This window comes from Astatotilapia calliptera, chromosome 15 (assembly GCF_900246225.1).
Source record: "Astatotilapia calliptera chromosome 15, fAstCal1.2, whole genome shotgun sequence".
NCBI lineage: Eukaryota > Metazoa > Chordata > Actinopteri > Cichliformes > Cichlidae > Astatotilapia > Astatotilapia calliptera.
Genome location: NC_039316.1, coordinates 31,719,219 through 31,791,307, shown reverse-complemented (window position 1 = coordinate 31,791,307; position 72,089 = coordinate 31,719,219). Strand labels below are relative to the sequence as shown.

Genomic DNA, 72,089 nt, shown 5'->3' with positions numbered 1-72,089 from the left:
TTTGCGTTTACGTGTGGACGAGGAATACAGAGTTCGTCACGCAACGTCAAAGGTATGGGCCTTTTTCACGTCACGCTGTGCGCCACGTTGTTTACATGAGATGAATTGCAGAATGGCAGATAGTCAGATTAACAGTATTTTGTCTCTATCTTCAGGTTTTACAGGCTTACGTATACACACCCAGTTACTGTCCCTCTATTTAGAAAGGCTGAGGCGTCACGATGTGATTATTTTACGTGTAGTTATTTTTTTCCTGTGTAATAATATTCAACATTGCTATCAATACATTTGTCAAAAAATGCCTCTCTGTTCAAAATGGGTTTAAAAACATAAACAACCGTGGGATACTGTTTGTCCGTGATTTAAACAGCCCAGCGCTGCTCCCAACGAAGGGAAAACAAATTATGCAGGGGAGACTTACCTTGGCACTTCTGCAGAAGACATGCTTCATCATATTTTCTAGTCTTTGGCTTAGAATGAAGTTGGTTTGGAAACATATTCAGCGATGCTTCATCTCCTGGTTTGCATTTGTGTAGGCGCCTGTGCTAGCTGTGTCCAAGCCTTGTTTTGTTTTTTTTCCCCTTTTCACACCGCGCCCTCCCGCCCCCCCTGCAATGGCTCTGTGCCCCCCCAGGGGGCGGGCCCCACACTTTGGGAAGGTCTGTATTAGCAAGTACTTTTGTTGAAATACATGGTGAGAGAAATTTATCAGATGAGGATAAATGACGAAGGGAGAGAACTAAAAGAAGAAATCTTGAAGCTTTAAGAAGGAAAGAGAATACTGAAGATACAATGAATTGTTCCTTTTCCATTGGAGAAATGAAAAGAGCTCTGGGTAGAACCAGGAATAGTGCTCCAAAGACGAAGACGAAGTATGTTATATTATGCTGAAACATTTAAGTGATGTAGCGTGGAATAAATTGTTCGTGTTATTTAAGAAGATATTGAAAGTAGCAATAATTATCCCAATTAAGAAACCTGGAAAAGACCATAGTAATCCTGGGAATTATAGACCCATTACTTTGACTTCCAATATGAGTAAATTGATGGAAAGTGTGGTGAATTAGTGGTTGGTATCATTTTCAGAGTCAAGAAATATAATGGCAGCAGGACAGTAGCTCTCGAGGACTGGAGTTGGAGACCGCTGATTTAAAGTATATGGCAAAGAATTTAGTCAGACAGTGTTGTGGCCTTTAAGGCCTACATGGACATGGAAATACATTAATGTAGACACATCACTATCAGATATTAAGAAGAGGAAATTTACAACAGATATTTATGAAGAATTTTATAATAGAGTGGAGAACAAGTACAGTGACTAGATATTTGGGGTAATGAAAAAGCAGATAGGTTGGTTAAAGAAGCTATTAAAAAGAGTAGATATTCTTTAAATCCAAAGGCAAAAATTATGGTTGGAAAAGAAAGTAAACTTTTATGGAAAATGGCATAAAATAATGAAGTAAAAGGGAGACATTTATATAAAGTTCAAAATACAGTTGAAGTTATAAGAAATAGAGGAATAAGCAGGTGGGAGGAGATAATTATAAATAGAATAAGAGCACGTCATTGTTTTCTGAATCACGTTTTTTTTAGGTTGGGAAAACATCGAACTGGTTTCTGTAATTGGTGTAATGCTATAGAAACGATAGAACATATGCTACAACATACAATCATGGGTCAGACTATTGAGGTTTGTGATGAATCTCAAGGCTCCATGATAGACTGTCACAAGAGAATTTCAGCACTTTGACAAAGCATAAATATAAATTACATCTCCATAGTCCAGCAATCCAATCAAACTTTATTTATAAAGCACTTTAAAACAGCCAGCACAGGACCAAAGTACGAAAACAACAACAAATAAAAAATAAATAAAACACGTAATAGATAAATATTAAAACAGCCCCATATTAAAACCAATATAAAACCACATCCAATCAACTTAATAACAACTAAAATAAAAATAAACTAAAAAACAACATCTCACCAGGGTGATGAGTTGGGTTTTCAGAAGTGATTTAAAAACCATGTGAGAAGAGGCCTGTCTAAACTCTAAAGGCAGACCGTTTCACACATTGGGAGCTGCTACAGTGAAAGCACAATCTCCTCTAAGTTTATACTCAGCCCTGGGTACATTCAGGAACAGCTGATCAGCTGACCTGAGAGAGCGGGTCGGTGTAGCAGCTCAGAGCTATAAGATGGGGTTAGGCCATGGAGGGCATTAAAGTGCATTCCAGTAATCCAGCCAAGTGGTAACAAAGGCATGGATAACTGTCTTAAAGTGCTGCCATGAAAGAATTGCTTGATTTGGCTTTATTTTAGCCAGCTGAGAAGCTTGACTTTACCACTGCCTTAATGTGACTGTCAAGCTTCAGTTCAGAGTCCACTTTGACCCCCAGGTTTGTGACAGGAGAAAGGAAGAGCTGCGGTAAGATCTCAGTTTGGTTCGGGCCTTGTCCCAGTATGCACACTTATTGCCGGCTTGGTTAAAAGACTTTCTCCAAATCCTTGGACCTCCATCTTCGCATAGGGAGCACCGCGGGGACCACTCTCCAGCCTGGATGCCTCCGCTATGCACGTTGGAGGCTTCACTGCCCAGTCCGCTGGAGATTTCGCAGCCCGGCCCACCACTTCCCTCCTCCCAGTGGAAGCAGCACGCCAGTGTTCATGCCACAGTCTGATTACGGTGGTCTCACTGCAGGACAATTCTTTTGTCAATTCCTCGGGTACCAAGTTCCACCTGCTACTTCATCATCCAAGACAGCCACCACAGTGAGTACAATGGAATCTGTTTCAAACACCCCACTTTCTGTTGAGTCAGTTCTTTGTGCCAGCTGGGGGTTCAGGAAAACCCATTCAGCTGCCACCTGACTTGCCTGGAGACTCAGGAGAACTCGTCCAGCTATCTTCCTCGTCACCTGGAGGCTCTGGAAAGTCTGTCCAGCCTTTGCCTGTTCCTGCTGGGGGCTTAGGAAAGTCTGCCTAGCCACCGTCATCCTTCCCGGCGGATTGAGCGGAATCTATGCAGACCCCACCTGTCTCCACTGGGGGCTCTGGTGACTTCACCCACGGCTCCCATACCACCACAAATCTCCACTAGGGGCTCGGGAAAGTCTGTCCAGCCACGCACAGCTCCCATGCCACCGCCTGAAGCTCAACCCCTTACTCACCCGTCTGCGGCGTCGATCCCACCGTCTGGCCTAGCCACATCTCCACCAGAGGTCAGCAGGCCCTCTGTTCCAGCTCCATCTCTGCCAAACGCACATCATCTGGTCCTGCTCTGCCTCCACCAGAGGTCAGCATGCCGGCACATCCTGCTTAGCCTCCGGACAGCTTAACCGCCGCCCCTTCCCATGCGGTCAGCCTCCGTAGTGATTCACCTGCATCGCTGCCGCTTCCCACACGGTTGGCCCCCTGAACTGCTCTGTCGCTGCCATTCCACAATATCTTATTCAGCAATATAAACTCCAGGTGGCAAATGCAAATACAGTGAAAATTAGTTTACAATTAATATATTAACAGGTTTATACATAGTTATATAGAGATCTTAGGATGTGACGAAATGATCTGGAGATTACTTTTTAAAAAGCCAGTGTTTAGTAAGAAAACATTGCCTGTTGTGTGTATTTATACCTTATTAGGATTCATATCTGTTATGATCACTATGTACCTTTATGTTAAAAAGAAAAGAAAAAAAAAGACTTTGCAGTTGAGAGCCTGTAGTTGCTCTATTATTGTTTTTATATACTTTGTGTCATGACAGGCGTGACAGACTCAAGCGCAGACTGGAAACAGCAGTTAAACAGTTCTTTATTTAAACACCAAGTGCTCTATATACAAGTTGGGGGAAATGCCAGGATTCCAGGGATCCATGGGGGGTTCGGAAAAGCGGGATCTTTACACTTGCACTCATCTCCACACGTTCCACTGCCAGCTCGCTTGCTCCTCACAGAGAATCCCTCCTCACACACACAACACGCCAAACTGCCAGCACTCAGGGTTCCGGGGTTCAGGGTTCAAGATGAAATCTATGTACGGAAACAAACAGTTGCAACCAAATAAAATATGAAGCTACACAGAAGTTTTACAGAGCCGGGATTAACCTAACATGGGTTACTCAATAGTCCAGCGACGAGTAGATCAGAGCCACTGCCTTATGAAGTGGCCAGCCAACAGAGTGATGAACCACAGGTGAGTTAATTAGCTGCAGGTGTGTGGGCCGTAAGGCAGGAGCCGGTGATGAGCTCTGCACAGGCAGAGTGATGCAAGCGAGAGAGAGAAAGGCAAAATCAAAACAATAACATTTATGGCCGCGCTGAGCCAACCAGGGAGGTACAGCAACCATGACGCTTTGATGAGTTTGGCCCATTTGTTCTCTTAGAAAGAAGAGGAGCAAGCAATTAAGAGCAAGTTGTTCTTTATCTCTTTCATAATGCATAAGGGGTCACTGAATGGAAATCAAACTGAGGCCTTCTTCAGTTTCTGTAAGAAGTACAGTTAAGAGGTTATTTTTAGCTTTCTTTACTCGGTTGGAAACATGTGACAGGTTATTTATTCCATTACTGTTCTTCTACATCTTTATCTTCAAGTCATGAAGTCCAGTATCCAAAAAAGAAAAAGAAACAAATAAAATTGGATTTCTTATTGCTGTGGCTTGGCCATATTAATTTTCTAATAGCAAAAACAACAGTGCCATCATGAGGTCAGAGAAAAAGCAGCCTTTCAACACTTAAAGGTTGCTAGCAGCATGTTTCCTTTTTGCCTAATTACCATTGTATATCTATAGTGCTGTCTTCCTCTCAATCTTTATTCAGTGTCTTTAACACTTTTGACCATGGCATTTTATGTCAGAGGCTATTGGAAATAGGCCTGTCAAATCAATCAGCTGGCTGGTTTTCTAATGACCTTTCAGACCGCAAACAGTTCATAACATTGGAAAAAAAAAAAACTGGAAGAGAGACCAATGGTTCCTCTTCCAAAACAGATTGTGTATTTTCTTTCACTGCAAGGGTTGCTGCTTTCACCTTCTTACCTCTCCTGGATTACGGTGATATAATTTACATGAATGCCTCTGCCCATCTCGCTCTCTGTTAGAATCTGTTTATTACAAGGTATTAAGAGTTATAACCGGCTTTAAACCATTAACACACCATTGTACTTTATATTCTCTGGTTGACTGGTCCTCACTGGCCTTATGTAGACAGTTCATTGGTATCATTTTTATCTTCAATCGCTTTCTGGTTTACTCCCCTCTTATTTATCAGAATACATGTTAAGCAAACAATTTAGTCATAGTCTGTGGTCTTAGGACAGCCTTACATTTACTATTTCATTATTCATACAGAGCTCGCAAAGAAGGCGTTCTTATCTGCCCCGTCTTCATGAAATGCATTACAGAAGGGCTTGTGGATGTTGATCCTGCTGCCTCTGGAGGCATGCCTGCCAATATGGCTCTTTGGTCAAGCCAGGGGTGCCCAATCCCAGTCCTCGAGAGCTACCGTCCTGCAGCTTTTAGACGCATCCTTCTTCTGACACACCTGAATCAACTGAATGGCTTGTTATCAGGCCTTTGCCAAACTTGATGGCATGCTGAAGAGGTAATCACACCATTTGATTCAGCTGTGTTGGAGTAGGGATGCATCTAAAAGCTGCAGGATAGTAGATCTCGAGGACTGGGATTGGGCACCCCTGGGTCAAGCCCTCCCCTCAGTCACATCCATTATCAGCAGCTAATCTTCAAAGAAGAGAGGTTGAGGAGAGAATGGGCACATCCAGGCCTGAAGGTGCACTTATCTCTGTTCTGTGTAGATATAGTCAAACAGGAAAGCGGCATCCCTTGGATATTCAGTTCTCCAGGAATACAGTGGCAATCCCAATCCTCTCAAAGTTATAATCCACAGGATAACAATGGAAATCCTTGAAAGTTGTAATCCAGCAGGAACACATGTTTGTATTTTGTATTTTATTTAATTGTAAGTCCACAATTCGGCAGCACTTGGTCCCTCTGACATTTGTGCTGAACGGTGAACTCTTTGATCCAATCTTCTGTTCTGGAAAACCTCACAGGAGAGGAAGGGAAGAACACTGAATGCTGCTAGGATCCCTCTTTTATAGTCATATATGCTCTGTTTCTCCTTTTTATGTATATTTCTTTTTTATGTTGTACTTTAACATGAGCTGTCATTACATATGAACATTCAGTCACATGTGAATATACTTTTCTTCATGTCTCATTCATCTTATGCTATTTTACTTCAATAGGATTTATCATTGGCTCAATTTTTATATGAGTATCATGACTGTGTATGATTCCAACATGTTTTTAACTCAATTACACAGAAATACTTTTTCTCACTTTTTCTCTTCATAACTCTGTGTTTGTCAGTCACAGTATACTTATTCATGTTAAAGTCAGAAATTCTTTTGAGATTAATGTCTCCTCAATGTCTCAGACACCCTCCCATCCTTTTCACACACAGCCTCCGAGGTCATATTTAGCACAAACAAGCCACTCCATACAGAATCTCAGTGAGAAGCCTTTTGAATCATCAAAAAAAATCCAGACATTGACATTATTTCATTATTTTCATTACTCAAAACTGCATTTCTCATTCATCATATTAAGTAGACTTGTAATTTGATTACAATTAAAGATAAGTTAGGAAACGCCTATAGGGATGAACTGCTTAATATAATGAGAGGTAAGCTAGAAGGTAAGCTGGGAGAACTTGTCAGTGATCATGGGTAAAATAACGCCTGAGCAATGCATCTCACTGGTTTCTCTATACATGAGAAGTCTTGAAGCTGTCATCACTAAAAATATGTTTCAATAAGCATGTTCAATACTTGTTTACCTGTTTCATTTCTCATTATTACACATAATGTATGGACATCTATGGTTTGATTTCTTTGCAAGTGTGGATTGGATGGTCTGTTACAAATATATGGTGAGAACTTCATGTCAATAGCATCTCAGAAAGCTGTTAAAAAAAACTAACCGTAGAAATACTAAGTAAAAGATAAAGGGAAAAAGGAAAAAAGGTTAGTATGTTGGTTGATGCATGCACACTTAAGTATTTATATTGATTTGGTGGCATGTTCAATATTTATTTTACCCACTCTATCTGTATATATAGATGTAGACAGAGAGAGATGTAGCATTAGGAATAACTGCAATGTGAAGTGAAACTCCCTTCTATGGATCACCTGGGTGGTTCTAATACATTCTGATTCCTGCCCTGCCATAATCTCCCCTGTGTCTGAGTTAAAGAATGTACTAATTACTGCCATTTTACAGGAGCGGGTGACATCTTTTGATGTAACATTACCCTCCAATCCAATTAGCCCAACACTTGTCAACTTTACTCAACACTGATGAGCAGTTTATGCTAACCTGGAAGTTAGTTCCAGGCAGCAACTGGTTCTTTCAAATTCACATTGGACTACCTCTACTGATTAACTGCACCAATCAAACCCTACCTAGTTTTGTATTTATATTGAGTGTGTGTTACTCTGTATGGTTTATCAGACACTAGGGATTACATGTCATACAGATTAAATAACGCAATAAATGCTCTATATTTATATTTAGTTCTATAGTTAGCATGTTGCTATTTCTCTGAAAGTCTAATAAAGATCAGAGGAATGGAACATATATAAATTCAAATTTAAAAATATAATATATACAGAGCCTCTGACCAACTCAAGTTCACAAAGGCAGATTGTAAGCACAAAAATGAAGGCAAGGAATTGCATATTTACTTATAGCAGAGGGACTCTAAAACACTAAAAAAAAAAAATCTGTACATTAAATACAACAATTGTGGCTGTTGTGTTCAGTCTTGTTTTTAAATGAACAAATTATTCCATCTAGTGGCCAAGTGATCGCATACATTTTTTAAATGTTTTGATATCAGTAAAAATCCTTCCTGCCTCCACAGTACATTACTTTATTTGTTAGATTTCACTTGTAACGTTCCCATTCAGGGTGGCTGTAGCTCAGGTGGTAAAGCAGGCCTACTGATCGTAAGGTTGGTAGTTCAATCCTCGTCTGCCACGGAGAGTATCCGTGGGCAAGATATTAACCCCAAGTATGAATGTGTGCTTAGACAGAAAGCACTTAAAAGCGTAGAAGAAAGTACTTGTGGCAACATGTGGCATGTTGTATTAAGTGCTTTGAGTGAGGGAGAGTAGAAGCGCTCTATGTAACAATCAGCCCATAAGATGTTGGGAGTTTTTTTGGTTCTTTTTTACTTTCTTCATTTGTATAATTTTCTGAACTGTTTTGTTCTTTGATATTATATGCATTTTACTGAACTAGGTCATTTTGTGTTTTCCCTGTTGTAACAGTGGGGATGGAAAGCTCGAAAGAAACACCGTGTCAAGCTGTTGAAGGTTTTCGAAAAACTGCTCCAAAGCATTGTTCAAAACACCCAGATCAAGTGGCCACGACTAAAGGAGGTTTTAGTGCGCTTCATACCAGTTTCAACAGATGGCGCACCTGCTGTTTCTACGCAGTGCCAGGTGCAAGGATTACATTTTTTTTTATGAGCCAGAGTCATTTGTAATTACTGAATTAATGTTTGTTGGCACTTACGTTTGGATTTCTCACATGCACATGTGTAAAATAAAACAATACCCCATCTTTCATTATCTGACCACTACTGGCCATCCACTGGAATGAAGAGTGTAATTAAATAAATATGACATAGGTATATAAATAATATAAGAAATTGAGAAAAAAGGAGACTGGTGGGTGAGCTGCATTAACTCACATCAGCAGAGAGAGACTGGCACGCTGTGGTGTAAACTCATTAAAATATCTTAATAAAAATGCCCCTGTGTTCAAGGGGAAATAAAACAGGAGGAGTTTCCAGCTCTGACTCCGTCTCTTTTCTGCTTTCAACAGAAAATGTTATTTGCAGCATTAAGTGACCTCATCCTCACTATAGTCTGTTGCTTAGTTTTTCTTTTCCCTTTTTTTATTCCCACTGACGCTTCTGGTGCAAATATCTCATAAACAACAAGAGGCTGCAGGTTCACTATAACCAAAACTGCAGATTCAAACAACATGCCAGTGTTACAAGAAAGTAACAGTAGTTTCCGAGCTTTGGAAATAATTAAAAGTATTGTCTTATCTTGTCTTTCTATTCAGTTATTTTTTAGAAATGCAAACCAAAAGTTATCTCATTTGTTCTCCACACATACTGTTTCCCTCCTGTCATAATCACAAGGAGAACTGACAGTAAATACACAGACAGGTGAAATATGTGACAGTGAATTAAGCATCCTGAAGTAACTGGCTCTATATGAAACCAAGCAATGATGGATTACTAGGGGAATTTCACAAAACATTCATCACAGAGTTGGCTTCTTTTCTGCTTGCTGTATTCCAAGAACTAATTGGTGAAAGTTAACTTCCAGTATAAACAAGGAGTGATAACACTTACTCCATATATACTAAAGAAATATACCATACCTGGATAACTGAAGGCCAGTAATTTTACAAAATAAATGATGGAAAAAAAAATATTACATCAGAGACTTTTTCAATTGCTGCTGTATCCACAGTGTTCGTTCTACACCCATCATTTTACACTCAAAACGTAGCCATTGTTGCTCTCTTTCCAACGATGCATCTCTTAAAGTTAAGAGATGTAAACTTTTTGAACTGTGTGGATCCAAGTGTAGGGAGTACCTTCTAACCTATCTATCTAAATGTATAGAAATACATTGGATTTTCAGTCAGGAGTTTGGCTCAACAGCATGAAAGACCCCACTTTTTGACACCAGGAATATTAAAAAAAAAAAAAAAAAAAACACTGTTGTTTAAAACAAGTCCTCTGGATCCTGATGGTTCAAAGGTCATCTTGATAGGAGTTAAAGGAGCTTGCAAAGAAAAGCGTCTGGACTTCTTTAAGTTGCTTGAAGACGTTTCACCTCTCATCCATGAAGCTTCTTCAGTTCTAAGGTCAAATGGTGGAGAGTCCCAGATATAAACCTAGTGGGAGTAACCCCCCACAGAGGGACAAAAGGACCCCCTGATGATCCTCTAATCGCCTGAGCCAAGGTGTGAAACTGGGCGTGGGTCCCAATCAGCCTGTGGGGCTCTGTGGGGGGTTACTTTTCTTTGCAAGCTCCTTTGACTACAATGACCTGGATGACTGAGAACCTTCACAGACTTGATAGGAGTTACCATCTCGGATTTAGAAGCAGTTTTTCAACAGGTGTACCGAGGAAGATTTGACAGGCATTTGCCACAGAGTAGGCCACAACTAGACAGAGCATTCTGATTGGCCAGTTACAGTGGCTTGCAAAAGTATTCGGCCCCCTTGAACTTTTCCACATTTTGTCACATTACAGCCACAAACATGAATCAATTTTATTGGAATTCCACTTGAAAGACCAACACAAAGTGGTATACACGTAACGAAAATCATACATGATTCCAAACATTTATTTATTTTTTTTTACAAATAACTGAGAAGTGGGGTGTGCGTAATTATTCAGCCCCATGAGTCAATACTTTGTAGAACCACCTTTTGCTGCTTTGCACATCTAGAGACTGAAATCCTTGCCCATTCTTCTGTACAAAACAGCTCCAGCTCAGTCAGACTAGATGGACAGCATTTGCAAACAGCAGTTTTCAGATCTTGCCACAGATTCTCGATTGGATTTAGATCTAGACTTTGACTGGGCCATTCTAACACATGGATATGTTTTGTTTTAAACCATTCCATTGTTGCCCTGGCTTTATGTTTAGGGTCGTTGTCCTGCTGGAAGGTGAACCTCCACCCCAGTCTCAAGTCTTTTGCAGACTCCAAGATGTTTTCTTCCAAGATTGCCCTGTATTTGGCTCCATCCATCTTCCCATCAACTCTGACCAGCTTCCCTGTCCCTGCTGAAGAGAAGCACCCCCAAAGCATGATGCTGCCACCACCATATTTGACAGTGGGGATGGTGTGTTCAGAGTGATGTGCAGTGTTAGTTTTCCACCACACATACCGTTTTGTATTTTGGCCAAAAAGTTCCATTTTGGTCTCATCTGACCAGAGCACCTTCTTCCACATGTTTGCTGTGTCCCCCACATGGCTTGTAGCAAACTGCAAACTGGACTTCTTATGGTGTTCTGTTAACAATGGCTTTCTTCTTGCCACTCTTCCATAAAGGCCAACTTTGTGCAGTGCACGACTAATAGTTGTCCTATGGACAGATTCCCCCACCTGAGCTGTAGATCTCTGCAGCTCGTCCAGAGTCGCCATGGGTCTCTTGGCTGCATTTCTGATCAGCGCTCTCCTTGTTCAGCCTGTGAATTTAGGTGGACTGCCTTGTCTTGGTAGGTTTACAGTTGTGCCATACTCCTTCCATTTCTGAATGATGGCTTGAACAGTGCTCCGTGGGATATTCGAGGCTTGGGAAATCTTTTTGTAGCCTAAGCCTGCTTTAAATTTCTCAATAACTTTATCCCTGACCTGTCTGGTGTGTTCTTTGGACTTCATGGTGTTGTTGCTCCCAATATTCTCCTAGACAACCTCTGAGGCTGTCACAGAGCAGCTGTATTTGTACTGACATTAGATTACACACAGGTGCACTCTATTTAGTCATTAGCACTCATCAGGCAATGTCTATGGGCAACTGACTGCACTCAGACCAAAGGGGGCTGAATAATTACGCACACCCCACTTTGCAGTTATTTATTTGTAAAAAATGTTTGGGATCATGTAGGATTTTCATTCCACTTCTCACGTGTACACCACTTTGTGTTGGTCTTTCACGTGGAATTCTAATAAAATTGATTCATGTTTGTGGCTGTAAGGTGACAAAATGTGGAAAAGTTCAAGGGGGCCGAATACTTTTGCAAGCCACTGTAAATTCATGCTAATTTTTTATTGTGGATTTGTCTTCAGCAGATAATTAGTTCAAATCTGGGCAGTTTGAGTCAGTTGATGACTTTTAGAATAATCTTTTCTGACTGGATGATCAGAAATGAAACCATTTACCTTTCTATAGTGGATTCTCCCACATTTCAACTCATCCAATTGAATTTAATGTCTCTGTTATTAATCTGTATAGTTTATCCCCCCACTAACACTCAGAGTGAAAATAAAACCCACAAAAACTGTTAAAATCAAAAAATTATTTTACCTGCAAAAACACGCAGATGCACACGCACAAACACAAACGCATACGCACACAGACATAAACTCAGCAGGTTAGTCAGTGTCAGTTGATGTCTTTCCAAAGATTTGGTTGAGTTCTTTTCTGACAGAGAATCTGGACTCTGAAGGAACTTATGTCAGGCTACTGTTTGTGGACTTCCACTTTCAGGTGAATCACTCACTTCCTGTTTGAAAGGAAGCAACAAAAGCTGATGACGCCTCACATGAACTGTTTGTCACACTGTCCTCTGGCAAGAGGCTGCTGTCCACCGCTTCAGCCTTATTTTACTGACTTCCTGTTTGAGAGGAAGTCACTGATCTAAACATAGCGGATTATAGTAGACAAGCAAATAGTCTGGTTTTACTTTTGTAACTTTAAGATTCCTTAGTTTAGACATTTAAAATCCCACTCTTCTAGTAATTAAAAGACTATTCATTCAGATGTTTTCCGACTAATTATTCTTTTGTCATTAGTTAGCTTTTTCTACTGTACATTTTAAAGATGTTCAGCTACTTTCCACTTCTATGTGAACTTCAGCTTTCTACAGTTCTGCACTTTGGCTTTGAGATGAATGATTCAGTGTGTTTCAGCTCATTCAACATTTTTGTCATGTGTAGCTGTGTAGCAGCCAGGATGAGGACCCAAACGCAGGACTCAAACAAAAGGTTGAACTCAACACAGAAGCATTATTTGCTGGAAAAAAAAACTCAGATATTGAATACAAAACCTAACTGGGAACTAGAAATGCAAAACTCAAAATTAGGAAACAAACCAGGAGCACAAAGGAGACACACAGCAATGAAGGTGTACGACACAACAAAGTGCAGAGGAAAACACAGGGCTTAAATACACAAGAGAGTAATGAGGAAATGGGAAACAGGAGGGAAACACAGCTGGGACTAATCTGACATAATGAGACAAGGTGGAGGCAAAATCTGAAAACACTGAATACAAGACTATCAAAGTAGAGCAGGAAACACAAGACAGGCACGGAGACGCAGAATTGACAAGGAAACCACGTCTGGGGATGGGCGTCCGGGTACACACCGGCTCACTCCTTGGCGGCCGCTTATCGGGGCCTGGAGCCTGGGGCTCGCTCGGGCCACTTCGGAGGTGGGGTGCCCCCGGCCTCTCGGCCTGGGGCTCGGTCACTCAGGCGCAGCTGGCTGCCGGCGGAGCTCACGGGTGCGTCACTGCGACTCCCCCTGGCTTCTGCTCCGCGGCTGCTGAGTGAGCCCTCATCTGGGACTCTCCTCAGCTCTTTCTGGAACAGTGGCACGGCTGCCCCTCTGTCGGTCTTCCTTGGTCTCTTGTGTTCTGGGGGCCTCTGGATGTCTGGAGTCTTGATCTCCTCCATACCTGCTTCATGCCCTGGAGGACGGGGCTGTGGCCCCCCCACACCCTCTAGCAGATCATTACATGAAGGAACCTTTTGAAAAAAAAAAGCGCGTCCATGCTCACAGGTGTACACACGGGTGATCACACCCACAAACTACACCCTTTTTGGCTCCTACCTCAAAGCACACTGTGTTCTGTTGATCTTATGTGCTGCACAATAATGTTTAATATTTAGTATTTACTGTCATATTCCCATATATCATTGTGATGTTGTTTATTCTATTACTCTTGTTCTCTTCTGTTTGTTTTCTTTTTTCTTTCTCAACAGGTGATCCAGGTGATCGATATATGCATTTTTTTTTCTGCCCATTCTGTTGGTTTTTGTTTTTTGCCCTTCTCCCCCGTCCCTCTTCTCAGCTGTTTCTCTTTCCCTCTTTCTTTCTCCCCTTCTTTCCCCCAGTCAAATCTGTCCCGTATTCAGCAAGTGAAAATAAAATAAACAATAAAAGGTGAATCAAATGGACCATCACGGCAAGGCTGGGATGGTCAATTTGGTAAAGTAAATCCGTTGGGCATCTTTCTTTGCCTTTAGACAATAATTCTGATGGCAAAAGAGCCAAACGGGACAGGCGGGAAAAAAAAAAAAAAAGACAAGGAAACCACGAGAAGCACAGACATGAAAACATAACTTGATTAAGATGTGACACATGGAGCACAAGGGAGGCACAATGACACAACCTAAGATCTAAAAATCATTAAAGAAAACCAGAAACTAACTAAACTGAAGAATATTAATAATCAAAAACACAAACATTTGACATGTTTTTTCACCACAGATTCAGCAGTCATTAGATTTCAGTGAAAATTCAAGGTGCATTTATTTCTATTTCATATCACTTTATATCTTCATCTCAAAGATAAATGCATCCATACACAATATGTTTGGATGTATTGCATGTAAAAGAGACAAATGTTGTTATTTTAATATATTGGCTCCACTACATTTGTCTGAACGTAAGAAGACAAGGTGTGCTCAGTTGCATGTTTCTGATAAATGAAGACTAGGCAGAGCAGAATTTATTTTTAACTTACTTCATTCATCCACATACATGACCAAACATAAAGAAAGTGCAAAACATGAAAATAAACATATACAACCCTTAAAACACTTCTCAATTTAATTTCTTGGTTAGAAAACCAAGCCTTCTATATTATATCAATTTATTTATAAATTATTGATTCCCATTTGTATAGATAATGTTTTTTTCATGAGTACCATCACCAGTGGAGGACAGGAAAGGAAAAAAATACAAACAAACAAGAAAGTACAAACAAAGAACTATAAGAGGCATCTACTATTCTTATATAGTTTTATCACTGGTGACCATTCATCTGTAAATCTGTGTTTTTAACTGTAGTCTTGCAGTAATTATGTTCCAACAAAGACAGCCTTGAGCCAGTTTTTACACTCCTTTACACTGGGAGAGAAAAAAAAGCAGGAACCAACCTGGCAAAGATGAGACAGGCACATAACGTCCTTATAAAATATGATGTAATGCTGTAGATTAATCAAGTACATAACTTCCATCCATCCATTCTCTTCCACTTATCCATTTCATGGTCACAACTGGAGCCTATCCCAGCTGCCATAAGGTCAGAGGTGGGGTGCACCCTGGACAGCTCGCCGTATAAACATCTACTCCAATAATATGCAACAACCACAGTAGTACTATTAATCAAAATACACCATGTTTCATGACACTTATTCATTTATTCTCAGGTACATTCTGGTACTGATACCAGAATGTACTTTGATTTTCTTTTTTGTTTGTGAATGAATGAATAACTTTTCATTGCTCTTTAAGGAAATCTCCTCTCAGAACAGTAGTGACACACACACACTACAACTGTCTGTAAATTGTGCTACATTTGTATAGTGCATGGTTCTTTGTTATTTTATCTGCACGATATAAGTACAACAGTTATTTGATCTTTTTCACCACTACCTGCATTCCAAATATTGCAGGTGTGTGGTGGTTGTGAAACATGTATGCCAGCGATCCATCCTGACCACCCCACTGAGAATTTCCTGGCTCCGCCGCTGGATTGCACGTGAGCACGGGCTGGGTGATCCCCGCACCCTCCCCGTCCTATCGGAAACGTGTACATGGACGGACACGTTTGCGGGACCAATCGAGATTTCCGAGTAGAGTCTGGAACCCCCCCTTAAAAAAGTAAACGATGGACTTGACGGAGACCGATGTGCAAAGCCTCTCTTTTGTTTGCATGAAACTCCACGTGAGAAGGCTTACGTAAAATCGTTTTTGACCAATCAGCTCCTGCTTACTAGAACCGGAAGTTGTACGCCATTGGCGTTTTCCTTAAAGCAAGACTTGACCAGCGTTTTTATAGGCTACAAAACAAACCTTATATTACGGTTTTTAAATTTCGAAGTGTACCTGTCGTTAAATTGGCAATATGAAACACAACTCGAATGTCCCAGCTTTCCTCACTAAATTGTGGACGTTGGTCGAGGACACAGACACCAATGAATTTATTTGCTGGAGTCAGGTAAAGTTAAAGCTGCATACAGCTAGCATGCTAGTTTTAAATGCCAAAGCAAACAAAACATTTAGCTAGCGAGAATAACCTTAATTTAAAAAACGGTAATCAAAATTAACAACAGGATGTGATCATCCTTGATTTTCATAACATGTATTCGACAAATTGCATTGTGCAAAGCTAAAAACAAACTATTAGCTAGCCAGTAATTTTTCTTTGCTGCGTGTCTGCTGCTTAGCTAGCCTACGCATACAGAACCAGTCCCTGCATGCGAGGATCAGTTTCAAATTTTGGCCTCTACAGGTTGATAATTGTGTTTGTGTGTAATTACGTACACGCTAAAATAGTTCCAGTTGTCCTTGAAGGTGCGTTCTCACTGTCGTAGTGTTGATTTTTTTTTTCCAGGAGGGCAACAGCTTTCTAGTTTTGGATGAGCAGCGCTTCGCCAAAGAGATCCTCCCCAAGTTTTTCAAGCACAATAACATGGCCAGTTTCATCAGGCAGCTCAACATGTGTAAGAATGCTTTCGTTACCTCATCTTGGTCTGTAGCTGTCAAAGCAAACGCATTCTGCTTCTGAAAGGTGTCCTTTTTTCTGCTGAAGAAGTTTGTTTGAATTTGGCTTTTTGTGTATTAGACAGCTACGCAGGTGCTTTGTAAGTAGTAACACACATGTCAGTTCACTTCATTCATTTCTGTGCAAAGATCACAATCAGGTTATTGTTTAAACACCCATCCACTAGACCACCTAGCAAAAATGCATGGACAATATCAAGACCGCCATTGATTACAACTAATTTGCAGATTACTTTCACAGTTGTTTGTTATATGCCTTTGTTTTTTCACATTTTAAGTTATTATAGTCAGATTTAGGGTGGGAACCATGGAGTAGGCTGCGATACATCAACTTATGTCCTGTGGCATTTATCAGAGTCACATGCCATGGTCGTAATAAAGCTGTTGGCTTCACTACAAGTGTAGCATGAGCTTCAGTCTTTCAGATACTCCATGCACCTTGTTGGTGAAGTTGTCCCTGAAACTGTTGTTCTGTGACATATCACAATAGCTTTATGACGGCATTCCGTTTGTCCTCCTTTTTTGTAGGTACCCCCTTATAAAGGTTAATGAAGTGTTAAGTAAGTGAAACTGATAGGGTAGTGTTTTTAGAGCAGTTGCATTAAAAAAAAACAACAACGTATTTTGCTTCATCTTATCCATGACCTTCAGGGCTCGCAAAATTTCAAAATCCCTGGTAGCCCTTCGGGCAGGGACTCTTCAATTTTGGTAGCCCAAAATAAATTTAAGTAGCCCAAATAAAAAAGAGAGCAATTTTTTGATTGTTTTGTTTCCTTTACAATATTATACATTAAAGTATAATATTGTAAAGGAAACAAAACATTAATCAAAAAATTGTTGAAACACAAATTACAACATTGTATAAAAATTACAATCATCAACTCAAATACTTGGTTCTAATTGAACAGAAACTTCTATGAACTTGTAAGAACTGTGTAGGACATGAATCAGTCTGTGTCAGATCCTGAATTTGAAATTTCCACTGAAGTCACGGGTAAGAGGCAAGTGGAACCAAGATCTAGGCCATTTGCTTTTTGAAGTTTGCAAAGACTGCTAAATTTTGCCAGTGGTAGTTCACTCTTTGCAACATAGTACGCTGTTTTAAACTGATTTTCAGGTTTATTTTTAGTATGTTATTTGCAATTGGTGTTTGTTCTGGGAAAGATATTGCAGACTGAGCAATAATGCATTTCTTGCATTTCTCATGGGTTCTAATGGGGGCCTTTCTTAAAATGACTGGTCCCAGTAACAAAGGCGCTTGTCGACTCAGAAATCGAGGGAAAACCAACAACACACCCGGCAGAACATTATGTTATTTACACGGGTGCACATAAGTGGTCCGCATGTGCGCATTTGCTGTCAAAATAAAAGAAGCGCACCAGATAAGAAGTTGCAACGTGCGTTTGCGTCCATATAAAAAGCACTGTTTTTGTCCGCTAGAGTGGGATTTTCACGGCACATTCTGCACCACATCTCTGTGCGTTCATCGTTTGTTTGAAGCCAGCTCACCTCCTGCAACCACTTTTCCGAGAATACGTGCTTCTTTTGTGGTTCGGACTCCTTCTGACATTTCTTTGGAGGTGGAGGAACATCACAGTAATTGCTTAAATGACTTCGGTCGTTGCTGTGCTTTTTGGAAGTCGAATTTCCCAGAGGAATCCACCCGAGGGATTAATAAAGTTCTATCTTATCTTATCTTATCTTATCTTATCTTATCTTATCTTATCTTATCTTATCTTATCTTATCTTATCTTATCTTATCTTATCTTGTCTTATCTTATCTTAAAGGAGCTTCTTCGATATCTTTAAGAGTTCTAAACAAATGTCTGTCCTCCTCCAGAAAATCCTGTGTACGCAAACACGCGTTGCAACTTCTTATCTTGTGCGCATTTTTTATTTTGACAGCGAATGCGCACCTGCGGACCACTTATGTGCACCCCTGGTTATTTAGCTCGTCATATTGCAGCCACAGAAATTCTTTTGTCCATGAAACCATAAAGCTGCACTTTCTTTTTGCCTTATAGTCTGATTTGTCATAACTTTTCCGTTTTGTGGTAAGCTTTTCTTTGGCTGTCACTTCTTCACCCTGACCTGTCTTATTTGGCTCAGCAGAACTAAAATATATATCCTGCTGCTTTTACACACGCACTCACATAACGCTCAGCGATTCTCTGTGCACATGTTTAAGCTGCGGGAGATTTCACTTGTCATGTTTGCATAGTAAGCTAACGATTGATAAGACGATGTCAGAGGAATTGGTGCACAAATTATCGTCATTCACCAAACAGTACTGTCGCTCTCTATACACAGTTCGCGCAATTGCAAAGTGAAAGCAAAAAACAAGCGCAAATTCAAACGCGATTTCAATATGTCACATATTGACAGTGGCTCACCGATGCCAATGACATAATTACCCAGCTACATTTCCGAAAGAATGCAAAAGCATTGACATATATTTTTCCTTCCTACAATAGCCCAACGGGCAGGGCAGAGAGAGATTTTGGTAGCCCGACTGGAAAAATCGCTAGCCCTGGGACGTCGGGCTAGCGATTTTGCGAGCCCTGACCTTATTGCAAAAGCAATCAGTATGATGTATTATTTCACTCCTAGTCTCATTTCCTTATCACTTGGGATAATTTTAGAGACTGCTGGATAGTATAGTAACCACATGGCATATTGCAAGTATTACCTGCTTCCTAGGAGACAATCTATTCAGTGCCATGCTCAGTCACTGGCTAGTGTGCCAGTCTGCATGGGCACGATACTAATTCCAAGTAAGCACTTACAGCAGAGCAGAAATGCATTATATCCGAACCAGTCCATTTACTATGTATAGCTACTTACTGTAAAGAATTAACACTGTAAACTAGAGCAGGGCGATATGGCCAAAAGTATTTATCACGATATATATTTGAAAATTTGCAATAACGATATAACTGACGATATAATTGATGCGAGACAAAATACAACTCCACAACATTACTAGCACAAAAAGACAACCTTCCATTTATTTCCACTTAAACAAGAAGCTGGTTTTTATGTACATTAAAGCTTTATAAAAATGTAACAGTGCAAATGCAAATTCCTTGCTGAAAGTTTAACCAAAAGGCATTTCCAGTAGAAATGGGCTGACATATCCTGAGCATAACCATGTATAATATCCACTGAAGTTAAAAAGAGGTGCTTTGCAACATTAAACTGCAGTGTGCAGTACGTATTTTTCGGACCATAAGGTGCACGGGATTATAAGGCACATTAAGCGAAACAAAGCAGTCAGATAAATCAAACTTTATTAAACTCATTCTTCTTGCTTCCTCCACTTCTGTACCATTGATTCATTAATGTTGAATTCTCTGGCAGCTGCGCTATTCCCATGTTGTTGCAGTATATTAATGGCTAACCTCGTATTGTGGATGAATTATCTCAGTTGTTCTCCTGACTGAAGTTTGGTCCATTTACAGCATCCTGCCATGCGATTGCATTTGTCTCTAACTATCAGGAACTTTAACGTTAACTTTTATAAGTGGAAAAGTGTTAGTGTTCGTCCTCCAGCTTCACTGTTTATGTTATGCTAACATAGCTGTGTCGCTAGCGATCACGTAGCACATCATTATATACCAGTTAGCCCAACTTCAGTAACCCTACAAACGTCACTGCTGTTTAGTTTCCTGTCTTCATTTATGTTGGAAGTGATAGCAGAGCTGTACGTTTGAATTTTTTCAGAAATCTCTCAGTCAGAACATGCTATATCATGCTTAGGTAACTAGCGAGCTAAGTTCCGCTAGCTTCCTGCTAACTTCTAACTCCGTTAAATGTAATAAATTTTGTTTTCATGGATGCCTGGAAGTTAAACTTCATAGTTACACCTGGTAAAGCAGCAATGCTGATCGTTTTATTAAAGATGAAAGAATTTAGACAGTTTTTAACTCTCAGTGATGCTGCAGTGTTCGTTTGACCTGAAGCATACGGAGTTTAGGACTCAGATTACTACCAGACTAAAGAGCATCTTAGTCCGACAAATACGACAATAACAACGGCCGCTTGCATGTTCTGCAAAAAAATGTGCTTTGTCGTGTATCTGACGGACAAACACCAAACCAGTTCCACATCACTGAAGTTGCACCATTTTTACAAACCAATTCTGGTTCATCTGTTTCACTCAACAATCGGCCATGTGCGTATGAAAACAAAGGCACTGCGCATGCGCGTTTTACTCATTTCATTTTCCTATCATTGCCTAACATTATACCGGTATTACCGTGAACGGTATAATATGGCCCAGCCCTAGTGTAAACTCACCTTTTACGTTTTAAATTCAGGATGCGGTTGTTCTGCACCAATGTAACAATAAAATTGGCTAGAATCACGGGACTACAGCAGGCACTGTGTGACAGTTCTGTGACTCCCATTTTCAGCATTTCTACCAATTCTTTCTGAACAGTTTTGTCTTTTATGTTTTGTCTTTTAACCTGTAGGGCAGGGCATGTTTCTAAATGCCATTGTATTCAGGGTTAGGCCATAGTACCTGGTACCAGGTACTAAAATAGTACCTCCAAAGTGATCTGAGAAGGTACTGAAATCTGGTGTAAAAAGACTCCATGCCACCCATTGGCTAATCAGTGGCGTCACTCGATGAGTCATGAGAGAGTCTTGTTCTCAAAAATCAAAGCTGCCATTTTTGAAACCCAGCAACAAGGAAAATGGCAAGAAAAACAATGCTGTGGTCATCTGACAAAAAGCCACATAGCGAGCAGCAGGTAACTCATCGCCTCGACGTCCACCTTTGTTGTAGCGTTTGTGTCGCATACTAATAACATCAAGGGACGCTTGGCCGTGTTGCTGTAACAACAACCAGCCATTGGGTTGTAATGTGCCATATGGCCATTGTCAGCGTTCCATCAGGGCGCACCGTTTGACCATCAGTTTCCATCACGTGGTCAAAGGCTGAGTGTATCATCCATGGAGTGAATTATTGGAACTGGGCGGGTCTCCTGTGGGTTTCAGTGGTGGCTCTTCCCCTGAGCGAGTGTCCTCGGGTCACTTGTCCAGTTTTCTCAAATTTAGATTTTTTTTTTTTTTTTTATTCTTAAAAGAAATGCTGCACCCGATCCTGCCAACTTTTCAGCTCATAGCTCTTTGAGAATCACCTTCATATAGTAAAAATATTTTGTCTTTCAAACTGTTAACTTTTAATAAATTCAACAAAATTTTATTTTATTTCTATCGTCCAAATCACAGCAGCACTTGCTTTTGTTTTTATACTGTAAGGTAAATACCTTAGAATAATAGGGTAATTAGTGGAGCTCCCACCAGGCATCGAGTCAGTCACGTGACTACAAGCTATGGACTTAGAGGGGGCAAAAGTCACAAAACACTGAAATCTATGATATAATTTTAAGTTTTTGGTTTTTGATCGTATGACTGTACAAGTGTCAGTATACTGTATATATACTTGAAATCCAGGGTCAATTGATTGTTTGTTTTTCTTCCCTGTTCTTTGTGTCTGTGTGTAGATGGATTCCGTAAGGTGATGCACATTGATACAGGCATTGTGAAACAGGAGAGAGACGGTCCAGTGGAATTTCAGCACCCCTACTTCAGACAAGGACAAGATGATCTGTTGGAGAACATCAAGAGGAAGGTGGTGTCTTCCACCATTGTGTCATGTAAAAATGTAGCTAAAGTTACCCCCATGATTCAGACAGCTGCCAGTATCTATGAGTCCCAAACCTTGATGACTTAAAAAATTGATTGTTGTTTGTCAAAAACATCCTCCTGCTCCTTGGAAACCTCCTGACCTTCACCATCATATTTTTCAAATGTATACAATTTCATTAGGAGTCTAAATGTAAGATGCAAATGACAGCTTCCATTGTCTTCTAGTTAGGTTGAGAGAAGACACTTTCAAGTTTGTCAGGGAATTTGTTTTAGTCCATTTGAAATTGTGTGCTTCTTACTGATAAACTGAGGCTGCTGAACTACAGTTCCATGATATGAGAGTTCTGACATTTTTCCACTAACTGTAAAACAGTGAAGAGTAACATAAGAGGGTATAATCCTTAGTAGCATAAGGAACAAACGTTTTTACCCTTCAGCTGTGAAAAGCTCATGTGATATTGTCACCCTGCGGGGCAGGCTGGCAACATGGACACGCCAATTTGTGAATGCAATAACCCAAGAAGGAAGTCACCTAGGGTTTTGAAATTGATGCCATAGATGCATCTACTAAAAATCATGGAGCAGTTAAAATCTTAGTGACCTCGACCTCAAGGTCAAGGTCAGAATTCAAGTTTTCTGAAAATCAGGTGATTGCTAACAAAGCGATGTAAGATTTTGAAATTGATACCATAGGTGCATCTACTAGGAGGCTGAGGAGTACCGCTGGCCAGCACCCATGTTTTGTTTTTTTCCTGATCTCTGGGGGATTTCCAGAAAATGGTAATGCAACGTGCAGCCAGACTCTGATAGTGTAGAAAGAGGCGCTGGTGTGAATGAGGCAAGTTGTGTTTTTGAGTGCTCGGGGTAGAAAAGCGCTATATAAGAACCAGTCCATTTCCATTTATCATACACAACCATGTGTTAAGAAGCTCCAGTCGATTGAAATGCTGCCTTGTTTTAGGAAGTAAATATGGAACAAAGTATTTTGCAAACCATTTCCTTTTTTTCTGAATCAAAAAATGATTTTCAGTCAGAAAATTCAAATGTCATTCCAAAATTTTTTTTTTTTTTTTACATTTAGCCTATACCACAGTCACATTTGGACCCCTCTATTTGTTTAGTGTCATTACAAGGACGACAGTAACAACTGTTACTTCGCAAATAGTCTCAGCTGTGCTAAATCATCTCAGAGAGAGTTTGTTGATGAAACCATCTGCTCAGTCTTCTGATCCATTGTGGCAGATCACAACTTTGCTGTCCTTTAAGCACAAGACTTAGTCATGCTTTATGTTTTTCAGGTTTCTAATGCTCGACCAGAGGACAACAAGATTCGACAGGAAGACCTGACCAAGATTTTGGCAAGTGTTCAAAGTGTTCACAGCAAACAGGAGAACATCGATGCCCTGTTGGCAACACTCAAGAGGTGAGTGTAGGGCTTTAAACCAACAGATGCAAACCAACACATCTGGAGAAGTTGCATGTAAAGGTTTTGGTCAGTAAATAGTCATTTGTATTTCTTATTGTTATTGGTATCATTTTTTTAACACAACAAAAATACAGAAACCTATCACACCTGACACTATGTATGTTCTGAACAGGTCACCGTCAATCACAGAGCTTGGTCGTGTAGCCTGCTGGATGAAGTGGTAGTTACATGTTAAAGTAACACCCAACTAAATAACAGGTTTCTCACCAGAAAGTTAAATTGTTCCATCCACTTTTAAAACATTGTTTCTTTTTTGCACATTGGCAGTGTTTCAAAGTGAACATCTCAATGGCCATTGCGCATAAAAGCCTGTAATTTTCACTCGTCTTTCCTGCTATCAAAATGCACCAGGACCTGTCATTTAGGAGAAATAAGTCAAAAAATATACCTTTGAGATATTCCTGTTTGTGCCAGAACAAAGGCATGAAAACACATCTCTTAAAGTGTTTTATATTTGAAGTTAAAATAGATAAACTATATATGTTCCATTAAAATTGTTATGCAGATCAGAGAGAGTTGAGCAGTAAGCTCGTGCTGATTTGAGATGTAATAACCCGATTGTGTTTGATCAGTGTATCAGGAAGGAATTCTTACATGAATGCAAGACTGTGTAATCGAATACTGAATCTTACAGGTGACAGCTGGTCCTGTAGTCCAATCTGTTGACTGCAAAAATCGTATTTTTCAGAGAGAACGAGTCTCTGTGGCGAGAGTTATCAGATCTGAGACAGAAACATGCCCACCAACAACAGCTCATCAAAAAGGTCAGCAGTCATATGATTTGGAACTGTATTCATAAGTTATGATTGTATCTTCATTAGATTATACTGAATTTAAAGTTGAACTTCTTTTGTAATAAATGTCATAATATTATGCCTTATTATTCATGTTATGTTGTTGATATGTTATTATCACTAAAGCACTTCTGGATGGATGCAAACTGCATTTCATTGCCCTGTACCTGTGCATGTGCAATGACAATAAAGTTGAATTCTATTCTATTCTATTCTATTAAAAGACTCTTTCTAATTACTTGGTACATTGAAAGCTAAACAAGTTTTTTAGTGATTTATCCCGTTTCTTTTACCACCTAATTTTTCAGCAGCCAGACGTAAAACCTTTATCAGCATGTATTAAAAATACAGAGATGAAAAGCGATGAAGTGTTCATGTCAGGCTTGAATTTTTCATACTGGTCTTTTTTTCAGTTGCTCCATTTTATTGTTACATTGGTGCAGAACAACCGCATCCTGAATTTAAAACGTAAAAGGTGAGTTTACAGTGTTAATTCTTTACAGTAAGTAGCTATACATAGTAAATGGACTGGTTCTGATTTAATGCATTTCTGCTCTGCTGTAAGTGCTTACTTGGAATTAGTATCTTGCCCATGCAGACTGGCACAGTAAGGAATCAAACCACAAACCTTCTGATTAGTAGATGACCACCCCTATACTAATAAGTTGCCAAAAACCTTGTGTGTTAAAGATAAATAAATAGTAACAAAAGTAACGGTCAAGATGTAATTTAGGGAGGGGAAAAAAACTGTGTGGTAAGCGGTAAGTAAGACTGCTCGTGGATAAAGTACCCTTACTGTTTCCAGTAAGGGTCCCCAGGCTAGGATCCTGTGGTACTTACAGATACAGACAGACTGGTGATGGCTAACCAACTGGAGACACCAGTGGTGGGCAAGCAGACGACTAATCCTGTAGTGATGTTGACTACTGAGGACAGACACCCTCTCTACTTTTAGGATTAGGCTTAAAACTTTCCATTTTGACAGTATACAATAGTAAGGGCTGGATCAGGTGATCCTGAATCCTTCCTTAGTTAAGCTGCTAAAGGTCTAGGCTGCTGGGGGATTCCCATGATGCAGGGTTTCTTTTTGACTAAACTCACTATGTGTTTATACACCTCTACATTTAATTATTAGTTATATTCATCTTTGGTCTTCATATTGTCTTCATCCCCTCATCCCAACCGGTCGCAGCAGATGGCCACACCTCCCTGAGCCTGGTTTTGCTGGAGTTTTCTGCCCGTTAATAGGGAGTTTTTCTTTCCCACTGTTTCAAAGGGCTTTGCTCAAAGGGGGTTATATGATTGTTGGGGTTTTCTTTGTATTATTGTAGGGCATTTATACTTACTGTACAAGGCGCCTCGAGGCAAAAGAAAATTGAATTACATTTTGGAAGTGGGGTTGTCAGTTTTATGTAAGGCGTATGTGATAAAAATAATTCACTAGTATAACACTAATATCATACTAATAAAGTTACTGTTGTAGGTGTTTCAAAGTGTAACTTTTTGTGAGTTTAAATTATACAAATGATAAAGCTGCTTTTTTATTGATTACTAGTGACATAAAATATTAGTTTGGTTTTCAACAAAGGGTTGGCCATTAAATACAATGGTACAACAAATAAGAACTTTTAACAATAAAGATGTTTTCCAAAGGACTACCATATCACAGTTTTTGTCTTTGTTTTTAAACAGGCCCATTCTTATGAATGGCAATGGGAAGAAGCCCAAATTCATTCACCAGATCTATGATGACAAAGTGTGTGTTGAACAGGTCAGTAAAGAATGGTTACTGTTCACATTATGCTTTTCAAAAGTATTTTTTTTAAGTGCTGCCTTAAATAAATTAGAAGTCTAGTGATACCAGAAATGTTTCCTGTATGATTACCAATACAGTAACTCTGAACTCAATACCCAACTTTGTACCACAGCAGAAAAATGAAAATTTCTATAATGTTAGCCATTGCAAATATTTTATCTAACTGAACATAATTAATTTTACAATCACAATGGTAACGTGTATTTCAGGATAACAACACCAAGTACTATCTCATTAACAAGTCAATCACGAGCTGCTGCTCTTGTGGGTCTCTTTAATATGTAGTTTTTTTATGTGGCTGGCCTTAGTCTTCAGCATGTTGCTGTAGCTGATTTGCAGCAACTAACCAAACCAAAGCAATACAAGACAAGCGACTGGCTTCCTGTGTTGACACAGGTTCTTGGCATTTAGTTTGAAAGTCCTGATTGTAATTCAATTAATCTGATGGTCTGATTAATTTAGAGAGGTACTGAGTTTTTCCATGTAAGAATGAATGTATTTATTAACTTTTTGGTAAAATTAGAGTAAGAGAAGTATATTTATAACTACAAGCCTCATTCATCCATTCACAAATCCTGTCATACAGGCACTTCATTCTCTGTCCAAGTACTTTGCCAAGCACACAAACACTCACACTCACTATAAACTGATGCTTTGGGGTAGTTCAGGGACTCAAACTAGAGGAGCCAGACTGAATCACTCACCTTCTAATTTAATAGAAAGTGTGCTGGACGTCCTGAGCAGTAGTCACACTAAATGATCAAATACAAATTCAAAACAGTTTGTTTTATTTATTTTTTTTGGGATGGATCCCAGTTTTGCTGTTCTTTGCATACTAAGGTTTTAAGTTGTATTTGTAGATGCAGTGAAGAACTCTGCCCCTGACCGTTGGTCACAGATGTGCTTGTGCAGGCAGTGATTGCCACAGCAGAACTGTCTACTCTTGAGGCTGTGGCTCTAAGTGCCTAAAGTTATTGACTATTCAAAATTTGCTTTTATATTTTTCTCTGCGTACAGATTTCATTCATCTAAGACTATGAACAACAGATGATGATATTCCCAAATTCTTTGCAATTTAAAGTTGAAATGTTCCGCTTTAAGGGTTTTGTTCACCTTGCCGTGCGTGCGTGCGTGCGTGCGTGCGTGCGTGGTCCTAAAGTTGAGCATTGGCATGTTGATTATATCATCTTGTAAGAGCTCTGTAAACAATCTTTTCTAAAGTCATGAATCTCTCTGTGCCCCGTGTTAAGTCCTCTGTCAGTAGTATCAATGGCGTAAAGGGTTCTGAGCTGTCTGATGATGTCATTATCTGTGACTTGCCTGAGAATGATGGAGAGGTAACGTCGGAGATCACAGAAGAGTCACAAGCCTACGAGCAAGGGTAAGACGATTTACCTAAGACTTCTTGAAAGGCATTAGCATTCTGCCCTTATAACATCAGATGGTAACATCTTAACAGCTGTAGTAGAGGTGTGCTTTGCTCTGTCAAGTGCCTTTGAAGATGTTGAATTGGTACTCCAACCTGCTACACTGAACAATGGAATAGTCAGTTTGCATCAATACAATCTATATAGTGTCATTACATGACATGTTGCTACCAAACAAGACCCATCATACTTGCTGAGCTCTTTGTAGCTGTGAAGTAGTTACAGTGGTGTGAAAAACTATTTGATTCCCCCCCAATTTTTTTTTTTTGTTTGTTTGTTTGTTTGTTTTTTTAAATATGTTTGTCACACTTAAAGTGTAAAGAGTGATGCACCATTGCATGCATCAATTACATCCTTTGGTGGACATAAATGATTCCCCAAATACTTATTTGGGAAACTAAAAAAGCAGTTCTGCATGGCATGATCGCTTCATATGCATCAAATAAAAAACACACCAAACAAGAAATCAAATGTGAAGCACAAAATGACAGAACTATAAATCTATTTGCAACCAATCAGTTTGAAAAAGCTTTGTGAAATAAGGAAAATAATTTGGAATTAAACTCATTGTTAAAAATGAGGTCCACAGATTCCAGTACAATTAGGAAAAACAGGTAAATACCTAGCAAATCTTTCTGATGTATTTCTGTTCCTTCGCGGGCCCTTGGATCAGTCGACCAGCTGCTTTTGGTTGTCCCAAAAATTGAGGTTTTTCACTTGTGGCTCGTTTTCACCTCGTCCTGTTTTCCTTTTTGTATGTCCTTGTCTTGTGTTATTGTTGCTTTGCTAAAAAAAAATTTTTTAAATAATGATAATAAATTTTAAAAAGAGGAAAACAACACACTTCACTTTCAACATTTGTTCATTTTTCAATTCAATACAGGTTTGAAATAATTTGCATATTATTGCAACATTGTGGTGTTAATTTTCCCACTAAATATTTTACTTTAAAGACTGGTGATGTATATGGCAACCAGTGCCATAAAGTCTTTGCCAGTTAAGTAAAATGACAATACACTGACTTTAGAAAGTTGTGTTTAGGTTAAGTTTTAAATATATTCATATAGTTAAATATATTCTATATGTTTTCCTTCAGCGATGTCGAAATTGTGGAAGTAGAGCTCGAGAGCTGTCCAGTGCTTCCAGCTGAAACAGAGGTGTGCACCACCATTACAGAAGGCCTCAAACACACTGAAGCTGTGTCGGCAGCCGCAGCAGATGACGGTCAGAGGAGCAGCACTCTAGACAGCAGTGGAACAACTAGTAGTGCCCTACAGCTTAATAAACCCTCAGTGCTGAGTCTTGAGGACCCCGTGAAAATGATGGATTCCATCTTGAATGAGAATGGAGCAGCAATATCACAGAACATCAACCTGTTGGGGAAGTAAGTTTGAACCGAAATTCTCACTGAATATTGATGCTTCATTGGTTGTTTAGATTGTGAGACTTTTATTTTCAAATAAGACTATCGATGCCTTTCAGATGTTAACAAAACATTTAAATGGAGCACTGAGCTGATGTGGAACTGATGGCTGACTGGTTACACTGAGGTCATCCCTTGGTTATAAGATACTCTGTGACCCAGATCCTTCTGTGTGAAAAACTGATCTTCCAAACTACGCGGGGGATCATCGTAGTGTAATGCATAGTCAGTTAAACTGGTGTGTGAATATGGGTCACTCTAATGTTGTTGGACCCTTGTGGCCCTCGTGAGTCTTTTACTGATGATTTGGTAAGAAACATGAATGTTAGTAGCCAGGTAGAGGTCATTTTGTCGGCCTCTGGCAGTGCTCCTCCTGTTCTTTGCACAAAGAAGCAGACATTGGTCTTGCCGTTGGATAGATGCTTTTTTTGGGGGGGGGGGGCTGTCTTTTGTTATCTTGTGCACATTCTTGAGATTATGCTGGGTGACATCAAAATGTCTTGTGATGGTGTATATAAAGATGAGACAGCACTTTTACTGGGCTGCAGGTACCGTCTCATGCTACAAGTAGTGAAATGGACACTTAACAAGAAGCAGAACTCAAGTAAAATTAGTCGGGAAGGATGGTCTGTGTCTACCACCTGTAAAACCACCTTGTTGGGGTTGTCTTGTGCACTTGTTAAGAAGTACAGCAAGCTGTCTATACCTGAGGACTTGGAAGCTGCCAAACAAACACTCACAGGCTTTGCCACCTGCTTGAAGAAGCGGAGAGATGGTCACCAGGAGAATAAACCAGATATTCTCCACTGGCCATCCAATAGCTGGCATTTTGGCTAAGTCTCAAATATGTTCAAAGGATGGCTAGAGGGCAAAGGAGCACGATACTGGGTTTTTTTCTCACCAGTAGCTCTGACGTCACATGTAAACTGTAGATAGAGGCTGGGGTTAACCACACCAGGCAAGACCCCAGGAGCAGGCTGTGCAAAAATAGCTAAATAGTTGACACACAACTGGATGTTTCCACGGGACAGTGATCACTACGTTTCTGAAATATGTAAACTACGCTTTAAAGCTAGGTCTGCCCCAGGTAATCAAATAATTTAAATGAACTCTGGAATTCTGCTAGCCAAATATCGAGTAGCCTAATATCAAGTGAGAACTACACGAGAAGTTACATTTAAAAGCTATCATTGGATTACATGTGCAGTATCAAATGCACCCTTCCCATGTTTGTAACATGTAATGTCTTAGCTTTAACAAGGCGTTATAGAAATGTCCATGTGGAGGCCAAAAAAAGTCTTTCGTTTTCTGCCTGCTAGTTATTTATACTGGGTTTCTTTAGCTGTTTACCAGCTAAAGTTCCCACGGCACATTGTAAAAACATCCCTCTGGCCAGACATGATCATTATTTCTGATGCCTCAAAACATCTGATCATGCTGGAACTCACAGTGCCCTGGTAAGAGCAGATTCAAGAGGCCAACGAGAGAAAGCGTGCAAAGTACCAGGAACTAGTGCAGGACTGCAGGGGAAGGGGCTGCAAGACTTTCTATGAGTAGGGATGGGTACCGGTGTCCGGTGCCGTTCTGACATAAACGGTAGTAACCAGACCGAAAAGCAGCGTACATTTCGGTGCTTTATTTCGGTGCTTTTTTTTTTCCTGAGCTGTGATACACTTCTAGCCAATAATTTTACGTTTCCGAGGATAGTAGGCGGGGCCAGGTACGTACGTTCTGTTAGAGCAGAGCTACAGATTAAAATGTCCAAGGCAAAGCGGTCAAAAGTCTGGCTGTACTTCACAGCAAAATATGCAAACTCAGCAGCCTGCAACAAGTGCTTTAAGCTGATACTGTGATACTGTCAAAGGAGGTAACACCTCGAATCCGATGAAACACCTGGCGACGCATAGCGTTTTTTTTAAAAGCCCAGAAATGCGCCGTATGATAGCTTGCTGCCAGACCTCACACCGAGCGCATCTACTGTGCGTGGGTTGCCTGTTATCTGACCCGGAGTTAGCAATATCCCCCAAAAACCCCGAAGAGGAGAGTCCTGGCCCCGAGCCCTGCCAGTGTAGCAGAAATGATGACGGATGATGATGCAGCGGCAGCCGTTCTTCTCTGCGTGAGTAGCTTAATGTTCGTGTGTAATTTACGTTGAGTAGGCTAACCACGTTATTACATTAATGCATGTAAGGTGAACTAGCAAACATCATCATAGCTACATCCGGCTGTCTTCTTGTTTGATGGCAGATACTCCCTTCACCCTGGCCAAAAAGGCTAAAATGACCAAAGAAAAAGTGGAAAACAGTTAAACATGAGAGCTTTAGGACAAAGTTTGTGTTTTTTCCATTGTTTAAGCACTGCTTCCAGCCAAGAGTGATGCCATATATGCCCCATAGCTGCAGAAAAGGCTAACATTGTTATCTTTTTACAAAAAACCAGCTGAACATGAGAGGTTTTTGGACCAATTTTGTGTTCTCCATTCTTTAAGCACCGGTTTGAGCACCGTTTGAGCACCGGCACCGTTTCAAAAGTACCGATTTGGCACCGGTATCGGATAAAACCTAAACGATACCCATCCCTATCTATGAGCCCATAGAAGTGGGTTGTAGGGGCTTTGCAGGACAATCACTCTGCAAAGTCCTGGGCCGACTGGGAGTGGCTGGGGCAGCCAAGAAGAGGGCTATCCAGGCTGTGAACAAAGCGGCAGAGAAAGCCACAAGGTGGCTGTGGATTGAGAGGGCTGATCCATGGGCAGCTACTGGTACCAAGTTGGGGCCTGATCACCCCCGGCTGGGTCGCCTGGGCGAGGGTGTATGATGTTGCGAGACCTGAAACACCTGAGGATACATCACAGAAGATGCGTACCAGTGCATCCAGGAGATGTCTTGCATAGCCAGCCTGTCCTTGGATTAGCCACTTAGTTCTCCAAACCCTTTCACTACAACAGTACCACTTTCTGCAAGGCAGCACAAATCACAGATTGTTTTTGGCAAGCCATATAAACTTTCACTGGAAATCAGTTATGGTTAATGTCATGTGTTAGACTGGTCAGGCACAGTTTCCCAAGAACACTGATTACACTGAACCTTATCTTAGCTAATTAGCACATACCCTTGCTCTGACCTTCCAAGCTGGATTGACCCATCCATACTGACAGTATATGTTGCTGTGTTTATGCTGTCTGTACAGAGTCATGGAAGCAACATTGTAAGGGGGCTGATTATGCACAAGATGCATATGTAACATTGTAAAAGCATTGCATGTGCGTTGCTGTTTTTAGTATTTTAAATACTTTGCTGTGTGCTGTGTGCTGTGTGCAGTATGCGAACCACAAATTCCCCAAATTCTAGACAGCTGAACAGGCATGTAGTACATTTAAGTGTCTAGTGCTGTCACATTTTAACTCTACAACTCCATGTTGGTCATGTGATCATGTGAATATGGTGTTCCATTTCATTCATTTTATTTAACGTGTGTGAATTTGTCTTTTTTTGTTAGGGTGGAACTCATGGACTATCTGGATAGTATTGACTGCAGTCTAGAGGACTTCCAGGCCATGCTTTATGGAAAACAGTGTGGCATTGATTTTGATACTCAAGAGGTAAGATAGCATTATACACACACACATCATAAACACCCACTTAGGTCATTGGTGGTTTCTAGCCTTAGTCAAACTGATCAGATGTGTTATCCAAAACTGGATAAGCTGACCATTGGTACTTCCACTGCTATAAAGGTAATGTAATGGGAGTATTTTGAGGTAAAAATATGGAAGGAGCCACCCATTCATTTTCTGCTGCCTGTCCATCCCTGGGACGCAGGAAAGCCAAACCTACCTCTCCCCATCAACCTCCTCCAAGCTCTTCTGGGGGAGGGGGCGCTGAGGCATTCCCAAGTTGGCTGAGACATAGTCTTGCCAGTGTGTCTCCTCTTAGTTTCGACATGCCTGAATCACCTCACCTAAGAGGTGGTTCTAGTCAAGTGTCTGACTCTGTTATCTCAGGGCTTTCAATTGGAGGGAGGACTTTTGTTTTAAGTCCTTCCTGAATGACCAAGCTGCTAACCTCTTCACTATCTGGCCTAGATACTCTACAGAGCAAGCTTCTTTTTCTCTGCTTGTATCAACAATCTCATTCTTTTAGTCACTACCAAAAAGCCATGGCCATAGATGAGAGTGGCAACATAGATTGACTGGTAAACTAATAGCATCGATTGCACACTCGGCAAGAAGAGACTGCAGCTGCACCAGTCTGCACGTGCCAGTTTTCTTCTCAGAGACACTTGCAAGTGTTCCACATATGGCAGCAGCTCATTCCCTGTCTGTAAGAATATTTGTTCTTGAACATGTAAATCTGTTCTCTAACTTCTAATTTACATCTATGCTGTTAGCTTTTGTCTGTTTTAAAGCTTCTGTCTTGTGATGTCACCCTTCAGGAGAATGTGCCCTCCAAAGGGAGCACAGCAGAGGTGAGCAAAGGGAAGAGTGAGGAAGATAACACAGGTAAGGATAAACTACACAATGAACCAAAGATAGTTTTAAATTAGCCATTGGATATATTGCAAATCCAAAAGGTACTGCTGAAATGAGTTAGATGCATATGGATGTCATTATTTTCTAAATTACAATACAACAGATGTACAGTAACTATGTACTTTCAGTATCCTGTAGGCAATTACTGATTGTTAATGCTATAAAGTCGTCACTGTTTTGTGCTGTAAATCTGTAATACAGACTGTTATAAGCAGTTACAAGCAAAACAATCTTCCTAAGATTAGTACTTAATTTGGTATGATACTACTGAAACATTACACTTTATTAGGGTTAATGATACTTCATATAATGCCATTTAAGCTTTTATTTCCCACACTGTGGTGTGAACTTGCTGGTTTTATTTAATAAGCAGCTGATTAAGATTTGGAGTAATATCTAAAATTACAATTAATTAACAACTCTCTCTACCTGCAACATTGTGTCTCCAAATCGGCGTCAGAGAGCAGACATTCAAATATTTCACAAGTTTAGTTAGTGTTGATTGTTTGAAGCTCTTTTCTTTATGACATGAGCAGATGATCATTAATGTTATGTTGTTAATAAAGTTAGGAAAAGTAAAGGATGTTTCACGTGTTTTTCTTCATTGAACCAGATATATTTAAAGTTTGTTTTTTGTTGCTCCCCCCACAAGATAAGCAGCTGATCCAGTACACCACCTGCCCTCTGTTGGCTTTCCTCGATGGCTGTATTCCTCCTCCAGACCTGGATCTAGCCATAGACGGCAGCAACACAGGCTCCTCAAGCACCCAACATGAGCCTTCTTCCAGCTCTGTGGCTTCTATTGATGCTGAGAAGTCATCAGAGATAGTGGACACCAGCTTGGAGTCGAAGCAGGCACATCGCAGCTCGCTGATTCGCCTGGAGCCCCTGACAGAGGCAGAAGCTAGTGAGGAGACCCTGTTCTACCTATGTGAACTGAGTCCTGCTGGGCCTGAAGCTGATTCAGTTCAGCTTAGCAGAGTGTGAACACCGAGACTGCTTCAATCACAGACTGTATCCCTCAGTTATGTTAATACTTCCTCTCATCTCTGGAGTTCTTTTAAACAGCAGAAAATGAAGCAAAAATCTTCGCGGCTGTAGTTTGGACACATTTTTAGATTTATGACTTTGGCTTTGGGTAATAGTCAGTCACTCAAAAGTCACATCTGATTACTCCATACTCATTCTCTTTGTGTTCTGTAAGGAAAACAATCCAGGAAAATCCTGGAAGGTGTGTTCGTCATCTGTGGGAGGGGCACAAAGAGCTAAATGAACTTCCACATTTCTGAAACTTGATCATTTTACTTTCAAGTTCTAGAACTTGAATTTTTTTTTCAAATCAAAGGTCTCAAATGTAAAAATAAGGCACAAAGTGGAGGCATTGTAATCACTTGTGTATAAGCTCTGTTCATCTCTGTGCTGCTGGATCCACAGACAGAAGAATACATTGGCTTTCGTTCCATCTCCTTCAGCGTCTTTGTAGTCTAAAGAAAACTGCTTCAGTTTTGCTTCTACAACTTTAGTGAGGATGAACAGTAAACTGTTGTATATAATTTAATAATCTATTTATTCTAGTTTTTGTTTATATTTGGCTTAATGTTTGTGCACAGAGCTTAGACTTTTCATTAAGCAACATTCCTGCGGATTGTGTTTTGTTTAGGGAACACCTCGGAAAGTAACTTGTACATTTACATTCAGTTGAATTCTGGAGGACTGGGGCAAACACTGGATTAAAAACGGAAACAGAGGATAATATTCAATCCTTCAGTCAGCTCATAGTTTTCATTCTCAGAACTGCAGACAGAAAAAATCTTGATGATAATATGTGAGTGGCTTTAGCATGTGTGCATGCTACAGATATGATAGATGTGGAAAGAATGCGCTGTGTCCACCCGACCACACACGAGACATACAAAATATATATTGCGAAATCTGTCCTGCATTCCTTTAGCAGTATATAACAATAAAGTTGAGTTGTTGTAAGTGTCAGTGTGTTTTTTGGAACGGTGGTCATAGATCATAGAGAAGTTTGATTTCTGTTTTATCATCACCCGGCCGGGCAGACAGTAGCTCCAAAATGAGGCACAGTACAGTTGGTGCTCCTACTACAAATTCAGTGACAGAGGTCAAGTTTTCTGAACATTTTGTGAATGTGCTAACTGAAGAAAGAAGCCACCTACCATTTTTAAATTTATACCTTATTTATTGGGAGACTGAGGGCCAGCAGCATTTTAACCTTTTAGCATTTTGTACACAATAAGACAAATAAGAATATGAGAAAAGTAGAAATGATCATTGATTTCAGGAAGAAATCAATTATATCCTGGCATTGACTGTCAAGCGGTTTTCTGTTGAGAGGCTCTCAGACTTCTGCTTTTTGGGAGTTAAGGTCAGGGAGGACCTGATCTGGGAAATGCATACTGCTTGGCTAGTGAAGATACCATGCTAATACCATGCTTCTGTTGTGCTGAGAATTGCACCTAAGTTTTCTTCAGTGTTTCTTTGCTACAATAACAACTATTCTGATTCTGAAAGAGTGTAGGTGTTCAATAGCACCATCTGCTGGATTAAATATTCATTGCAGGCAACCTGGATAAAGCTTAGAGACTAAACTACAACATCTGGACTAAATGAGTGATGAATGGTCTTTACATAACCAGCAGATGATGAAATAGAAGTGTATATATTCACATTAATTAGATGAGAACTACATATGATTGACTAATAGTCTGTCAAATGCTAAATTTACTGATCTTTTTTGTAAGCAAGTATAAGTGGGAACACAGGAAATAGAAGTGCTTGTGACAGTGGGAGTGTTTGTGTATTTGTATCTGAGGGCAGAAGGCACGGTTTACAAATTTTTCTACAGAATGAGAGGTTTTAGTAACATCAAAATTTAAAGCAAATCTGTAGAGGTACAGGTAAATGTTTCTGATACTCCCAGTATACTAGAGGATCCTGTGTTCTGGATATGTTGCTCTCTGAGAGATATTGCTGGACTTGGGTGATGGCATTAGTAGTTGCTTCGGAGTTCTTCCACAACAAGCTAAAAAGTAAGCACTAAAGGCTGTCTCCTATCATCTTAGTTGTGCTTTCTACACAATTCGGCACCTCACTGCAGTATGACACAGCAGCTGCACCAGTCTCATGGTTTTTCTTAAAGCGATGGTAAATGGCCTGTATTTATATAGCGCTTTACTAGTCCCTAAGGACCCCAAAGCACTTTACATATCCAGTCATCCACCCATTCACACACACATTGGTGATGGCAGCTACATTGTAGCCACAGCCACCCTGGGGCGCACTGACAGAGGCGAGGCTGCCGGACACTGGCGCCACCGGGCCCTCTGACCACCACCAGTAGGCGACGGGTGAAGTGTCTTGCCCAAGGACACAACGACCGAGACTGTCCAAGCCGGGGCTCGAACCGGCAACCTTCCGATTACAAGGCGAACTCCCAACTCTTGAGCCACGATCGCCCCACGATACACGCAGTGATACGGGGGAGTCACTGTTTTCTGCTTCATACACTACTGGCCTCTATAGTCACCATCACTACTGATGACTGTAGAGCTCACTTGAGTACAGTGAACTCAATGTCATGTTCAAGAAACTAGTTTGAGATGATTTAAGGTTTTGTGACATTGCGTGTTATCCAGCTGGAGGCAGTCTTTTGAAATGGATACACTGCAATCATAAAAGGAGGGACATGTTCAGCAACAATACTCAGGCTGTGACATTTAAATGATACTCAGTTGGTACGTGCCAAAAAATATCCTCCACACCACACCAGATGAAGCAAGGCTTTTATGTTCAAGCCTAGAAGTGATAGATTTCGATATCACACTGTTTTGTCACTGTAACGTTTGTCCTGTAAAGCATCCACAGGACACGGGTGTGGGGACAGCAATACCTTCATTAATACTGTGGTTTCAGGTTCACTGGGACACAGTCACTCCCGCTCTCTGCTGTCACGTCCACTCTTCCGCCTCTGACTGTCACTGCGAACATATAAAGAGTGACAATCACCTTCACTTCCCAGCACACCTGTTCACCCCGCCCCTGCGCCGCCCCGGGAGCTCACTGCGTCATCCCTCCTCTGCAGCCGGCCAGAGACCACACCCACGCCACAGTCACATGATGCTAAACAGAAGCTGTCAACTCAGCTCTGTACAGTGGGCAATCATAATGAAGCAGTTCAACTTGTAGATTCAAGCTGCACTGCTCTTCATACTTTTGGCCACCAGATGCCACCAGCGAGGACGGTGTCGAAAAGCTTCGAGTAACAAACCCTTTTTCAAGACCAGCTTCAGTGATTCACAAAGCTTCATTTTGCCATCACTAATCTAAGGAGCTTGGAAAGAAAATTGACTGGAAGGAAAATTTCCAGGACCTCCTTAATCCCAATGACATCTTCTGTAGAGGAAGCAGAATCTGGGTATGAGATTCTTGATAGGGAACCCTTCACCTCTGGTGTCCACCATCCAGTGCATGGATTATCGCCATGTCAGGTACCATCTTACAACCACAGTGCCTTGCAACAGCCTCAGCAATGGAGGTGTTGAGCACGGTCCATTCAGCTTATTGTCTCCAGCCTCCTTCAGAATGATGTTAAAGTCATGCTGTTGAAATACTGTTGAAGGAACTGAGATCACCTTCTGTTGTAAGAGTGATCCAATGTTAGCATTCACACTTTAGTGAGAGGTGAAACAGATTTGACCTAAGGGACAATCTTTTTTTTTTGTAACCAGTTAGAAGATTTTGGCTTTTATGAATAATAGGATGAAATCTCTATCAGTCATCTGCCACCCAGCTGATAGAGATTTCCTTTCCTGCAATAATAACACCTACAACTGAAACGGCTCCGACCTGTAAGGTCAAAAAGGGCATCGGAATCACTTTCACAGTGGAACAAAGAAATTCACCGCAGTTGCGATAATAATATGCGCATCTGCTGCAGCCACAGGTTTGGATGGTCGTTAAAATGGAGAGATATCTGACGAGAAACATGCGTTGCATCTGAGACAAACGAGGCAAATGCTGATAATAAGGCAAAAAGGAAATACGATGAAGTGTATCTTGCTCTTGGTTTCACGGTGAATGTGATAGGAGATGAAAAGAGACCGGTGTGTATTTTATGTTTGAGAACTCTGGCAGTTGACAGTATGATGCCCAACAAATTAATAAGACACTCAGAGACATTACACCCCAATGACATCCATAAGACACTTGACTTCTTTCAAAGAAAATTGGAGATTACCGTCAGCAGGAAAAAAAAATAAAAGCTCTAACCTGAGATTCTGGCGTTTCTGGCAAAATACATTTATATTTAAAAATGAACTCAGGATTTAATGAACGATATCGTGTTATTCAAACTAAAATCGATTTTACTCAGAAAATCTATCATCGAAACCCACCCCGAGTGAGTCTGGCTGGTGTGGAGAGGGAGCATCCACTCATGGATAGAAAGCTGTGGGCATTCTGCTTCTATTTGGCACGTCCTACCTCTGTGAGATGGAGTGAGCCTCACTGAAAACAAAGTATAGATCTAGGTTGAACATTGAACATGACTTGACAATGGCGGTATCAAGCCTGCAACCACAGGCTCAGTGCAGCCACTACGAGTGACAAGTATTAAACTCTCACTAAATTATATATTTTTTCATCTCTGTTCATGAGTTTCTGGATTTCTTTTTTCATAAGACTAAGACTGAACTTTATTTTTGCATTTCTGGCAAAGTTCACATTCTGTGTAACTTGCTGCTTTTTTGAAGAAGTGGTGCAGACTAATGACACAGTCTAGTGACAAAAGTTGCAAAGTTGTTTGAAATGAAAGTTGTTGTAGTCTGAGGTGGTAGTCTGTAGCACGGGGGGCCCCACAAGGAACAGTACTTGCCCCTTTCCTCTTCAACCTGTACACTGCAGACTTCAGTTATAACACAGACACTTGCCATCTCCAGAAGTTCTCAGACGACACCGCCATTGTGGACTAGGCGTCAGAGGGAAACGAACTGGAATACAGGGGGTCATCATCAATGACTTTGTCAGCTGGTGTGAACATAACCATCTTCATATCAATTCCAGCAAGACGAAAGAGCTGGTGACTGACTTCAGCAAGAAGTCCCCCCCTACATCAGTGAACATCCAGGGTTTGGACATTGAAATGGTGGAGGAGTACAAATACCTGGGTGTTCACCTCAGTAACAAACTGGATTGGTCCGCAAATACAAATCCCCTTTACAAAAAAGGTCTAAGTCGTCTTCACCTGCTATGGTGGCTGAGATACTTTGGGGTGAACAGGACTCTTTTAAAGGCGTTCTTCTACGACACTGTGGTGGTGTCTGCTATCTTTTATGCTGTGGTCTGCTGGAGTGGTGGAATGGCAGAGAGGGACAGGGGGAAACTTAATAAACTGATCAAGAGGGCCAGCTCTGTCCTGGACTGTCCACTGAAGTCCATCAAGCAGGTTGGCGAGGAGAGAATGTTGTCTAAGCTAACATCCATCATGGACAACACCTGCCACCCCCTGTATGAGACTGTACTGAGCAGCCTCTACAGCAGCCTCTATTACATGGTTATCTCACTCATCACCAGTTTAATTGACATATCATATGTTTTTAATTGCTGCTACTCACTTGCAGCTTGTTTGTACACTGTATATTTCACCAGGAGCATTTATACACCCCCCACACTTATGTACATATCTCTGTATGTATATCTGTGCATACGAATTTCGGTTGCTGTGTATATAGGACTACTTTGTGTCTATATTCCTCTTGCTATAAGAGCTGTGTGACACCCAAATTTCTAATTCGTGGGATAATAAATGTTTATTCTATTCTATTGTTTGTTTAAAAGAAAAATGAATGAAGAATTCATTGTGAATGTGCTTATTATCAGAACAAAGTTGCAGCTAGGCTTTTCTGTCTTTGTTTTGTTTTTGTCTGTGGCGTGAAAATCTTTCCTCCTGCATGTAGTGAATGATGTAAAAACGTTGACAACCACTGGGGCTTTGACAAATTTGCTATAAGGAACACATCAAGCCATAAACTCATATACTGAGGAAATGCTTTAAAGAGGCCTAAGAAAAGACTAAAGCTGTCTTCTGTAACAAGTTCAGAGTAAAAATGTCTAAGCTCAGACTTAAATATGTCTGTTTTCCATGAATCCCGGTCAGTCTGTTGCAAGGTAAAAGCATGATTTAATATTGGTAGCCAACTGTTTAATGATAGAAAATATTTTCTTTGATTGAGGGATTAAAGTAATTAGGCCTAGCCAATACTTTCCACGTACAGTTCTTTGTAAGAAATGGGCTATCAGACTATTTCTGCGTATTTTTCTTCCTTTTTCTAGAGTTCCGTTTTGATTTGGATTGTTTTCTATAACTGTCCTGTAGGGGGCAGCCAAGCGGTGAACGGCACCGACACTGTCGCCTTATGACGCAAAAGAAGCCAGTGTCCGGGCGTCAGCCATCTTCTCTTAAATTGTCAACCGAGCTCTTGGAGCGGTCTGCTGTTGGACAACAAAAGAACAACAACAGCGATCATGGGAGCTGTTTTGGGTTTGTGCTCGATGGCAAGCTGGGTCAGTATCATTCTTCATTTGACTGTGAGAACAGTTTTAACAGCGACAGGACGTTTTAGCTGCCTCGATTTAACAAATGTTGCAGTGACTGCGCAGGAGGAAAATGTCAGGCCAACACGATGAGCGTCTGTGGCGCAGACATACTAACATCACCGTTTGGCTCATAACACACTTTAGTGATTCAGTTACTGTGAGCGTGTTACTGCGCTTTTAGTTAGACGGAGCCGATTATGCGAACCATCGCCGTACTACCTCCCATCCAGCAGGCCTGTTGATGTTCATGTTACAGTGATGGCTCGTAAACACACTGTCCGTGAAATGAAAACACCGGGGTGTGACGTTAGCTCAACCTTGTAAACACAGTGCGGTATCCGCTGCACGCAGCAGGTTCGTGTCATGTGAAACGGACAGATACACTTACAGACACGAGGTGCTTCTAGGAACTAAATGATTACCGTTATTCCTGTTAACCAATGAGCTTTGAAATATCTGTGCTTAACTCTAATACTCGACTTGTTCCCATGTGTGTATGTAGATCCCGTGTCTCTGTGGCAGCGCCCCCTGTCTGCTATGTCGATGCTGCCCCAGTGGAAATAATTCCACAGTGACTCGCCTCATCTATGCCTTCTTCCTGCTTCTGGGAGTGGCTGTTGCCTGTATCATGTTGATGCCTGGCATGGAGGGCCAGCTCAAGAAGGTACGCAGTGTTCCTGACATAAAACTAGCCTTGGAATATCTCCTGCAGCACAGAGATGTCACAAGTTATGAAAACACTCTCATGGATATTTTAGTTTGCTAAGGCTTTAACAGGATTCTGCAGTGAGAGTAAATATAGTTTGGTTCATTGCTCCTAATTATGTAAGACACATGGTCCTTGTTTGCTGTTAAGTAGCTTACCAGTTGTTAATCACCGTATTCTCCTAATGAGCCATACCTGCCCGTTCCAACTGTTAAATACTTAAATATGTGTGATATTCACACCAAGAGAACTATACACGGCTGTGAAAATACTGTGATCTTTCCTCTCACGTGGTAACTGTTTTTATGTTGATCCCTACAGTGGCCTCAATCCCCTTTTTTCTGTTTGTGCAGCTTTGTTGTATAATATCGGCTATAACAAAATAATCTGGTGGGATGTTTGGAAAAAAGTTTTAACGGTGTTCAGTCGGCCGTGTTTGGAAGCTGCAGTGCTGTGAAAAACCTCATTCTTTGGGGGGGTTTTTTGTTTCTCAACTAAGCAAGTGAGACAACACTCTAATACTAGAATAACTGACAAGTCAGAAACACTAAGATAATATGTTACATTTGAGAACAGTTTAGTGGAAAATGTCAAAAACTAATAAAAAGGCATTTCAAACCATTAATCCGATTCTTCAGTGCTGTTTAGATGGGCGCCACCTCTTGTCATTCATCATCAACACGTTATACTCAAAATAGACACCAAAGAGGAAAAACCCTTCCGATAAACCAATGTTAAATATGTTATGGAAACATGTTCACGAATTATTAAAATAGGACAAATGAACATCTGAAAAACTAAAACTGTAACTGAACAGTGTGGCACTGCATCATGAACGATGCACACTGTTTGAAAATTCATGACAACGACTTCAATAAAAGTTCAAATCTAAAAATAAGAAAACAACAAATTTTGCAGCCATTTTTTCCGTTTATTGAAGTCTGGTCGCGGGGGCAGCAGCAGGGGAGCCCAGACCTCCTTCTCATCACCTCCTCGAGGTTATCCGGGGAAACATCCAGCCATTGGTGTGTCCTGGGTCTGCGCTGCGGCCTCCTCCGATATGACGCGCCCAGCTTAGACACCTTACCCAGGAGGTGACAGCTTTAGCCATCTCCTTTTTGTGTAGAGCTGCAGCTACTCTACTCTGAACTCCTCCATAATGATCCAACTCCTCAGCCTCGCAAAGGGAGAGACCATCCGCCCTTCGAAGAAAGCCATTGTCCGCCGTTTGTATAGCTGTCTCAATCCAGGCCATCACTATTAGAATAACAGATTTTTGGTGTTTTTTCAACAGTGCTCCATCTAGTGGCAGATGGCTGCATAACATTTATGATCCAACAATTTACCAGCATTAGGCATCAAATCTGGTACCAAATAGTGACAACGATTAGTCGGCTAGTCGCAAACATCACTAATTTTTCACATTTGAACATTGACAGAGATTATCCAAGTAAATGTAAATATTTTTTTAAATGATAATTTGATTTAATGGAAAAGCTACAAATGCTCTAATGGAAAAGTTATTGCCCCTCAAACGTAATAACTGATTGCATCCTCCTTGTTTTGTGATAACTGACGGTGAGTGTACCACATCACTGTGGAGGAACTTTTGCCCCCTCTTTGCAGAATTGTTTTAATTCAGCGACAAAAGAGGATTTTAAGTTCATGACCTTGGTTAAATTTAAGTCCAGGCTTTGACTAGTCAAATGATCATTGGACTGGTTCTTATGTAGCACTTTTGTACTCTACCTGAGCACTCGGTGCTTTATTCAACTTGTCTCTTTCACCCAAGCACTTTTTTCTACGTTTTTCTATGCTGGATCTATCTAGCTCTATTTTTTTCCATTTAACATTTACACACATGCATCCAATGAATGCGGATATTTGGCATGCAGACTGGAGAGATGGAACCACCACTTGCTGTTGTGCTTTGGGTCATTGTCCTGCTGCATAACCCAAGTGTGCTCAAGCACTTTGACCGCTGTATAAGAACCAGACCAATTTCCATTTTCAAGATAGCTTTGTATGGCCTTGTGCAAGCAGTTGTGTTAGTGACATTAAGCAACACTAATTGTCTTAAAACAAAAGCAACTACAACAGATTCAGTTCAGATAACTTTTCTCTTAATAAATGAAATCATCATTTTAAATTGCTCTCTATTGACTCAGGTTATCTTTGTCTAATACTGAAATGTGTTTGCTCTAAAATATCTAAGCGTGACATATCTGACCAAAAGAAAAGTTAGAAAAGAGGCAAATATTAGCTTTGATGTATCCAGTGGTGGTGTTTGTATGACCGACACGTCGTTTGAGTACAAAATGCAACATGTTAAAGGATAATTTTGGCTAGCTCATGTCCAGCCTGCACTTGACAGGTGGATAATTGACCTGTGGGATCTCTGTGGATTTTCTTTGGCTCGCAGTACAGTGCCTCTGTTGCATCCAGTGGCTCCTTTGCCCTTTCGTGGCGGGTGCTGCACTACGACACACCTGTATACATTGTCTCTTTTTATGTTGCTCTAGATTCCAGGTTTCTGTGAAGGAGGGAGGGGTTCGTCTATTCCTGGTGTGGAGGGACATGTGAACTGTGATGTGCTGGTTGGCTACAAGGCCGTGTACCGTGTTTGCTTCGGAATGGCTATGTTCTTCCTGCTTTTCTCTCTGCTCATGATCAAAGTCAAGAGCAGTAAAGACCCCCGTGCTGCACTCCACAACGGGTGAGTCAGCATGTCCATCTTCCACATCATGTCTGCTATGACACAAAGTCAGGTTTTATTGAGATTTGATGGATTGATTACTAGGGCTGGGTATCGTCACTGATTTCTAGAATTGATTCAATTCCGATTCACAAGGTCCCGAATCGATTCGATTTGAATCTGGGAAATTTTGACAGTCAGAAATATTATAATTCAGATCAGTACATTTACATATTTTTGTATCTATTAAAAGGAAGCTGACACACGCAAGACTTTATCAAAGGTGTGAGCATCACAGCAGAGGCCTTTGTGTCAAAGTAGCTGAAGATAAAACACAGAAAAACATGAAGGTGATTTTCCTGGCCTGGGATTTTATAAAAAATATTCTGCAGTACATCAAAAACGAAAGAAAACCATTAATCAACACATGAACATTACCTCTGAAGTTACAGCGGTTTTATTAGAGACACGGCTGAGCGTTTTGCATTTTGCTTAATTTTAAAAAGTTTAAATTTGTTCAGTATTGAACGGCAGAAATTATGTTTACTTTTCGGAAGTAAGTAAAAGGGAGGAAAAAAAACGTCGGCTGACAGCGCTGTAAACAACGGTAGACTTGTGCGTAACAAGCAAGCGAATAATGCAGAAGAGAGAGAGAGAGAGAGAGAGAGAGAGCTGTGCATGAAGTGTGATTTTTATCCTGAAAAGTCAGCAAAAGTCAGAGGGAATTCATGACGATGTTTATGTGAAGCGTAGTTTGGATCTTCTTTTGCTGCTGGTTCGGTCAATATTGTTTGGAGAGAGATCAAACTAACAGCCATATGATCAGTGCAAAAAGGGCCTAAACACAGCGCAGACCCGCGGATCAGAATCAGCAGCTTTCGGCTTTCAGCCCCGACCGTGTCCGTGCCGTCGGGTGAGAAAGGCGACATCTCACTGATTCTGATCCGCGGGTCCCGCTGTGTGTTTATATCTTTGTGCAGAAGTCGTGTTCCTGCTCTCATTTACTGTCTTAGCTGTTTGGTGGTTGTTGAAATTTTGTGATCTTTCACCTGAGATTCTGGCACTTCGGGCAAAATACATTAATATTAAAAAATCGATTCAGGATTTTAATGAATCGATTTTACGTTATCCAAGCCAGAATCGATTTTAATCAATAAATCGATTATAAAAACCCACCCCTATTGATTACCTGCTTTAAACATGCCAAACATATCATGTTATTAGAACATGTGACAAGCTGGAACGTGTTGTTGTTATAGCTCACATCAAAACTAGCAGCAGGGAGTGAAAGGCCATCTTTACTGCGGAACATCCCACTTAGGACTGCAGCTAGTGATTATTTTCATGAATATAAGAAGCATTTTCAATTAAATTCAGTTTTATTTAAATAGCACAGCACCAGATGTGTTGCTCACAGTTTCCTGATGTCCATCATTGCACGTTTAAAACATGTTACCATTAATGTACTTGAATGACAACATCTGCAAACGTTTTCAGCAGTAATCTGATTGTTAATTTCTTTATGTTCTGTTTGTCAGGTTTTGGTTCTTCAAGTTTGCAGCAGCTGTTGCCATCACTGTTGGATCCTTCTTCATCTCAGAAGGGCCCTTCACTACTGGTAACTGTTTTTGGTTCACTCTCACTTAGTCCAATTGATTACATTGATCATTGATTGCACACACACACCTTGTTTCATTTTACAGTGCACATTAAAGGACAAGAATAAAGAAATGTGAATGTGCCAGATTAAAGCTCTCTATTCATCTCACACTAAACTGGAGGTTTCATTATATTAGTGTCCTTTGTGTGACGTTCTTTCTCTCACTCTGATCCACAGTGTGGTTCTACATCGGTATGGCGGGGGCCTTCTGTTTCATCCTTATCCAGCTTGTTTTACTCATCGACTTTGCCCATTCTTGGAACGAGTCCTGGGTGGAGAAGATGGAGGAGGGCAACTCTCGCTGTTGGTATGCAGGTATGATGACAAGTGATAGAGGATACTCGTGGAGATGACTAAAGAGCTCTGTCTTTGATCTAATAGATTTGAAGTGCAGACAAAAATGTTTTGGTCATAGCTGGAAAAATAGGATTTACTTAAGACTTATTTTTATGTTATTAATTACAACAGTCACAAGAAATAATTCGGTGTACGCTTGGGTGTATTTGTTTTATATGACAAGTAAACAATTCAAGGTGGTGTTTCCATCAGCTGGAAAAGATTAACACAACTCTATGTTAATGAGGTTTCTTTGTTTTTGTATGTTCACAGCTCTGCTGTCAGTCACCACAGTCAGCTACCTGCTGTCTCTGGTGTCTCTGGTCATGTTCTATGTCTACTACACCCACTCTGATGGCTGCACTGAAAACAAGGTCTTCATAAGCATCAACATGCTCCTCTGCATCGCTGCCTCCGTCATGTCCATCCTGCCACAGATCCAGGTTCACACCACTTCTTGTGTACATTAGATGACTCGACATGTTCAGCTTTTATATGTAGTAGTAAGATGCATTAATCATATTAACATGACAGGATATGTAGGGCTTTATTATGAAGTGATGTTATGCAATGTAACACTAAAAGAATAATGGCATGAATTATAGCAAGATGAGTCAGACATGAGATGATGGAGTCATGGAGGTGTCGCCTAATATAATTCAGAATGTGTCATGTATCAAAGTTGTTGTTAGAAATTAGAGATAACTGATGTGTGGTGTGTCATGTACAGGAGTCCCAGCCCAGGTCTGGCCTGTTGCAGTCTTCTCTGGTGACATTGTACACCATGTACCTGACCTGGTCTGCTATGACCAATGAGCCTGGTAAGAAAACAAAAGCTTTTCAGCCTGCTGTGTTTTGCAGTGTACTGGTATGTAGGGCTGCTCGATTATGGCAAAAATGATAATCACGATTATTTTCACTGAAATTGAGATCACGATTATTTGACGATATTTATTTAACCCTTTAAGACCTACTATAGAACCAAGTCCACCAGAGCTTATATTATTTTTATTTATTTTTTTTACATGCTGTAGTGCCATTTGTGGGAGCATTTCAAGTTGCTATACATCAATACAACTGTTATAGCCCATATTTTAATAATATGTATGCATGAAGTCCATAGTAATTACATAAATTGCAAAAAAGTGCAATAAACTACAAAAAAAATTGAAAATCGCTTTTGTTTTGTTTACATATATTTCTACTTGGAGAAATTTAAGAGGTTTATCCCTCAAAACTTTAAATACAATAAAGTTGCAAAAAATAGTTTCCCACCACAGGAAATTTATTTTGAGTGTCTTCATAGTTTTATTTTGGAGATACAGCAATTTTTATATACTGCAGGAAAAACAAAAAACAATCCTATGATGCAAATTTGCAAAGAAAACAGCATGTGCCTCATTTCACTGTGGGAAGTGTTACGAACAGCTGATAGGAACGGCAAAGCGTGTTTCTGGAATATTATGTTTTTGTTCCTGCAAGCGCTTTTTATGCAATTTTTGCAAAGCTATATGTGGAACGAAACCGTGACCGAGGACAAGCTGATGGCATAAGATGTAAGTACAACTCCTCCGGTTTCATATGCAAAACAAATTATTGCGCTAGCTTACACGGTTCAGGTTCTACAGGGATTTAAAAATAGTTACACAAAACGGAGCGTGCTGCTCTGACCGGCTTTAAAGGGTTAACAATGACTTTAAAAAAATAATATAAAATAGTGTGCAACACCACTGAAGTTTGTTTTTTTTAACCTCTCTTTTCAACCAACGGCAGTCACTCTCCAAATAACTTCTGCTTAGCTTTCCGAGCTTCCCTCGGGTCCTCTTAATCAGCGGTCTCCACCCTTTTTTGCGCCACGGACAATATTTTCACGGACCGGCCTTTAAGGTGTCGCGGATAAATGAGGGAGGGGCTAATAATCGGCTCAGTCATTTTTAATGATCGTTGAAAGCCCAGATCGTAATCGTGATTAAAATTCGATTAATTGAGCAGCCCTACTGGTATGTGCCCATAACTGACCCCCAGACCCAGGCCTAGCCCCACACACACAGATACACGTCCGTCCACATCTACCCCATGCTCTGACGTGAACGGACAGGTGCCCGCCCAAAGCCAGCAGTGATCCCGGAATGCTGCTTTGAGAATCAGTTTGACACCAACGGATTTCAACTTTATTCTCAAACTGATCAATAATAGTTTTTATCTAATGTGGGCCTGTGTATTTTTGGGATGCTTCATGCTGCATCGATCTATTGTGTGATTTATCAGTTCCATTCTCTCCACATGGTCACACTCTACTTGTGAATATGGGTGTTTCTATTGGTCCAGATAGATCCCACAAGGAAAACTGTTGTGTTAGAGCAGCTGGACAAAGAATAAAAATACTGCAGTGTACAATAAACAGAGTGCCACAGATGCCTAGTGCGGACGCTAATAAATGCACATGCAAAGATTTACAAATACAACAGTGATTTTTAAAAAAGTAGCAACGAAGTTGATTTAAAAAAAACAGTAAAATTAAGACTGACGTTTTGCAGAGTACTGCAAATTGTGTTGATAAATATGTCCACTATTAATCTAAGAAACTGCTGCATGAAGGTATAATACAAAAATATGTGTGGGATGGTTTGGCTAATAGGTGTGATCTGCTGTCGTAGAACAAGTAGTTACTGTACTGTTCTCTATAAAACAGTAGGAATGAGTTTCTGTAGTGTTGTTTGAGGCAGCGGGGTTGAATCACACTGAGGAAGAATGAAGGAAGGAGCTTTGCTGCCTTCGAAGTGTGGAGTGATGCTGGCTTGTCCATAATGGAGAGCAGTTTGTCCCTCACCGACTCAAAGCCTATGGACTCTGGCGCTGATGCTTTCCGCCAGCAGACAACAGCAAATTAGATGGCCAGACTGGTAGATCACCTCCAACACATTAAAGGATCTGAGCTTCCCCTTCTTATAAACAGCATCAATGTAAACTACCAGTAGCTCTCCACTGTTTCCACCTCCTCACCCATGATGTTGATGGGCCTAGCTGAAGACTTTTTCTTTTGGAAGTCAACTGCCATCTCTGTTGTCTTGATTACATTCAGAACGAGGGGATTTCTTCCTCACCAGCTCTCTGTACTCTGACTCCTGCCCACCCTTAGTACATCCAACCAGTGTAGTGTCGATGGTGATCCAGTGCTTGTTGTTAGGAAAACTGCATACAGTCCTGGTTGGGACGATCCTCACAGAAATGTATACAGTCAGTGATGTAGTCTGTGATGCTATAGCTATCATTTCCATTTGGATCACAGAACATGTCTGTAGTGTCAGAGCATTCCTGCAGGGCATTGCTGTCTTCTACCTCTTCACTGGGTTGGTGGCAACAGGAAGGAAAGGAAGTACAGGAGCACACTAAGAATATAGATGGATAGAACACCTTCCTGAATGCTAAACGCTACTGATACCACTGACATGTAGTGCATTTGAATAGACTTCAGTGGCTGTGCAGATGACGGTAATTAGATAATTAAAGAATCTCTTCTTGTCTCTCAGACAGGAAATGTAACCCAAGCCTTCTGGGCATTATTGGGCTAAACACCACAAGTCCTGGCAGTCAGAACCATGTGGTTCAGTGGTGGGATGCCCAAGGGATTGTGGGATTGATCCTTTTCCTCATGTGTGTCCTTTACTCCAGGTATGGAACTCCTTAATTATCTTTGTAATTCTAAACTTGCAAACACCCAGACAACTAAATGGTTCATTTACTAACCCGCAGGCTGTCTCTTTGTGGATAGCACGATTCTAACTGTAGCCCTCTGTTTATTCGTCAGCATCCGCAATTCATCCAATGCCCAAGTCAACAAGCTGACTCTGACCAGTGATGAGTCTGCTCTCATTGAAGATGGGCCTCAGACGGACAGCTTTGAGGAGGGAAACGGCCCCAACAGAGCTGTGGACAATGAGAAAGATGGTGTCACGTATTCTTACTCTTTCTTCCACTTCATGTTGTTCCTTGCGTCGCTCTACATCATGATGACCCTCACCAACTGGTATAGGTAGGTTTCACGCTGTAGGAGACCTGTATAAGTCTGTCTTTGTACTTTATATTTGTTATTTCATGGGTTTTGTCCACAATAAGTTTAAAGTTGCGCAGTCTTCCATAGTCAGAGACGTTACCTTTGCTCTGGATTTCTTACCTCATATGTGGGGTTTAGGTCCAAATAAGGCGCGTTTTGTGTTTCTGCTAAGGTATATTATTTGGATAGAAGCAACTAGTCCACTTTGTTTGTGTGTGTCCGCAGCCCTGACTCCAAGTATGAGGCCATCACCAGCAAGTGGCCGTCTGTGTGGGTGAAGATCTCCTCCAGCTGGATCTGCATCGCACTCTATGTGTGGACATTGGTGGCTCCACTGGTCCTGGTCAATAGGGACTTTGACTGAAACTGCACACTGTCCCACTGCTCCAAATATTGAAGCTTTCACCTGTGTTTTGTTACTGCAAATTAAGAAACTTAGTAGTTAAATAACATTGCATGAGTCAGTGCTGAAGGAATGGTTGTTTATTGGCTCTGGTGAGTTGCTTGTATTGCTGAGTGTAGCTACATAACCAGAAGGTGATGAACTAGTCAGGACGTTCATGTGTTTTGTTTTGTTTTTGTTTTTTCCAGCTGTGACTTCAGCCCATTCTCATGAATCCTTAACAGTTCATTGCAGTCATTAGTATATCCTGTTAAACCCAGTGACGACTTGCACGTTTTTCTTTGAAAACTCGACGTGATGTTAACAGTAGTTGTATCTGAAAAGGTTCCTATGATCCTGCGTGCACATCAACTCTGCACTGTAATGTTCTGTATGCTGTTTCCTGTTTAAAAAAGGGAAAAAATGTTTTTATTCTTTTGAGTTGTGCATGAGCAGCTGTGACATTTAGAAGCAAGAGTAGGTTCCCACTGGCTCCATCACCCTGCGTGAGCAGTGTTGTGCATATGTGTTGGTGTAGATAGTTCTTCTTTATATTGCACATGTCTGCACACGCTCAGCTAATTGAGTAACAAGATGCATTCTTGTTTTTGTTGCTTCTGACTTGCTTTTTGATAACATTTGTGGTTTTGACTGCTTGACAAGCTTCCTGATAAGTTCTTGCGTAGCGCATTAGCTTGTTTCAGACATATTGTGGATGTGTTTGACTCTCATCTGTGATATTTTTTTTTCTTCTTGACCTAACAGTATATTGTAACTGATTTAATAAAAGAAATATGGGCGGGGGGAGTCAAGTCTAATTTGTTGTTGTTTGTTGTTTAGCTGGGTCGTACACAGTTGTCAGCTTCACCATTATTTGGTAGGTCCACCAAAACACTCATTGAGCTCTGAACCTAAAGGTCTCCTGTGGTAATGTGTCACACAGTGTTCAGTCATTTGTTTCCTGAAAGGAAATCTCATCTCATCATGCTTAATACCATTAAATCCAAGCTGAAATCACAAGATGAGATGGCAGTAACATGAAAAACCACCAGGGTAGTGGCAGGAAACTCTAAAGTTATTTTTCTATTTATAGGCGTTTACATTTATCTTCAATTTTGCTCACTTCTTTGTAGTTTGCGTCCAGGCAGTTAGACCTGTATTTTATTTTTTTAAGTGCTCATCAACGACAGTTTTCCACTTTCTGGATATCTTGCAGTGTTCTTCAGTTTATGCAGGCCGTGTACCAAAAGATTCAGGTGGAAATCTTTTGTACCAAATATAATCTTCATCTATAATACAGTACTGCGCTCTGCAGATATTAATTTCAACTGCTGTAATAAAGGAATGTATCAAATAGAGGACAAATAAAGTGCATCTCTTCTCAGTGCTTGTATGTCAACATTTGCAAAGGATTCCTTTTGTTGCAGTGAGGTGTAGAGCTCATCAAGTAATTATTGAGTATTCCACCAATTAATCAGATAAATCATTTTCTTATTAATGAACAATAATAAATATTCAAAAGGTGAAAATTTCCATTTTAGCTACGTCTGTCTACGTGCCCTAGTTAAATGTAACTTCAATGCAAAAATATATAAATACTCGAGTACATTCAGAGGTCAAATAAAATAAGCAATGAACACAAGCTAAACTAAGGCATAAAAATATAACCTGTCTCTGATGGGTTTCTGACAATAATGGGGGCAAAGAGTAGATACGTGCAGTGGTTGGGATTTGGCTATTCCCCTGCCGCTCCTCGTTTCAACTATTTCTACTGCAGATCCCACAGATCAGTCACCCGTCTGCTCACCAGCTTGAAACAAGGAATAACAGTTTGCCTTCTCTGCTCAGCACTTTTATACTTCCACATAACTACATCCAAGCATGTTCCTGGCATGCTTGGACACTTTATTTCACATGTTACATTTTCTCATTCGGTTTAAACCTAAATTATTTTTCTATGATTAATCTTTAGCTTAACAACTTACAACTATTTTTCACACAGGACCAGTAGGATTGGATATTTTTATTCCTCAACAAATAAGTCATCGTTTAAATTGCTATTTGTATTTACTTCAGTTCAATTCAATTTTTTTTTACAGCACCAAGTCACAACAACAGTCGTCTCAAGGTGCTTTATACTGTAAGGTACCCCCACGATAATACATACAGAGGAAAACCGAACAGTCATATGGCCCCCTATGAGCAAGCACTTTGGCGACAGTAGGAAGGAAAAACTCCCTTTTAACAGGAAGAAACCTCCAGCAGAACCAGGCTCAGGGAGGGGCGGGGCCATCTGGGGTGAGACAAGGAAGACAGGATAAAAGACATGCTGTGGAAGAGAGCCAGAGATTAATAACAGGTATGATTCAATGCAGAGAGGTCTATTAACACATAGTGAGTGAAGAAGAAACACCCTCCTCCACAATGGGTTTCATTTAATATGAGTGACTCAGTAGTAACGCAACATATTGTTAAAAATGTCAGTCAGTATTCAGCAGTATTATGTCTGTATTATTGTTTCTACTGAGTAAGTGCATTTCAGAAATGGTTTTCTAATTATTTTTAGGAAATTTGGGATGTGAAAAATAGAATTATGAACACCAACAAATGGACATCTTTTATATTTTATTATTTGAAATGAATCATCTGTCATGTACACCACTAGAGTACACTGAAAAAAATTACCTGTGGGATTAACATAAAAAAAATGTACATTGGTTGCACGCAATTAAGTTATGTTTTGTCAACCTTCGTTTTTTATGTTCCAATTGCATACAATTATTTATACATAAAAACCGTGTCCGATAAATAAAACTCAGTTAAGGTTGATCTCACTGTATGTACTGTACATTTTTTTTTCAAAGCAACCAACAAAAACATTTTGAACAATGACCTGTATTTTTCAAAACAGCATACAGCTGTAACAGCAGTCCAGATGATACATGACTCCTCTGAATGCATCTCTTGAAAAACCAAAATGTACCTCACAAACATCTGCTGGATCCTGAATTCAACATTCTAGGGCCTATGACAAATATAACACTGAATTTGAAATCTCTTTCACGCCTCACTAATACTTACACTGTGGAAAACAGGGCATTAGAATATAGTTATCCTTCTTTCAGCCTGCAAACAATCAGATCCTACAGAGAATCCTTCTTATTATATACAATGTGCACTTATTTTTGTAAATTTATTGAACTTCTTTCTTTGAAATAAGAGCAATATTGGGCAGACGATAGTTTACATCCATACAATATCCTCTTGCAAATATTAGAAGAAATACGTGATAACATAAAAATTACAATACCATCTCTTTACATCATCATATACAGCTACTATACTCTATGCACAGTCTTTGATGACCGTGAACTCAACTCACATTGCTATGTGTTTAAATTACATTCTGGTCAGTCATTTCTCAGTACATACAATATGTAGCTAAATGAATTTGTGTTTATGAGCATGGAGACATTTCTCCATTCAGACCATAAAATGAATACCATGACTTACCTGGGTGATCCCAGCTATCCTGCTTACCAGATTGGGCAAAGCCTAGCACTATTCATTTGTATACAAGGGAAACCTGGGGGTTGCACCTGACTCACAAGTTTATCAGGCTAATGCACTTAACTCTGTCCCAGTTCTTAGGCTACTTTAACAGGAAACTCGTCTCCTTGCTCAGGGCTCAGGGTAGTGTAGATGACAGTGGGCTCCAAGACTCTAGGGCAAAGTGGAGGTGGTTCATATGGTGTTTGATTGTCTTTGTTTCTGAATTGCTTGTAGACTCGTGGGTCCTGGACCACATAGGTTGACGAGGAGGAGTAAAAAACCAGGCCCAAGATAATAATGAAGAATGACAACAGATAGAGACCCGAGAACTGAAACACAGAGACAGAGCTATCATGTGACGTTCAATATATGCATACATGCAATATTTTATTTTCAACCTATTCTAAAACTAATGTAAAGATGCACATTTCTTTTAGGATAATGCTGATTAATAACAGTTCATCGGGATTGGTTGTCCTGACTTGTCTTTTATTTAAATCTTATTTAAAGTCTCATAAAAATCTATTATATTTGTCTTTATTTGATAGTGCATGGTAGAAAATGTAGGGAATCAGTATTATCCAAGAAGGCAGTGTCAAAGTGAGATCTCTGCTGCTGGTATTAACACTATATTGCCAAAAGTATTCACTCACCAATCCAAATCACCAAATTCAAGTGTCCCACTTACGGTGCTTTCATGGCCACTGCTTCTACAAACATTTGTGAGAGAATGGGTCACTCTCAGGAACTCGGTGAATTCCAGTGTGGTGCCATGGTAGGATGCTACCTATGCGACAAGTCTAGTTCTGAAATCTCCTTGCTACTAAATATTCCAAAGTCAAGTGTAAGTGGTATTATAACAACTTGGAAGTGACTGGGGAAGACGGTAACTTATTCACAAATTGGTGGTGTCAGCAGATGCTGATGCATATTTCTAGAAATGTATTAAAGCCCCCAAAAGATGACTATCCAGAGCTGGGACCAGGAAGCAGAGTTGCAGTGCTAAAAGCCTCTATGCAGCTTCTCTCCTCCCGTTATCTCCCCAAAAACCCATCCCCTTAGAGACTGTATCTGCTCCCAGTCCAACAAAAAACAAACCAAAACTCAGCAAAAGACAACTTAAACATAAACAAATCACAAAGAAAGACCAATTTAGTATCTATAACTGCACCAACGAGTAAAACTGTTAAATGTGGATCATTAAGCATTAGGTCTGTCTTTCTGAGCCCAGGCTAGAAAACAATTTAATAATTGATCAGCATATTGATGTACCCTGCGTTACAGAAAACTGGTCAAATGAATCAACACCCCTGAGTTATACTAGCTCAGAATCCTCAAAGCACAAGACGAGGAGGAGGAGCAGCAGCCGCAATATTCCACTCCTGCTTATTAATCAACCAAAGACCCAGACAGAGTTTTAATTCATTTAAAAGCCTGATGCTTAGCCTTCTTCACCCTAACTGGAAAACTCAAAAAACAGTTTTATTTGTTATCTATTGTCCACCCTAGCCCTTACTGATTTAGTTTTCAGTTCAGATAAAATAATTATATTGTGGGTGATTTTAACAACCATGTAGATGCTGAAAATAACAGCATAAACATTGCATTTAATCTGTTATTAGACTCAATTGGCTTCTCTCAAAATTTAAAAGAACCCACCACCACTTTAATCACACTCTAGATCTTGTTTTAATATATTGCATAGAAACTTTACGTTTAAAAGTGTTTCCAGAAAACCCTTTCTTGTCTGATCATTTCCTAATAACATTTAAATTTAGATTAATGGATTACACAGCAGTAGGGGAATATCAGAGTAGATGTCTTTTTGAAAGTCTGGTAAGTACGGAAAGAATTCCTCCACCGTTCTCTTCAATGTTATATACCAACACAGAGAGCAGCTAGCTAAATTCTACTCCCACAGTGGTCGATTATCTCGTTAATAATGTTACATCTTTGGTCAGTATGACCCTGGATACTCTGGCTCCTCTGAAAAAGATAACTTAGCTCTGTTGAGCTTTAACATTAACTAGTAATAACTAGTAGAATCTTCCCATTGAATTTTTTTTTTGTGTTTTCCTTCCTCTGGGGAACTAAAAGTACCCACCAAAAAACACATGACATATCAATGGAAAGCATAGGATGTCCTCTCTTTAGTACATCAGTACTTAGTAAGGTACACTACAGGTCAAAAGGTTCAGAACACCCCAATTTTTCCAGTTATTTCTTACAATTCAAGTCGTTCAAGTCTAATGAATGGGTAAGTGGTGAACTGCCAGAGGTTAAAAAAGGTAAGGTTACCAAAAACTGAAAGATAATGTTTATTTCAGAATTATACAAAAATGCCTTTTTCAGGGAACACAAAATGGGTTAACAATTTAAAGCTGTTCTGCAGCAATAGAGGCTCATCAAGCCTTGAAAGCTGTTCATACTAATTCCTACAGCTGTTCCAACCTTTCACTCTGAACACTCTGACAGGAAGAGGTCTGACAGACCCAAAGCCACAACTGATAAACCACAACAGAAAAAAGAACAAGATGGTAAGCTTGAAAACATGGAATGGCCAGCACAGTCTCCAGACTTAAACCCCATCAAGGTGGACAAAAGAGTGAAAGCAAAGTAACCTACAAGTGCCACACATTTATGGGAACTTGTGCAACAGTCTTCCTTAGATAGTTAGATAGTTAGTTTTTGTTAATTTATGTTGTAATTCATGTTAGGTCAGTCTGTCTTGTCTCTGCTAGCCAGCTAACTAGGCCTCTTAGTTAGCTAGTTTAGTGTTTTCTGTTTATTTATGTTGTAAATTTATGTTGCATGTAGCAGCTTGGTCCTGGAGGAACGTTGTTTCGATTCACTGTGTACTAACTGTATATGGTTGAAGTGACAATAAAGCCAACTTGACTTGAAAACTTGAAAAAAAAACCAAAAAAAAAAAAACAGATATGGGAAGAACTTTCTGACAAATATTTGATTGTATTGTAGAAAGAATGCCACAGGTGTGTTCAGCTGTTATATCTGCAAGGGTGGCTACTTTGACGAGTCAACAGTTTAGAATACTTATTTGTACTGTGCTTTCCTTTCAGAGTTCAATCAGACATTAAACTGGATAATTTTCAATAACAAACTGGACAAATTGACTGGCAGTGTAGCTCAAATAAGTCAAAAGATTTTGACCAAAATCAGACCTCATGTTATCTTAAATACCTTAGGTACCTCATAGTACCATATCACCCCAACAGCCCCAATCACTCTCACACTGGAAACTTACTTGTTGTTCCTAGGGTATTTAAACGTAGAATGGGAGGCAGAGCCTTCTTTCAGGCCCCTCTTCTATGAAACTACCTCCCAGCTTGGATTTGGAAGACAGACACTATCTCTAACTTAAGATTAGGCTAAAGACTTTCCTTTTTGACAAAGCTTATAGTTAGGGCTGGACCAGGTATCCCTGAATCCTCCCTTAGTGATTGCGCCATAGGCCCAGTATTTCTCCTTCTCTCAACCCTTGTCACTCACTATGTGTTTATACACCACTCTGCATTTAATTAAGCATTATTATTCATCTCTTTCTCCCTTCCACAGCATTTTTTTGTCCCGTCTTTCTCACCTCTATAAGTTGCAGCAGATGACCTTCCTAAGCTTGCTTCTGGTGGAAGTTTCTTTCTGGAGGTTAAAAGCTTTTCTTTCCACTGCCACCAAAGTGCTTGCTCATAGGAGGTCATCTGATTGTTGGGATTTTCTCTACATTATTGTAGGGTCTTTACTTTAAAATATTAAGCACCTCAAGGCAACTGCTGTTGTGATTAGGTGCTATATAAATAAGATTGAATTGAATTGAAATATGGTGTGGGGGTGTTTTTCAGGAAGTGAGCTTAGCCCCTTAGTTCCCAGGAACTCTTAATAGTTCAGCATACCAAGACATTTTAGACAATTTCATGCTCCACACTTTGTGTATTTGCGATCATTCTCTTGCTTATACATCCACCTTCATTTTATCATCATCATCCTGGTAGATGGCAGCAGCGTTTTATCATGATCGTCTCAATACATGTTTTCTTCAATTACATGAAGCATACCAGTGCTCTATGCTGAAAAACAGCCCCACATCATGAGGTTCCCACCTCCAAACTTCGGTGTTGGGATGGCGTTTTTGAGGTCATATACAATGTCTTGACTTCTTTTCATGTGTGGATTGTATGGGTTGTTACCGACATCTAGTGATATTTCATGTCAATAGCACCATTAAAAATATATTTACTAAGAACATAGATGAAGCGTTCAATACTTATTTTACCCCCTATACTGTGCTAAAACAATCATCTGACAAATAAACTCTCTAAAGGCATTATTTAAGCATTTCAGCTCCCAGTTTTGGGATTACCTGTTTTCCCTTCTAGTGGACATGGTTAATGGCAACTAAGCTATTGATAGTTTCTTATATGCTACAACTAAGCTACAACGTAAATAAATGTGGCATAAAGACCGTCAGTTACGAGACTTCCGATAAAAATTTACTATAAAAATTATTAATTTTTTTTCTAAGGTTGTAAGAAAACAGTTTCCAGAAAATCTGCTCAGTTTAAACTCTTAGGTGGCATTTTAAAATATGCTTTGACAAATTTTTACAACACATCTCAAGTTCTCAGCTTTGAAGATACATTTCTCATTATAGCATCACCGAATACAGTAAAGATAAACTCCGTTTTCCTTGTATTACTTCTGGAGCCTGTGTGAATGTCCTGCTGCCCATGTCACCAAACCCACTCACCCTCCACCATCAGACCTGTGCCACCTGCCTGCCAGCATAGCTCTTGCCTTTTTGTGTTCACCTCATCCATTCTTAACTTTATATCACTTTTTATGAGCAAAAAAATATTTCTAAGTGCCACAAGTATCATTAGCATTTTCATAAGTCACAACAGTGTACATCATTTATACCACAATGCAGTTCAGTTATTTTAGTTTTAATCAACTAAATCAATTAGTCTAGTCAAACTAAATAGTGCTTTACTCTTATATATATATCTTTTAAACTGCACATCATCACATAAATGATTCCTGGCAGTTGATTACCTTGTAGTGAAAGAGAAAGAGGCCACAGAAGAGACTGTAAAGGTCAGCTGTGAGCAGAGACAGATTGACTGAGGTGGCACTAGTCCTCTTCATCACAACAGGCATGAAGCTGTAAAGGCCAAACATGAAGGCACTGAAACCAACATAAAGAAGACCTGTGAACACACAAAGAGGTATCGTTTTTAATAGGATTTACTTTTATTTCATTATAAAGTGCTCAAATACAGTAGAGAAACTCTATATAAGAACCAGTCTATGTACCATTTACCATAAAAGTGGTTATTGTGATCTTATGGATCATGCTATGAGTTATTGCTAACTCTTCATTCCCAACCTACACTGTAGAGATGCAGAAAAACACATTTGTGTACCAACATTTTTTACATACTGAGGCATAGTCACAAGCCCTTTTCTCCAGACAAACCAAGGCAAAAAACTTTTATGGGATTTCCTAACACATTTTGTGTCTTTTTGTAAGTGAACAGGGTACTTCTCCAATATTTTTCATTTTAGTTCAGTTGTATTTATATTGAACCAAATCACAACAACAGGTGCCTCAATGTGATCTATATTTAAATTCTAGCCTGATTCTACTAGAGGTTTCTTTCTATTACAAGGGAGTTTTTTCTTCACAGAGTCTCTAAGTGCTTGCTCATAGGGGGTTGTCTGATTCCAATACTATGTGGTCTTTATCTTAAAATGAAGTGCCTTAAGGGACTTTTGTAAATAGTCTCTATACACATATACAGTTGAATTGAACTAACTTGAATGTGATTCCTGCCACTTTGACCAAGATCCATGTGAGCAGATCTGAGAATGAGAGGTTTCAGGGTGTTTTGCCTCCTCTTTTATGGCTGATGTACCTACCATCAAAATGCCATCTTGTGTGACTGGCAGCAGCCACTAGAGAGGGCTACCTTATAATGCAAGCATGTAGCTTGAAAATTTCTTCTCAGAAGCCCATCCCTTGATAAAGCACACTGGTTCCATCTCTGACTCTGTCACTTACAGAAGGGAGCTGAAGAGCGTGCAAATCTTTGAAGTCTTATTTGTGAGAAAGCTTGAGAAAGTCTGATAAAGTTTGAGAAACAAATGCTTTGACTTTTTATCCTTGAGTGATGGTTTCCCATGTTTTCCTAAGTGATGAGCTTCATTACATACTTCAATACGAGGACCCATGTGCTTGGAAGTGTGAGTAAATGCATTAACTGCATTTTCATTGACCTCTAGGTCAATACAGAGATGCTGTAGGTCAGCATCTCTGCAAAAAGCCACATCATCTGCAAAAAGCAGAGATGAGATCCTGAGAAAGTGAAAGCCTTCCACCACTTGGCTACGCCTAGAAATTCTGTCCATAAAAATAGTGAACAGAATCGGTGACAAAGGGCAGCCCTGGCGGAGCCCATCACCCACCAGGAACAAGTCCGACTTATTGCTGGCTATGCGGACCAAGCTCTTCGAAAGCGGTCGTATAAGGACTGAATGGCCCGTAGCAATGGGCCAGACACCCCATACTCCCGGAGCACTCCCCGCAGGACATCCCAATGTACATGGTCGAATGCCTTCTCCAAGTCCACAAAACACATGTAGACTGGTTGGGCAAACTCCCATGCACCCTCGAGTATCCTCAAGAGGATAAAGAGCTGGTCCAGTGTTCCATGACCAGGACGAAAACTGCATTGTTCCACCTGTATCCGAGGGTCAACTAACACACACACACACACAAACACAGTTGTGTGTGTGTGTGTGTGTGTGTGTGTGTGTGTGTGTGTGTGTGTGTGTGTGTTCAGAGTCACCTATCTGCCAGTTCCAGGATACTCTTAGAAGCTCTTTGTGTTCCATGATAGCCCTGCAACAAAGCATACACAGAGATTTAATAGCACTGGCTTATTTTTACAGAACCAGAGTTCCTTTAGGGTCTTGGTGCACAGTGGACAAAGAATGTTTATTCTAGTTTAGTATGGCCAAAACCACTTTCAGTGGTCCCAAAAAAGTTGATTCTGTTCATCTGGACGTAACATAACAATTTGCATATTAATGATCAAGAAACTGACCTCATGGCCCATTGTTTGCCAGTGGTGCTAGTTTCAGTCATTATACAAATGTACTCATTATACAGTTGGAGAAACCTGCAGTCAGCAGAGACTGAAGAAGTCACTTGGATGAGTGACAAAACGTTTCTCCCACTGAAAACACTATGTTCAAATGAACAGAATTAACCTTTTGGGATTTCCTTACCTGGATGATTGAGCATGCATCAAGACACTTTCAGTGGTCTTTCGCTTTTTGTGTAAAGGTTCAAATTGCAGATAAATGGGGTGGTTGTAGCTCAGGAGGGAGAGCAGGTAATCTGCATACCAACTGGAAGGTTTGGTGGTTTGATTCCTGGCTGCTCTATTGTGCATGCCATATATACTTGGGAAGATGCTAACCCCAAGTTGCTCTCTCCAATGCATATACTGGAGTATGAATGTTAGATAGAAAGCACTTACTTAGAAAACACATTAAAAAAGTGCTTGTGTGAATGGGTGAATAAGTTAAGTTGTATAAACTGGCTTGAGTGCTCAGGTGGAGTAAAAGAAGTTCTATATAAGAACTAGTCCATGTGCCTCAAAGTTTTAGATTTCATTTCCTGGTGAAAATTTGTCTAAAATACCTGAGCCTACCTATAAGTTACATTCAGAAAGTGTTGTTCTTACATCCTCTCACCATTTGTACCTGTAATGTACCTGTGTTATCATTATGCATTAATACTTAATTTTTTAAAGGTAAAATGTATTCTCTTAAAGGCTAATAACAAATGCTGTAAAATACACATAGTTCAGTTAAAAGTACAATATGTCTAAAATTTGATTAAATTTAAATTTAAATTTAGAAATTAAAGAAAACTACATCAAAACTGTGCTAAATATACCTAGCTTGTTACTTATTAAATTTTGACCACTTGCATTTATGAAGCATGTTTCTCCTCCACACAAACTCACAGCTGAATGCCGCTGAAGAAGGATCCAAATAGTCCCAACATGCCCAGGAATTCAACACGACTCAAGTTCTTTACAATAAACTCTTCGCATACATTGGATATTCCGTACAGCATAGCTCCTCCCAGAACTAGCAGATTCCCAAACAGCTTCTGCTCTCCTGGAAAGATTCAGGAAGAAAGAGAGGAGGAATCAACACTCACAAATGACCAAGAGACCCCAACAAACTCACAGCACCCACACATGCATGCACCCTTAGTGGGCCACAATAATGCATTCTTTATCATATCAAATTACCAGTGGATCTGTGCCTTGATGAGCTGCTTGCAATCAAATGTAAATTTGTTGAGTGTCATCTTTTAAGTATTTATGTGTACTTGACAGTGTGTACTTGGTACTTGCCAAAGCCTTGCTGTCCACCAAGAAGAATGTCAGCTCCTACAATGCAGCCAATGCCAAGCAAACATAGACCTGTCCCGACAAAATGGACAGTCTTGTATCTCACTAGGAGAAAGAACCAGGACAGCAGCAATACCACTGGGATGACAAAACAGTCTAAGAGCTGAGAGAAAGAATCGTGCACAGAGAAAAAAATAAACAGGTTGATGATTTCTTTTTCGTTCACACCGGAAGTGTTGTTTCATTCTAATCAGACTTATCTTTTTGTTACTGTTGACTAGTGGCTCCATTACTGTGTATTCTAAACAATGCAATAAGTGATTTCAGTAGAGTTCCTAGTGGTCTGTCAATGCAGATTAGATCCGCATCACTGTCAGAGGATACCAATTTAATGTTTAAGAGACCCAAAGATTAATAATCAAATAGAATAGAACAGAATAGCCCTTTATTGTCATTGTAGATGTACAATGAAATTGTGGGTGACCCACACAAACTGCAGGAATATAATATAAATAGTAAGACTGCAGGAATAATTATTCATCCATCCATCTTCTTCCGCTTATCCGGATCTGGGTCGTGGGAGCAGCAGCCTAAGCAGAGAAGTGTCCATTTGAGCAGGTGGGTGTAGCTGGTGTGGATCCCTGCCTCCTGTAACCACCTTGGGGCGGGCCTACCATTCTCTCAACTGGACAGCGCACCTAGAGTTAGATCTGGACAATCAATGGAGGCTATTTATGGCCAACTTCACTGTCACCTCACCGCCAGCTCGGCAACCCACCTAAGCTGGTAACAGGCTCAAAGGCCGTTAAAGTTTCCATTTATGACACCCCATACTCCTGAAGCACCTCCCACAGGACACTACCAGGGACATAGTCTAATGCCTTCCACAAGTCCACAAAGCAGCTTGTCCAGTGTTCCACGACCAGGATGAAAGCCGCATTGTTCCTCCTGTATCCAACTACGGACTCTCCTTCACATCTCCTTCACATCACCCATCATTGAATCATACTTTTATTATCTCTGGCTCTCTTCCGCAGCATATGATTTTTCTTGTCTTCTTTCCCTCTCCAGAACCAGTCTCGGCAGATGGCCGCCCCTCCCTGAGCCTGGTTCTGCTGGAGGTGTCTTCCTGTTAAAAGGGAGTTTTTCCCTCTCACTGTCGCCAAAGTGCTTGCTCATAGGAGGTCATATGATTGTTGGGTTTTTCCCTGTATGCATTATTGTAGGATCTACCTTACAATATAAAGCACCTTGAAGCAACTGTTGTTGTGATTTGGTGCTGTATAAATAAAATTGAATTCAACTGAAGTCGGCAGTGCTCCACTCGCACTATACACAGTGCAGGTAGAGCACCACTTTCCCCTCCTGAGTCGCGTAAACATATCGCAATATATATCGTGTATCATGAGAGGGCCAAAAAATATCTTGATATTAGATTTTCCTCTCATCACCCAGCCCTACTTTATTCTATACACTTTAAGCACTTTACATACCTTGCACCCTGTGCTAATTTAAATTCACTTATTACATTTCAAAGACATGCATGTCTTTGAAATGTGGGAGGAAGCCAGAGTAACTAAATTCTGAACTGCAAATCCCACATATCCAACCAAGGACCTGCTTGCTCTGATGCAGCAACACCTAGCATGGCACCACCATGCCACACTGGCGAAGCAGAAGTCAAGGTATCCTGATTCTTCACTGATTTTCCATAATGGAACTCAAGGGCTTTTTTATTTAAAAAAAAAAACAAAAAACCTCAAACAAGCTTTGTACCATAAACATCAACATTATTTTGTCAGACTTCACAAAAACTCTATGGGTACTATGAGGACAGCTGGCTTTGATGTAATGTCTGCAAACACGCACAGAAGCACTCACACATACCAACCTGTACACTGGACAGTGTAGTGTACTGGTAAGCCCTAAGGACCAAATAGTTGGCCTCAATGTCTATGACACCCAGAATCATGTATTTCCACCAGCGCTGCATTAGAATGGCCAGCAAGTTCCCTTCCCCTGGTGAGAAACATAGAAAGGGACAAAAGGAAAGAATCTCACAACAGTATTCCAAACATAGGGACAAGAATTCACTCCATTACAGCACATGTGCGCACACACACACACTCACACACAAAATCGTGTTTTCATATCTTAGTGGGGACATCTAATGCTTTCCCTAGCATCTTACCCTAACCATCACAAATGAAGGATAACCCTAACTGCTTAGCCTAAACCTAACCATAAACGTATTGTAACCCTGATACTAAAACCACATTTTGAGTGTCAAAAAGACTTCAAACTCTTGGGGACAGGCATTTTGTCCCCATAAGGGCTACTGGTCCCCACAAGTTTAGTAATATTCAAATTTTTGGTCCCCACAAATATATGTAAACATTGTGTACACACACACACACACACACACACACAAAGTTACAAATGTCCTATTTAGTCAGTCAGCCAAAAATATTATTTTCTGTTTATATTTCGTGAAAATTGTGCAAGTAGTTTATACCATAAGATCAAATATGAAAGTCATTTCCACAACTTTGTCATTATCAAATAAAGTTAGGATCTTGCAACACAGAAGTTTGCAACAAGTGACAGTGAGTCTTTCACATCAATGTGAAAGATCAACAGGACCCTAAGAGTCTTCATCAGGGACTCAATGGGGACGTGGCAGACAACACTAGAGGCCAACTTCAAAGTCATAGCACAAGTCGCCATCAAGTGCAGGATGTACCAAGAAGATGCTCTGTCCCCACTGCTGTTCTGCATAGGCCTGAACCCCCTCAGTGAGTTCATTAACAAGACTGGCTATGGATACCGACTATGGAATGGAGCAGTTGTCAGTCACCTCCTCTACATGGATGACATTAAGCTGTATGCCAAGAGTGAACAAGACATCGATTCACTGATCCACACCACCAGGATATACAGCAATGACATCGGAATGTAGTTCAGACTGGAGAAGTGTAGTCAGATGATAACAAAAAGAGGGGAAGGTAGTCAGAAGCTCTGAGCACAAGATCCATAGAGGCTGGGGTCTATCACACCAGGCAAGACCCGAGGCGCAGACTGTGTAAAGATGTCCCCGAGACAATCCAGCACATAACAGCAGGGTGCAAGATGCTAGCAGACAGGGCATACATGGAACACCATAACCAAGTGGCCGGCATAGTATACAGAAACATCTGTGCCGAATATGGCCTGGAAGTTCAAAATGGCAAACTCCCCCAAGGGTGGTGGAGAATGACCGAGGGGCTTCCAGATACAGACGGACAAAATGGTGGTGGCTAACCAACCCGACATAGTGTTGGACAAGCAGAAGAAGACGGCCTTAGTGATAGATGTAGCAATACAGAAGGAAGGCATGAAGGAACATGAGAAGTTTGAGAAGTAACAAGGGCTCAGCGAAGAGCTCAAGAAGATGTGGAGGGTGAAGGTAACAGTGATCCCAGTGGTAATCGAAGCGCTCGGTGAAGTGACTCCCAAGCTAAATGAGTGGCTCTCATCAAAATAACTAATGTCCACTCTTATTGGAGTGGGCTCTGACCACTAACCTCTAACTCAGCATCCTCATCCTCCTGGACCTTTCTCTAGCCTTCAACACCGGTTTCTCATCTAACTAACCGGTGCTTTACTCTCTTGCTTTCAGTCCTATCTCTCCAACACACAATAGTTTGTGAACAGTAAATGGACATAAAGCACTTTTCTACTCTATATACAGTTGGAGAAACCTGCAGTCAGCAAATATGAAAGTGCATATTTGCTGACTGCACAGACAGTTAGTTAGAAAGCACTTTATACAAGTGCTTTCTAACTAACATTGGCACACATTCATACTCCAGTGGATGCATCGGAGTGCAACTTGGGGTTAGTATCTTGCCCAAGGATATTTAGGATTCAGACTGGAGGGTTTGAACAACCAATTAGCAGATGACCTGCTCTACCGCCTGAGCTACAGCCACCCAGTCTGTTACACGTCTACTCCAGTTAACCAAGATGTGCCTCAAGGTTCTGTGCTTGGATCCCTGCTCTTCATTTTGGTATTTATTTGCAAATCTAGTTTCATTTCAGCTTATCTGGTTAAATTCTGTCATGCCTAGGTTACAGTGTAAGTTCATGGCTTATCACGTTCCCCTTATGTCCCACCCCTGTGTTTAAGTCTCCCATATTGGTTAGTGTGTCTGTCTGTCATGTCTCATGTCTGCGTGGTTCATGTTGTCAAGCTCATGTCACGTCTGCGTCCTATTTATAGTTCCTGTTGTATTTTGAAGGGGTCTTGTGTTCCATGGTGTCATTAGGTTCATTCTAGTCAGCTGTTTCCTCATGTGTCTCCACTTCCATTGATCTCCTCGTTTGTGTATTTAAGCCCTCTGTCTTCTTGACTTCAGTGTCTTGTGTCTGTGCTACCCACATCATCTCACAGTTTTCATAGTTATCTTGTTAAAAATCATAGTGAGAATCATAGTTTAAAGTCATAGTTAAAATTTGCCCAGTGTAAATTTCGGTTTTCTCTCATTTTGCCTTGTCTTATGTTTGTGAGTTTCAGCCCCAAAATAAAGGCTTGCTTTTTGTTCAAGTTTAGTTTTGGTTCCTCATCTGTGTCTCCACCTGGGTCCTCCTCACACACTCCACACAGTCTGTCTCCGCAGGCTGTGACAATATTAACATAAAAACAAAACATAAAACAGGCCTGATGGTACTCAAACTGAACATGAATTAAAAGTCAACACAAAAAAGACTGTATAGACCCTGGTATTCATTGACATAGACAGTTGCCTCATCTTCATTATTATCATTCTTATTATAATTAGATAGCTAGATAGAATATTGATATTGATTTATGCACTCACACATCTTAGCTTGTGGCTTTACCTTGCTTGACTGCCAACGTGGTAGTGTACACCAGAAACAGCAGGATGTAGTTGAGGAAGCTCTGAAACACTGGAGTGTTAGCGTGAAAGTCATTCGCCAGGTATTTGCTTGTCAGACCTAAAGCGCAAATTAACAAGGACAGGACCTGACCCAGGGCCAAGGTCACCAGCAGGTCCCTGTGGAGGACAGCACACACGGACAAAAAGTCAGTTTTATGACTGAGCATGAATGGCAAGGATTATTATAATCATAAGGCAATAATATACTCTAACGTTCTCTGCTTGTTACATCATTCTCTGTCATAAGAGATGACTTATAAAATTAAATACCTGAAATCATACTTACTAATGCAATAACCGTTTTTGGCCACCAGGAGTACTTGAATGTACCAAGAAGCACACAGTGACCCACAATATTTTGTCAAAAGTATACGCTTGTCCGCCTTCACAAGTATGTGAACTTTTTTTAAAAAGAAAACCTGTCCTGCAGTCAGTATTGTGATCTGAGTGCACGGTGGTGCCGAACACATTTTGCCTTTGCAACAACAGCTATACAGAATCTCTATAGGCTCCTCTTGTTCATGTGAATCTTTTATCTGTTTGTTTGTTTGTTTGTTTTTGTTTTATTTCAGACATTACATTATATGTGGAATAGTACAATGATGTCTAAGGCAAGACAGGCAAGACACCAAAACAATAAAAAAAAAAATACAACAGGTGGGGAGGTAGAAACAAATAGACAAAAACAGACAAAATAGTTTGTTTGAAACAAACAAGAATTCCTTTCACTGGAGCTTGTAAAAACAACCCCAGACCATAATACCCAGTTTACACCAACCACTGCATCCAATGCTTTATATTGTACTTAGTGATGTAATGCTTAAATGTAGCTGCTCGGCCATGGAAACCAAAAATGATCATCACTTGATATCTTACTGTTTGTGTCTGATAAGGTTGTCCACTGTTGGAATGACAGAGAATGAATCAAAACAGTACAAGGAAGGCAGCTAAAAATTAGAAGTAGAATAGAATAGAATTAGAATTGAACTTACCATAAAGCTATGTAAAACTGAAATGGTCCTCCTCCACCAAGACAGAAATAACTATTTGTGCAATAATTACCAAGAGGATGTTGATTAAACTTGGTGGAGATGTGGGACATGAGAAAAGGAAGAACCTATTGAACCCATTCGATTACTTTCCGCATCTTGCAAAAGAAGGATCAACTTAAGCCTTTCTGTAGGTTACTACAAGTGACTCTTTCACTTTGTCACGTTGTTTTCACAGCTGAAACGTTGATGTGTTGCACATATAAATTCGAGCTAGTTTAAGCTAATAGACGACACCAATATAGGAGAAACATTCAACATTATGCACTCCACACTGTATATAAATGCCACTTGTTTTGCACATATTCAACTCTGTATATTTTATATATTTTATTATTATTATTATTATTATTATTATTATTATTATTATTATTATTATTATTATTATTATTTTACTATTTAATTTGTAAAAATGTGTATACACACACACACACACACACACACACACACACACACACGTAGGAAAATATTTAGTATACACATCCAGAAATGCATACACTATTATATATTGTACATATATTTATTAGTTTCAGGTTGGCCATTCTTGTATTTTGCTCGTTTGTGTTGTTGTGTTTGCACATCTCTGTTGCTTGTGGGGCTCGCACACAAGAATTTCACCAGTGTGCCAGTGTGCCTGTACATGTGATGTGACAATAAAAAAAGTGATTTGAGTGATTTGAAATATGCTTTCTCTTTCTAGTCCCTGTCAGTACTCTCGCTGCAGCATTTTGGATTAACTGAAGGCTTTCCAGGGAGTTTTTTAGGACATTCTAATAATAACGAATTACAGTAATCATGCCTAAAAATAATAAATCCATCTACTAGTTTTTCAGCATCACTGTGAACAGGGATATTTATAATTTTGGAGATGTTTCGAAAATGGAAGCGAGCAGTCCTACATATTGGTATTGGTAGGCATGTAGTAGGCAAATACAAAGGGAGTTTGAAGGATGCAGTGAGTGAGGCCAATGAGTAGAGGTGACGGAGGCTTTAGCAGACACGGGGACTGGACAGCAGCAATTTAGCGGAAAGATAAACGCAGCACGGCAGCAGACACCGACCCAACACAACTTGTCTAGCCCTGGACACCAACATAAAACGAAATGTATTATAAATGTATTAACGCTCCTTCTCGAATGCTTTACCCTCCACACACACAGCTCTTTGCACGATGCTACGATGACATCTGTTGCTCAGTATGCAGCAGAATCTGACGGGTGTGATGGAGAGCCTGTGTTTGGAGCGCAGAGTGAATGTAAATTGTTCAGCGCCATCACGATCATCTTACCTCGTCAAGACCTTTCTGATCCGCTGGTAAAGGCTTGCGGTGCCCGTATCTCTGGGAACACCCTGTACTGTCGACACAAAAGAAATCATTCTTTTACCGAGCGTGCGGATATCAGCGCATTGTGCTCGGAGGAGTACCGGAGGAGAAGGAGGGGCGTCGGCAGAGAAGCTGCGGAGCTACTGGTCTCCGTCCCGCGGGCAGCAGTGCACAGGTTGCAATGCACTTCGCAGGTGATACAAAAGCAACGACGCTGTTTCTACTTCTGAATTTAGAAGTAGAAAATTAGAGATCATCCAGGAGCTGACCTCTAACTGCATAAATCTTTTAAGATTTATTAAAAAGTTATTGGTGTGTGTCATCCGTCTTTGTGGACAGACAGAGCTCTTTATCTGCATAGAAATGAAAATATGCCTTCTAATAAGGGAAGCGTGTATAATGTAAACTGAATTGGTCCTGACATGGGACCCTGTGGAATTCCATAATGTGTGAAGAGGACTCTCCATCTCCGTGATCATATTAGATCTATTAAATGATTCAAACAAGTATAGCCCGGTACCTTTTAATGCCTACAGCTGGCGCTAATCGCTGTAATAAAATGTGATCAACTTTCGATCACTGCACAGAGGTCTAGCATGACAGGCAGAGATGAGTCCACAAGATCATTTGTAACCTTCACTAAAGCTGTTTCTATATTGAATGTAACCCTAGAGAGTTACTAAGGGTTTCAGTGTATTATGAGCAGAGATGGGACAGTAATGCATAATCTGATTACTTTTTTAAAGTAATGGGATTACTTTCTTGGAGACGTAACAGTAACGAATTACTTACTTATTGTAACAACCCTTTTGGGTTATAGCACCACTAGGGGGGGTTGCCCTACTATTGTAGTAGCTATGGGAGTCTCCTAGGGGGTGTGTGAGTTGTTAGCGGCAGCCATTACATGCTGCTCGTGTTCGGTTCTCAGGATAGACCTCACCGTTTTAACGGCCTGGCACCGGCGACTACCGATCCCCGCACATGTATGTACGGACAGTGTAGAGCCGTGGAGACCTGGCTTGTATGGTCTTATGTTGCTGACAAGGAATAAAGGTCTGTTGTTTAATTTAACTGACTGGCTCCGTGTTATCCGGCTAACCTCCACACCACATGCCCGCTGGACCGGCTAGCCGCTCCTTCCTCGCCAGACTGCTGTTACATTATGAGTGAGGTTAGAATATTGCATTCATTATCAAGTTTTACTAAGTAAAATTACTGTGATGAGAAATAATAAAATAGCAGGTGTGATCTCCAGATGGTATGTGAAGCATTCATTGATAACATAGGCCAAGTCTAGGGTTGCCAACTCCCTGAAAAATAAATAAGGGACACCTCGTGGCCAGGGCTGGGCGACCCAGTTGTCTTCACCCTTCCCAGTGTGGTGAATTTTCTAGCTCTTTTTTTGTGTGTGAAATTATTTTTTTAACCATTTGACTTGAATTTGATTTAAGTAGATGTGTATTCTTTGTGATATGAACACATGTGAAACAAATGATCATTTAGCCATTTATTTTTAGCTCAAAATGACAACATTAACACAGTAAAACAGGTCTCTTTC

At 40.4% G+C, this 72,089-nt stretch overlaps 3 protein-coding genes across 3 annotated transcripts; 2 read left to right on the top strand and 1 right to left on the bottom strand.

Annotated features, from left to right (window-relative positions):
• The first annotated feature begins 15,763 nt into the window (after window positions 1-15,763).
• Window positions 15,764-35,752, top strand: hsf2 (heat shock transcription factor 2). Its single transcript, XM_026142399.1, has 12 exons — window positions 15,764-16,068; window positions 16,465-16,573; window positions 22,148-22,275; window positions 23,591-23,715; window positions 24,467-24,542; window positions 24,986-25,047; window positions 26,265-26,343; window positions 27,639-27,769; window positions 28,912-29,199; window positions 32,737-32,839; window positions 33,673-33,739; window positions 34,422-35,752. The coding sequence occupies exons 1-12, from the start codon at window positions 15,976-15,978 to the stop codon at window positions 34,754-34,756; spliced, it is 1,596 nt and encodes a 531-aa protein (XP_025998184.1). The 5' UTR covers window positions 15,764-15,975; the 3' UTR covers window positions 34,757-35,752.
• Window positions 35,753-41,210: 5,458 nt separating this feature from the next.
• Window positions 41,211-52,037, top strand: serinc1 (serine incorporator 1). Its single transcript, XM_026142395.1, has 10 exons — window positions 41,211-41,353; window positions 41,889-42,050; window positions 44,615-44,808; window positions 46,326-46,405; window positions 46,625-46,762; window positions 47,057-47,226; window positions 47,514-47,604; window positions 50,314-50,455; window positions 50,592-50,816; window positions 51,063-52,037. Exons 1-10 carry the CDS (start codon window positions 41,315-41,317, stop codon window positions 51,199-51,201), a joined length of 1,380 nt encoding a protein of 459 aa, XP_025998180.1. The 5' UTR covers window positions 41,211-41,314; the 3' UTR covers window positions 51,202-52,037.
• Window positions 52,038-53,831: 1,794 nt separating this feature from the next.
• On the bottom strand, window positions 53,832-70,738 carry slc35f1 (solute carrier family 35 member F1). The gene is made up of 8 exons (XM_026143106.1): window positions 70,496-70,738; window positions 68,100-68,275; window positions 65,110-65,237; window positions 63,222-63,381; window positions 62,823-62,979; window positions 61,635-61,687; window positions 59,839-59,993; window positions 53,832-55,100 (listed from the first exon to the last, which is right to left on the bottom strand). Exons 1-8 carry the CDS (start codon window positions 70,582-70,584, stop codon window positions 54,867-54,869), a joined length of 1,152 nt encoding a protein of 383 aa, XP_025998891.1. The 5' UTR covers window positions 70,585-70,738; the 3' UTR covers window positions 53,832-54,866.
• Between the last annotated feature and the right edge of the window lie 1,351 nt (window positions 70,739-72,089).

Coding starts and splice junctions, on each gene's coding strand:
- hsf2 (XM_026142399.1), top strand. CDS start 15,976: ATGAAACACAACTCGAATGTCCCAGCTTTCCTCACTAAATTGTGGACG. Junction 16,069..16,464: donor AATTTATTTGCTGGAGTCAG/GTAAAGTTAAAG, acceptor TTTTTTTTCCAG/GAGGGCAACAGCTTTCTAGT. Junction 22,276..23,590: donor TGGAGAACATCAAGAGGAAG/GTGGTGTCTTCC, acceptor TATGTTTTTCAG/GTTTCTAATGCTCGACCAGA.
- serinc1 (XM_026142395.1), top strand. CDS start 41,315: ATGGGAGCTGTTTTGGGTTTGTGCTCGATGGCAAGCTGG. Junction 44,809..46,325: donor CGTGCTGCACTCCACAACGG/GTGAGTCAGCAT, acceptor TCTGTTTGTCAG/GTTTTGGTTCTTCAAGTTTG. Junction 50,456..50,591: donor ATGTGTGTCCTTTACTCCAG/GTATGGAACTCC, acceptor TTTATTCGTCAG/CATCCGCAATTCATCCAATG.
- slc35f1 (XM_026143106.1), bottom strand. CDS start 70,584: ATGATTTCTTTTGTGTCGACAGTACAGGGTGTTCCCAGAGATACGGGC. Junction 61,688..62,822: donor TTCTTCAGCGGCATTCAGCT/GTGAGTTTGTGT, acceptor GCTTTGTTGCAG/GGCTATCATGGAACACAAAG. Junction 55,101..59,838: donor TCTTTCTCTTTCACTACAAG/GTAATCAACTGC, acceptor TCTGTGTTTCAG/TTCTCGGGTCTCTATCTGTT.